The sequence below is a fragment of the Gorilla gorilla genome, chromosome 12 (genome assembly GCF_029281585.2).
Source record: "Gorilla gorilla gorilla isolate KB3781 chromosome 12, NHGRI_mGorGor1-v2.1_pri, whole genome shotgun sequence".
NCBI lineage: Eukaryota > Metazoa > Chordata > Mammalia > Primates > Hominidae > Gorilla > Gorilla gorilla.
In genome coordinates, this window is record NC_073236.2 from 119421372 (window position 1) to 119492678 (window position 71307).

General features: G+C 47.2%; 1 protein-coding gene and 2 long non-coding RNA genes across 4 annotated transcripts; 1 reads left to right on the plus strand and 2 right to left on the minus strand.

Moving 5' to 3' along the window:
- Nucleotides 1-7270: 7270 nt before the first annotated feature.
- Nucleotides 7271-23619, plus strand: LOC115933533 (uncharacterized). Of its 2 annotated transcripts, XR_010130050.1 has the most exons (4): nucleotides 7271-7534; nucleotides 10719-10889; nucleotides 19372-19612; nucleotides 20677-23619. It is a non-coding gene; the product is annotated as an uncharacterized lncRNA (long non-coding RNA). The 2 variants fall into 2 exon arrangements; XR_010130049.1 differs by lacking the exon at nucleotides 7271-7534 and having other exon boundaries at nucleotides 10635-10889; nucleotides 20677-21098.
- On the minus strand, nucleotides 22976-47097 carry LOC129531799 (uncharacterized). Its single transcript, XR_008677209.2, has 2 exons — nucleotides 46562-47097; nucleotides 22976-23582 (listed from the first exon to the last, which is right to left on the minus strand). It is a non-coding gene; the product is annotated as an uncharacterized lncRNA (long non-coding RNA).
- Nucleotides 47098-48262: 1165 nt separating this feature from the next.
- On the minus strand, nucleotides 48263-50655 carry RHOB (ras homolog family member B). Its single transcript, XM_004028899.5, has one exon. The coding sequence runs from the start codon at nucleotides 50239-50241 to the stop codon at nucleotides 49651-49653; it is 591 nt and encodes a 196-aa protein (XP_004028948.1). The 5' UTR covers nucleotides 50242-50655; the 3' UTR covers nucleotides 48263-49650.
- Between the last annotated feature and the right edge of the window lie 20652 nt (nucleotides 50656-71307).

Consider the following 71307-nt stretch of genomic DNA (forward strand, 5'->3'; position numbering starts at 1 on the left):
TGGGAGCTGTTGTCAGGCACTCTTCAGTGTGTTCTCTACTTCCAGTGGGAATGTTGGCAAATCCTGCAGGGCCTACAGCCTCATCCAGTTTGCAAGTGCTCTATGGACAAACCCAGATCCCCATGCCCCGCCACTCCTCCCAAGGTAAATACTGGAGATGTGTGAGTGTCCCCAAGATCTGAACTGCACCAGAGGAGGAATCCCTGGACCCAGCTAGTGCTTCCAGGAGGTGGGCTGGGTGATACCTAAGTGACAGAGGGAAGTAATATGTGGCCCTACCCCCTCCCTAAAGTCTAGCATTTGAAATGTGTTAAAAGTGTGATCTCTGACAAATTAATTTCTTTTCACTTCTATTTTGTTATCTGTAATATGAGGATAATAATAGCATTTTATTCATAAGGTAGTTATAAAGATTAAATGTCATTTCACTCCTACTAGGATGGCTGTAATTTTAAAAAAAGAAAAATAACAAATGTTGGTGAGAATGTAGAGAAATTAGAACCTTGGTGCATTGCTGGCTGAAAAGTAAAATGGTGCACGGCTACCGAGAACAGTTTGGCAGTTATTTTAAAAGTTAACCGTAAAGTTACCATGTGAGGCAGCAATTTTACTCCTAAGGATACACACCACAGAACTGAAAACATATGTTCACACAAAAACAGAATATTCATAGTGGTATTATTGATAATTGCCCCAAAGTAGAAACAGCCCAAAATTTCCATCAATTGATGAATGGATAAACAAAATGTGTATATCCATACAATGGACTATTACCCAGCCACAAAGAGGAATGAAGAAGTGATAGATGCTATAACGTGGAAGAACCTTGAAAACATTACACGAACTAAATTTTAATTATGTGGAAAACAAAAGACCATATACTGTATGATACTATTTGTATGAAATATCCAGAATAGGCAAATCCATAGAGACCGAAAGTAGATTAGCGATTTCCAGGAATGGGGGAGGAGTGAGCGAGGTGTGACTGCTCATGGGTACAGGGTTTCTTTTTAGGAGTGATGGGAAAGTTCTGGAATTACTGCTGGTGATAGCACAACCATGTGAATATATTTTAAAAACAGAATTGTACACTTTAAAAGGGTGAGTTTTATGGTATTGAATTACATCTCAATTTGTAAAAAGAACAAGTTGATAACACACACACACACACACACACACACACATACAAAATTAGAGTGCCAATACCATTCCCGGCCCACAGTAAGTGCTCCGTTAATGGGAGTTGGGAGGGTAACATTGGTGAGCCACTGCACTCAGGCACCATCTTTGGGTTTCCTGCTAAAGGGCTGCCCATCAGAATCAGCTGTTAAAGATATTTAACTTGTGTTTTGCTACCTTAGCAAGAAAGTACGTTAAAAATGGCCTGGATTTATCCTTGGGAACAGTGGGTCACCTGTCAGGGAAGAATGAGTGGGGTTTCTCTTCTCCGGCATCCACTCATGTACCCTATGGCAGTGGTCTAGGCCTACATGTAGAGATAGTAGGACCCTGGGGAAAATGGGACAAGGGGACAGAGAAGGGCTCTGGCCCTTGAGGTTCCAGCACCTAAACCAGTGGCAGTCTCAAGAGCTGCTGTGGCTGGTGGCCTGCAACAGGACTTCTGGGGGGCACCTGGGGAGCTCCAGGAGCAGTAGCTGTTGGGGAGGACCCATCTTGGCATCATGGCCCGGCAATGACTCACTCAGGTGATGCTCCATCTTCCCCAATCTTCAGGGCATCCAGTAGGAGGTATCGTCACCATTTCTACACCCAACAGTCATTTCCACTAGGCCTCTTGTCACTGTAATAGAGCATAACCCAGACGTGGGGGTCCACCAAGCTCCTAACAGGGAAGGGGAAAGCCTGGAGCATTTTGTTGAGCTCAGGCTGAGGGGAGCAGCACACCCTAGATTCTCAGATTCACTGGGGCTCCTGCTGCGTCCCCCTCTCCATTCCCTCCACTCTCTCCACTCTGTTCCTTGTTCAGCCCATAACGGCCTCCCCGGGCCACTGATCAGCCCCCAGTGTGCACGCCCATCCAGCTTTCCTCCACCCTGCAGGTGGACTCACCTCCTGCTCCTGTCCCAACCTAGCTCAAAGCCCTTCCCGACTTCCTCAGCATTCGCTTTTGCCACAGCTGCCCTACACACATCCCCTATTTCAGCAGCATTGCCCATAGGAAGGAGTTCAGCTTAAGTCACAAATGCATCAAAATAATAAACGTGTCCTCTTTTCAGTCCCCCGAAAGCACCAGGCACCACGCCGCCTCTGCACTTCTGTCCCCGTTGTTCTTCACCTTGGAAGCCAGCTTCCCCCTCTCCACTTACTCACACCTCGCTGTGGGTGAGGACTGAGTGCCTGGCCTCTGCCAACCCCAGCCAGCAATATAGCTGAGGGAGCAGGAGGTTGTCTGCTCAGCCCAAGGAAGGAGAGGCCACGCTCAGCCCCATGCGGGGGCTCTGCAGCTACTGCCCTTCGCAGCTGTGCCTGTGGCTCAAGAATGTCCCAGAACCCTCACCCTCCCCTCCTGCTCCACCCGGCAAATGGAGTGCTGAGAAGGCACCGCTCCCCCATGCTCTCCACCACCTCTGCAGACATTGTCCTGCCCTCCCATGTCCCATCCGCCACCCAGCTGGGCTTCAGGACATGGATGATTCTTGGTCTGCAGTCTATACATTTCCAGAAGATCAAGAAAAATATTCTTGTAGTAGAAAACAGTGTTCTATGTGCAGAAGTTGACAGGTGCTATTGTCACCTTTCAGAGCAATTTGATGCCTTCTGAAACGTGAGTGCCTGTCACTGGAGGAGGGAAGTGCTTTTGCCAAGCGTTTGATGCATTTCCAGCAAAGTCACGAAATGCACAAAGCTGCCTAGCAGCAGCCTGCTCCTCAGCCAGCCACCGCTCCAGGCTTCCTTGAGCTTTATGGTGTCCTGAGGGCAACACTGTGTGCCCTGACCCTGCTTTGTCTTCTAGTGGGAGACCTGAGCTAGAGTGCCATGAGTCAGCAGGCTCGGTCCGCACTCTTTGCCAGGACATGAGCAGAACTAGGGGGACAACTTCTGCTACATTTGCTTGGAATTGCTTTTGTCTTTTCATCCTAATGAGGTAGAAAGTGGGAGAGGCGCTCCGTGTAGTCTGTCCCCTGAACGTCCCTGCCCCCACACCACTGCCCCACCCCAAACCCAGAGTGGACTCACTCATCCTGGAGCTCAGCCACCCCCACACCTGGAGGGTGGTGGCATGCCACCATGGACATTAGCTGGACAGTAAAGTCTAGTCTGTCCCTCCCAGCACAGTGAGTCACCAGGCAACAACTAGCTCCTCAACAACAGAAGACTAGGAATCAGGGATGACCAGTTGTTCTTGCTCCAGTGAATGCCAAAATGCCCCTTGGGAATTCCTGGGCTCTTCTCTAGAAACAGGGAATGTATAATGAGGGCATTGGAATCTCAGAGCCTGTCTGTTAATATAGTAAACGTTTATGAGTATAAACTCTAGAGTCAGTATGTGTGGATTCAAATTCTACCTCTGCCATTTATGTAAACGCTGTGTGACCTCAGACAGTGATTTGGCTTTTCTGTGCTTAGACTCCCTATCTTTAAAATGAGACTTTTAAAGGTAATAAGGAAGCTCCTCTACTTCTTAAATTTGTCTCAGAACAATTAATATTTAGTATATTAATATATTTTAAAGTAATGTCAAAAACCACAATTATTTTTGCACTAATCTAATACTTTTAACAATGTCCAGCGCGTGGTAAGTACCACAAGTGTTAACTTGCTTTGGGGGAGTTAGACAGAAATCAAGTGCACAGGCTCTTAGAACTTGGGGATAAGTAGCCAGAAAACAAACAAAACAAAAAATTGGGCCAGGTGCAGTGGCTCGTGCCTGTAATACCAGCACTTCAGGAGGCCGAGGCGGGGGGATTGCTTGCGCTCAGGAGTTTGAGACCAGCCTGGGCAACATGGTGAAACCTCATATCTACAAAAAATACAAAAATTAGCTGGGTATGGTGGCATGTACCTGAAGTCTCAGCTACTCGGGAGGCTGAGGTGGGAGGATTGTTCAAACCCAGGAGGTCGAGGCTGCAGTGAGCTGTGATCATGTCACTGACATTGTGCCACTATACTCCAGCCTGGGCAGCAGAGCAAAAAAAAAAAAAAAAAAAAAAAAAAAAAAAAAATGCACAGGCTCTGAAGATTAATGGATTTTGGATCTTGGTTCTGTCCCTTTCTAGCTGTGTGACTTTGGGCCAGTTAGTTAAATGCTTTGTGCATCAGTTTTCTCATCTAAAGGGGGCAATGTTACTAGTACTAGAATAGTTAAACGATTAGATGGATGGATATTTAGAAAGTTTTTAGAGCAATGCCTGGTACTACATTAGCTATTATTACTGATCTGCATTATTATTATTATTATTATTATTATTTTATAGTTTACCTATGAGTATTGTATTATTATTTCTCTGTTATAGGAGAGACACAATTTCAGGGCCCTCATTCCCCAGGCTGTGAGGGGCCTCAACTGAGGAACAAGGGTCAGACTAGAGCCCCAGAAGGTGGTAATCTTTTTGGCCCTGGAGTGGGGCAGGCCAATGCTCAGTCTGGTCAGAGGTTTCTCATTTGCAATCCTAACAGAAGCAGGGCACTGCTGGATCCTCCAAGGAGGGCAGTACTATTATGAAGTATGACCCAGGCCTTCACCATCCACAAGAAAAGAGCCCGAACTTTGGGGATCAACAGATATGGTTTCAAACTTTGACTCTGTCTCTCAGCAGCCCTGTGACCTTGGACAAGCTGCTTGATTTTCTGAACCTCCATTTCCTCATCTCCAAATGGTGGTAGGGTCACCTTCCCTGCAGAGGCAGCTACACTCCTGGCCCTGCACTGGTTCAGGAAAAGCAATTCTTTCTTTCCTCATCCCTTACTTGACCTCTTTCAACTCTGTGATTTGGGGCCAGCCGAGGCTGAATTTAGGGAGGAAGGGCTCGTTTCATTTCACTTTGTCCCTCAGGACTAAAAGCTGCAGGTCAGAGTCAATTTGACAAACCCAAGAATCCATTTAACATCTTTGATTAAGATCTCAAACCCCCAAGGAAAAGCATCTGTGCTGTGATGTGGAGTGTCTATTTCTGAGGCTGTGGTTTTTGTGTTTTTCTTTTTACTTAATCCATGGAATGCATAAATATATGTTAGTGGTATTTAGAAAAAAAGACTTCAAACAATACAGAAGAATTTTGAGTAAAAAGTGAAAGTACCATTCTGCAATGACCATTTTGCAACAAACCTGCTTCCTCTTCCTTACAGAAGAGATCACCATAAATAATTTAGTGTTCAGTCATTCTGGACCTTTTTCTTTTTCCTTTTTTTTTTATTGAGATGGAGTTTCGCTCTTTTTGTCCAGGCTGGAGTGCAATGGCACAATCTCGGCTCACTGCAACCTCTGCCTCCCAGGTTCAAGCGATTCTCCTGCCTCCGCCTCCTGAGTAGCTGGAATTACAGGCACCCACCACCATGCCCAGCTAATTTTGTATTTTTAGTGGAGATGGGGTTTCACCATGTTGGCCGGGCTGGTCTCGAACTCTTGACCTCAGGTGATCCACCCGCCTTGGCCTCCCAAAGTGCTGGGATTACAGGCATGAGCCACCGCACCGGGCCTCTAGACCTTTTTCTATGTGTGTACAGAGAAATGTAAGTATTACTTTACTTATTTGGATCCTGCGCCATATGCTACTCTAAGACATGTTGCTTTTGTTTAACATGTCTTCGAGAGCCTTCCTTGTTGGCACAAGTTGAGCTGTCTCATTGTTTTTAATGGCTGCATATTATCCGTTTGTGTGGATGGACAATTCATTTGCCAGCTCCTCTCCTGTTAAGCATCTAGGGTGTTTGCAACTTCTTGCTCTTATGAATGTGTGTGTGCCTTTGTGCAAATGTGGAAACATTTCTATAAGAGTTTCCTAGAAATGGAATTCCCAGCCCCAAGGATTGAAGGAGGTACAACTTACCCTACATTATACCTCCTTACTATATTTTATTTTTATTCATAGCATTTATTATAAATAACACTTTCTATTTATTTATTGTCCACTTTTCCCACTAAAATATAATTTTCACAAGAGCAGGTACCTTGTCTGTCTGAATTCAATGCTATATCCCCAACGCCTCGAATAGCTCCTGGCACATAGTAGGGATTCAATACTTATTGAATGAAAAAATGGATAGAAAAGCCAGCATGGTGGCTCACACCTGTAATCCCAGCATTTTGAGAGGCCAAGACAGGAGGGTCATTTGAGGCCAAAGACCAGGAATTCGAGACCAGCCTGGACAACATTGCAAGATTCCTCTACAAAGATTAGCTGGGGCTTGTGTGGTGGCTCATGCTTGTAATTGCAGCACTTTGGGAGGCTGAGGTGGGTGGATCACTTCAGGTCAGGAGTTTGAGACCAGTTTGGCCAACATTGTGAAACCCCATCTCTACTGGAAATACAAAAAGTAGCCAAGTGTGGTGGCAGGCATCTGTAATCCTAGCCATTCGGGAGGCTGAGGCAGGAGGATCGCTTGAACCCAGGAGACAGAGGTTGTAGTGAGCCAATACCACTGCACTCCAGCCTCGACAACAGAGCAAGACTCTGTCTCAAAAAAAAAAAAAAAATTAGCTGAGTATGGTTGTGCGTGCTTATAGTCCTACCTACTCAAGAGGCTGAGGTGGGAGGATCACTCGAGCCCAGGAATTCAAGGCTGCAGTGAGCTAAAATCAACCACTGAACTTCCAGCCTGGGCAACAGAGAGAGACCGTGTTTCTTAAAAAAATAATAATAATAATAATTTAAAAAGAATAAAAAGCCATGCATTTTTAATGTTGATAGGTGTTGTCAGTTTATTTTCCAAAAGACTGACCAATTTACACTCTACCAAGAGAGTAAGGGACTGTTTACCCTGAACCCTTACCAACACTGGATATTATCAACTTTTAAATTAATTTTTCTCACTTAATAGGAAAAAAAATGCCATCTCCCCATTAATACCGCTGCTTGACAAGTTCTTCCCAAGGCACGCCTTGCTCCTTACTATGAGGGGTGAGACTGACTTGGGAAGTTCTGTCTGCAGCGAGTGTGCCCAGAGCCACAGGCCTGGAAGCCAGCCCAAGAGATGGATAAGCAGAGCAGAGGATTCAGGCGGAGCCTGAGCCAGAGCTGCAGCCCAAGGGGGCCCTGGGAGGGGGGGGGGGTCTGGATAATGTCACAGCTGCTCCCAGCAGCTGCCCGCATGACAGCCCATTACCCAAGTGGAGGCAGAAGAGAAGTTGCTACCAGAGAGGGGGCCCTCAGAGAGTGGAAGGGCGGATCCAGCCGCCCATCAAAGGGAACAGTGTGTGGGCAGAAGGTTGCCTGGCCACGGCCAGGCCCAGCCCCCACAGAGGGATCAGAGCACCCAAGGCCTTGACCGCCTCTGAGTCATTGACCTTCATCTTCAAAGATCCTTCCCTAGAGACTCCTGTGATTCTTCCCTCCCCGAGTGACCTGGTGTCACTGTAAGTGTCTCAAAGTCTTTATTCTCGTTCTGTACCATCTTCCCCTACCCTTCTGCACATCACACGGCTTCCCAGGAGGAACAGTTTCTCCAGGATGGCCCTGTGTCTCTTCAGGGTGATGCCTGCCTGAGACTCCCTCAGCCTGGGGAAGGAGGAGGCTGGGCCTCTCTCTCAGACCCCTGCCTGGGAATCCACCCCTCCGTGGACTTGGAGACCTGCACACTGGCCTGGCTTCCTCAACCCATCTATACCACAGGGAAAAGGGAGTGGGAAGGACTTTCTAGTATAAATGGGACCTTCAACACCTGTGAAAAGAAGGGGGAGGGGAAGGGACCTAATGAGCTAATGCAACATGTGGATCTGGTTTAGATTCTGGTTTGAGTAAACCAATCAAAAAAGACATTTTTGCAACAATTGCAGAAACACTAATACAGACTATTAGATGATATTAAGGAATTAGTGTTAATTTTGATGGATATGATCACGATATTATGTTTATATAGAAAACTGTTTTTGCATTTTAGAGACGCATACTGAAGTATTTAGGGTAAAACGTGTGTCAGTAATATTCTTTAAAATACTCAAGCAAAAAAAAAGTCAATGAAGCAGATACAGCAAAATGTTAACAATTATTAAATCCAGGTGATGGGTATTGTGGGTTTATTATGTTATCCTCTCAATTTTCTGTATGTTTAATCCTTTTCATAATAAAAACTGTAAGATGGAAGAAGAAAAGGAAGAGAGGGGAAAGGGAAGAGAAGGAGGAGGAGGAGGGAGGGGGGAGGGCCGGGGGAGAAGTGGGAGGAGGAAGAAAGTCACAGACCTCCAGCAGGGTCAGTGTTCTCCACAGGATAGGGCAAGACACCCCAAAGTTGGTCTTAACAGTCTTGATTCTAACAATCAGAGGTCCTTGGCTGCTCCTGGCACGGCCCTTCCTGGCAATAGCTTGCCCAGGCTCTCTGAGGGCCCAAGCCCAGCAGGAATGGATCACAGTCCCCAATGTTGGCTACCTCATTGCCGTGAGCTCTGAGATCTGGCCAGGCACATGATACAGGAGGCAGTGCCTTGAGATGTGATGAATTGATTTCAGGCGGAAAACCTGAGGACTTGGCCCAGCAGACCCCCCAGGAAGCTGGAGCCCACGTCATCTGCAGTGCAGCCAAGCATGAGCTAACCTGTCTGTGTTTGCAGCAATCAAGACAGCACGATACTTCCCAGAAGTCAGAGTTGGCTCGTACAAGCACAAAAGAAGTCATCTGCAGATCCGACAGCAAGAGTGGGCTTGCCAAGCTGGGTCTTTACGGGAATAGCCAGGGCACCACCCACACACACATACCTCGGGCCCCCAGGCTTAGCCCTCCTGGAGAGAGGATGCAGCCCATCCCCATTCACCATCCGGTCTCCAACATGCCTGGAAGCTAGCATCAGCCCTGATGCCTGCAGGGTGGGCAGTGTGAGCTCCCCAGGGGTCTCTGTACTAGGAGTCTGAAGTTCAGTGAAAGATTTCAGAAGTGGGCAAGGTGTTCCTCCTGTTCTGGGTATCCACACACTCAACAAACATTCGCTGAGCACATACTTGTTGCTGTGGCCAACCACTGTCAGACTGAGGGCCACAGGGATGAGTACATTGCAAGCCCTGTCCATTGAGGCTCGCAGTCTATGGAGGGAACAGCACCAGACTCCGACCAACCCAGACCAACCCGGGAGGGATCAAAGCATGGGGTTCTGCTCTGTGTGGCCTGGCAGGGTGGAAGCACCTCTGCAGCCATGACCAGCACAGGCTAGCAGGCTCCTGGAGAGATGTAACAGAAGACAGAAAGTAGCTGTTCTCAAAGTGTGGCCTCCACACCTCCAGCAGCAGCATCCTCTGGGAACTTAACTAAAAATGCAAATTTCCAGGTCCTGCCCCAAACCTACTACCTTAGCTTGTGATGCTATAAAAAAGTACCATAGACTGGGTGGGTGGCTTATAAAACAACAGAAATTTCATTTTTACAGTTCTGGAGGCTGGTAACCTGAGATCAGAGTGCCAGCATGGTTGGTGTCTGATGAGGGCCCTCTTTTGGTTGCAGAAAATGGCCTTTTCATTGTAACTTCACATGGCAGAAAAGGGGTGAGAGAGCTCTCTGGGGTCCCTTTCATAAGGGCACTAATCCCATTGGTGAAGTCTCCACCCTCATGACCTGACCACCTCCCAGAAGTCTCATATCCTAATACCATCACATTAGGGGTTAAAATGTCAAAACATGAATTTTGGGCAGGATTGGTGGGGGCAGATATAATCAGTCCATAACACCTGCTATATCAGAAACTGGAACTGGAGCCTAGAACACTGTGTTTAACAAGCCCTCCAGGTGATTCAGATGCACGTTCAAGTTTGAGAACAGAAGGCTTCACCTACTTGAGGTGTGGCCCGGGTGTGGTGGCTCACACTTGTAATCCTAGCACTTTGGGAGGCTGAGGCAGGTAGATTGTCTGAGCTTAGGAGTTCGAGACCAGCCTGGGCAACACAGTGAAACCCCATCTCTACTAAAATACAAAAAATTAGCCGGGCATAGCAGCATGTGCCAGCAGCTACTCGGGAGGCTGAGGCAGGAGAATCGCTTGAACCTGGGAAGCAGAGGCTGCAGTGAGCTGAGATCGTACCACTGCACTCCAGCCTGGGCAGCAGAGCGAGACTCCATCTCCAAAAAAAAAAAAAAAGAAAGAAAGAAAGAAAAAGAAAAGAAAAAAGAAAAGGGAGTTGTGAGGAAGCAGATTTCAGTTAAAGGGAAAAAACAAACTTTCCAACTGACAGCTGCTAAGCAATGAACCCAACAGCCTCATTCACCCATAGTGAATTCCCATGCCTGGACGTCTGGAATGTAGGCTGGGAATATTCTCCAGGACAGGCTAGGTTATAATGTCCTACTATACAAACAGCCCCCAAATCTCAACAAGCTTAACCCTTGCTCACGCAAAGTCTGCTGCAACTCAGGCAGCCCTCCAGGGCACTGTCTTCTTGCAGTGCTTCGGTGGGCCTGGTCGCTTTGATCTGGGGCTTTGCTGTCTCAACGCAGGCACTTGTCTGTGATCAGTCCTGAAAGGGAAGAGGGACTTCCCTCTTCCCTGGGGAATGGCTCAGGGACTTTCACTGCCTCAGCTCAGAATTGTGACAAACATTACTTTTGCTCCTATCTCACAGGTCAGAAATGCCACTCGGCCCCTCGTAACTGCAAAGGGACTGAAAGGTGTGGTCTCCCAGAGGTCCAGGAAGGAAAGAAGCCCTGGGAAGTTTCCCACAAGGCCCAGCTTCTTCTCAAGGAGACTGTGGATAAGGAAAGAAGGCAGGCAAGGCTGCTGTGCTGGAAAGAAGGTAGATTACCTTAAAGATCGTTTCTAAACTTAAGATTCTACGTTTCTATAATTCTCTGGTTCTGAAATGGTTTAAATTGCCAAGTGGTTCTACACTCCTTGGAAGTTCTAAGGTTCTGGGAGGGTTTAGTCATAACTCAGCTCACAACGTGGCCACTGCAGCCCCTTCAGGTCCCTTGGACTCCAGGCCTCTGGCAAGCAGGGCCCAGGGCAGACGAGGGTGCAGTGGGTACTGCCTTGGGCTGGAAGGGAATGGAGACCTGAGCGGTCCTGGCCCTGATGAAGGGCAGGGGCTGCGAGCATTCAGACAAGTCTGGGGAAGAAATCAGCCTTCTCCCAAGTTGGGCTGAGGAGGAGCAATTACAGCCTTTTCCTAAGGAAGGAAAGAAAAACAGATTTGATTCTGTATTCCTGGCCCATGAGTCAGTTGTAGAGTAGGTCAGCACCTGCAGAGGCCTTAAACTGGGGCTGATAGCAGGAGTGTCGCCCCCACTCCGACCCCTGTCTCCTCACACCCATGGGCCACCCCCCCACAACTTTAGGGAGGACACAGCAGTCTAGGAAAGTGCTCTGCCCCTGTTCTTGGGGGCATCCTCCTTGCTGCATCTGGAATGCGACTGACTTAGCAGGGAGCAAGAAGCAGTTGAGCAAATATTCAGGGGCTCCGGAGGCTGGCGGCCCCTGCAGTCCCCATGAAAAGGAGGGGTCACTACCTGACCCAGCTCTGCTGGGCCCCTGGCCATGCTGGGTGCCTTCCCTTCTCCATTTCAGTTAAGATGTCACCATTATGGGAACTCCAGCGGAGAAGTCTCTAATGGGGTCAGAGCCCTGGGCACTAACACTAAATGCTTTAGCCTTCTCCTGGGGACAGATGGCCATTGTTCTTAGTCTGGGTATGTTAAGTTGCTGTGCCGTTTGCTGAAAGATAAATTGCATCTCTGCCCTGAGGGAGAATGAATCACATTGATAATTCTCTTGATTAAAGCCCATTTATTTAGGATCCTGCTTGAGGTTGTTTTTTAATAGATGGATTAGGGAGTAATTCAAAAAAGACAAAAAGGTACAGTAATTGGGTTTTCCCTTGGCCTGCAAATGTTATCATCAGAGAAAGTAGTAAGAGGGGCTAGGACTCACAAGGTTTGGTCAAACAGTTGCCTGGGAAGCCTACAGTGATGAAGGGGGAGGAGAGCAGCCCTGAAGCACAGGGCTAGCTCCATTCAACTTCTCCACCAAGCAAATGGAAAATCCCAAGGCGCGGAGGACTGAAAGGATGAACCACAGGCTGTAAGACCATGACAGAACAGGCGAGGAGCCCTTTTCCCTGCACTGCCAGTGGCTCCATCCCCCAACAGTGCTGCCTCTTTTGCATTTCAGCAACAGAATTTTGCCTGAACCCCCAGGTTATGGGGTGACCTATAAGCCACACTCAAAAGCAGATGAAGAGAGAGGCAGAGCCCATGTTAACTTTGCGCCTGGACCTAGACAGGTTGAGGCCCTGAGCCAACAGTCTGGTTTTGAGATGCTGTTGTGAATGTGCTTGGCCAGAAGCCAAGTGAGACCAACCAGACACCCAAGAGGTGGTCTGCAGCCATGGAGGAGGGTCCATCCTGGCCTCAGCAGCCACAACCCTACATCCTACCTAGGGATCTCCAGACCAAGGTGCTCTCACTCTGATGTGTGACCTGGGAAGAGCTCTTCATGTCTCCAGGCCTCAGTCTCCTTAGCTGTACAAAACACTGGTGGGGATAGTTTGGATAGGCCTGTTGGGACACCCTTACCTGCCTTATCAAAAGCTGCAACAAGCATTTTTAAATGCTGCCAAATCTGTCAACACTTCTTGTGTGGCTTGAAGGAGAAGCTCTCAGATCTGATTAAGCTCATCCTCGCAGTGGACTCACTTCTCCTGGGCTTGAGACATCCCTCTGGGTATGCCCCCGGAACAGAGCCAAGCTTCCCCTTCCAGGGGAAAGAAGTGGGGCTTATGGAGAAGGCTAGGTTGGCTGTAGGGCTGAGCAGAGGAGCAGGAGGGAGGCTGCCTTCAGGGGCCACAGTTCCTTGCCCAGATGCCTGAATTCTTAAGTCTTTCATTTCATAAAAGATACAAGAAAATCGGGCATCTAGGCAGGACACAGTGGCTCAAGCCTATAATCCCAGCACTTTGGGAGGCCAAGGTGTGTGGCTCACCTGAGGTCAGGAGTTCGAGACCAGCCTGGCCAACATGGTGAAACCCTGTCTCTACCAAAAATACAAAAACTTAGCCAGGCATGGTGGAGTGCACCTGTAATCCCAGCTACTCGGGAGGTTGAGGCAGGAGAATCGCTTGAACCCAGGAGGTGGACATTGCAGTGAGCCGAGATTGCGCCAGTGCACTATAGCCTAGGCAACAGAGTGAGACTCCTTCAAGAAAGGAAAGAAAGAAAAAAAGAAAAGAAAAGAAAAGAAAGAGGGAGGGATGGAGGGAGGGGAGGGGAGGGGAAGGGAGGGGAGGGGAAAAACATAAAATAGGGCATCTAAACCACCACCCTGAAAACACAGAACTGGGGCTGCCCAGGAGTCCACAGGCCCTAAATTTGGGCCAGATCTTTCTCAAATATCACCATACTAGCTCCATATAATCCCCCTTTCCTATTCCCCCTCCCTTATTCTTCTCCTCCTCCTCCTCACTTCCCATTTGGCTGTCCAAAAGCAAATTTAAACAGCCTAATCAGACTTCTAGAGGCTGCAGAAAGCATCTTGAGGCTGCAGATATGAGAATTTGGAAATCAGTTCTGCTGAGCCCCTTAAAAGAGGAAGCTTGCAGGATGCAAGGCTTTCCAGCTGGAAGGATCCTAGTTTCACTCTGGTCAGAAATCTCACGGTGGCCTCCCCAAGAGGCTGTATGACCCCCCAACCCCAGGATCCTTATTGCATGACCCTATCAGGAAGTGCTTCCCTCCGTGTCTCCACATTGGAGACCAAGTCAATACTCCAATGCCATGTGGGGCCAAACCCATCGTGATCAGTAGGCCCTGGTCTCGGGTCCTTCAGCTACAAGGACTCACAGCAGAAATTCAGCTCATTAGAAAGGGGAGTGCTGGGCCATGGGCTGAAGAGAAGGCTCTCAGGTAAAGGGCCTGAGGGAAGGTCTGACCCCTCTATGCACCCAGGAGACTCTGGCAATTCAGCTTCCCTGGGAATAAAGCTGTGAGAGCGCACATCTTCTCAGGAGGGGAGGGAAGGAGCTCTGAGGTCAGCTGAGCCTATGCCTGGCCAGACACAGGCTAGCTGTGACCACAGACAGAGAGCCCAGTGCCAGGCCCACCACGGGCCCAGCTGCCATGGCTCTGCACACTCTAATTACATACTGGGGCACTAAACTGCATGTCTAGCCCAGAAATCACTGCTTCCTCCAAAGCAGGCTCTCTGAAGGCATTACCTGTCTCGCCCAGCCCAGGTAGAAGGAAGATGGCAAGTTGGTGCAGCCAGGCAAGGGTCTGGGTGCATTCTGACTCCCACTCCAGCCCTGTCTGTTTCACACCCCCTCCTCCCCATGCTCCATCTCCCCACTGCTGAGCACACATTCCCCCACCACTGTCTCAGTTCCCCTAGAGCTCAGATTAAAGAAACAGCTTGGGCTTCCATAACAAAATAGCATAGACTGAGTGGCTTAGCAACACAAATTTATTTCTCACCTCTCCAGAGGCTGGAAGTTTCAGATCCAGGTGCCAGAATGTCCGGGCTCTGGTGAGGGCTGTCATCCTGACTGGGAGAGAGCTGCCTTCTCACTGTGTCCTCACGTGGTAGAGAGAGCTTGTTCTGGTCTCTTCCTTTTCTTATAAGGACACTAATCCCATCACGGTGGCCTCGCCCTCATGACTCCATCTAAGTGAAATCAGCTCCCCAAGCCCTTACCTCCTAATACCATCACATTTTGGGTTAGGGTTTCAACACATGAATTTTGGGAAGACACAAGCATTCAGTCCATAATAGACCATACCAGCTTGCAGCTTTCTTCCTAAACACACACAGCTCTATCCTGGCCCCGTCTCCTAAGTGCCAGGCCCTCTACTTGTCCTTCCCAATGGATGCGGGAATCAGATGGGGCAAGGATGGATACAAAGTGTCTGTAGAGCCTGGCCACACCTCTTCTGACCCTTGCCACACTGATGACTTTGCCACAGGCCTTACCTGGTTCACTTCCCACCAGTTCCAACTCTCATCAGATCCGAACAGCTTGTTATTATCTTTCTATTTTGCTGCCATGATGGGTAGCATGGTCCTCATAGCATGCCCCTCAGACATGGCCACAAGTGAGCAGTGCCATCCCTGGCCTCCCTCGGGAGCCTGGCTCCCTCTGCTATAGAAGAGATTGCATGCTCTCACTGGGCTCGGCTTTCATGGCAGTTGAATAAGATGGTGCATGTGCAGACACCTAACACAGCAACTGAGCCCTCGGAGGGTGCTCAGCTACTATCTGTGGAACCCAAGGGGCAGTCTGGGGAAATCCCAGAATAACTGTGCACCCCATCTCTGACTGACTGCCCCTACATGGATCATCTTCCCGGGCCCTGAGACCGGTAGAGGCAGAAATGGTGGGTTCCTCAGCCCTCTGGAACCCTGCGTGCATGAAGTCCGAGTTTCCATGGCCAGCTGGGGTTGGGGGTGCCAACAGAGCAAGGCCCAGGCAAGTCACTTTCTGCCCCTGAGCCCCTGACTCTTCATCAGTAAACTGCTGATTTAAAATCCCCTCACCCCAAGACTGGTGGGTGTTCTCTTTAGAAAATGCCAAGAGACTCTGCACAGCAATGGGAACTTTGGTTTCCTCTTGGCTGTCTTGGAAAAGCAAGGAACTAACAGGAGAGAAAAACAGCAGCCCCAGAAAAGAATGAACCTCATTCAGGGTCTCAGCTTGGTACCCAGACAGACAAGCAGGAGGCCTTTCCAGAAGTTGCCAGAGCCAGGCTTCTAGGCCCTGCTGGGTGGGGAAGGCTTGTGGTTTCTGCTTTTGCTAAGGCAGCAAAGGCCAAGGAGCAATTTAGTTCAGAGACTTGCCTGTGGCTGAGGCTGGCTGAGGGTGTCTGAGAACCCCTTGCCAGGGCACACCCTTGGCAGTTTGGGAGCCAGAGAACAGAGTGTACTCTTGTGAGTTGCTGCATCTCTGTTTTGAAAATTTTGAGTTGGGGTGCAGCCGACCTCCTGTGTCCCTTCATAAATCCTGTTCCACTGTGGATCAGCTTCCTCCCCCATACAGGGAAGGACTGGCCTGGGTGTTCCCTTCTAGTTCTAGCTGCACCATTCCAGGTCAGTTTTAGACTTATTAAGAGTAAGAGTACGTGAGCAGACATCTGGACACACACACACATAGGGACATATTCCACACACAGGCCAGCACCTTCACACACAAACATAAACATACAAACACATGCAGGGATCCCAATTCAGTTTTCAGAAAAATGGAACTCGGCTGGGTGCAGCGTCTCACACCTGTAATGCCAGCACTTTGGGAGGCTGAGGCAGGTGCATCACTTGAGGTCAGGATTTCCAGACCAGCATGGCCAGCATGGCAAAATCGCCTCTACTAAAAATTAAAAAATTAGCCAGGCGTGGTGGCACATGTCTGTAATCCCAGCTACTCGGGAGGCTGAAGCAGGAGAATCGCTTGAAACCAGGAGGCACAGGTTGCAGTGAGCCGAGATCGTGCCTTCAGCCTGGGCAACACAGAGTGAGACTATATCTTAAAAAAAAAAAAAAAAAGAAAAGAAAGGAACTGAACTCAAATTTTCAGGGCCATTAACATTTTGAAAAATACTTTCCTTCTGCTTTTTGGGATTGAGGCCAGGTTACACTGTTCCCAGAGAGTAAGACAGGGTTACAGAGAGGCAGTTTTTTTTTGTTTTTGTTTTTTTCTTGTCTCTCCCTCTCTTTTGATTTATTGCTTTCCTTAAAAAGAAAAGGAAGTAGGATTAATTTATTCTCAACAGTGAAAAATGCTACCTCTTTCCCAAAGTAGTTGAATTGATTTTGTTCAATATTTGGAGGAGGCCAATTTACCAGGTCTTGATAAAGAGATGAAGGGAGCAGCTCTTGGTTTTTAGCTGTGTCCCTCCCTGTAAGTCAGCACGGAGGGCAAGCAATGCTGGTCCCCAAACAACCCTCTAGGATGCCCCTCTGGAGATCAAACTTGACCCTGCCACATTCATTACAGGTCCTGCTAGGGAGAATTTAGACTCCTAGAAGACCGGGTGGCAGAACACATTAAAATGACAGGTCAAGACCAGAAGGAAGGGCCACCAGGGCCACAGGGGTTCATTTTCCCATGAAAGGTAAAGGAGAGGTCCCTTCAGGTTGAAGTGTTCGGGGAAGAGTTTGTAGAGGAGACGAAATTTTAGCTGGCCTGAAAGCTGTGCCTAGTGACTGGTCAAAAGAAGAGAAGAAGGAATTCCAGGAAAGGGGACCAGCAGGAGTGAAGGCAAGGAGACCTGGACTTCTTTGAAAGGTCTCCTGAGTTCAGGGTCTGAGGAGTGGCCCAATGGGACCACAAAAAAAGAGCTTTCTGGGGAGTGATGCAAGAAAAGAGGTTGAACTTCATACAAAGGGCAATGGGATGAGAGGGGAAGCATTGCAGATATTTAAGTAGAAAAGAGCTACAGGCAACTAATATTTTAAGAGCAGTAACTCTTAAGACTTTGGCAGGGTGACCGGAAGGGGACAAACCCTTTGACCACTTTCACACAAAATCATGCTCAAGAAGCCTTTTCTAAAGGGCCTGGGTAGCATCAACACCACAAGGTTACAGCTGAGGCTGCCTGATGCCAGCCATAAAGGTTAACACAGTCTCACATCCTGCTGCTCTTTGTAAGAGCTTGGGATGACACGTTTCTTATTTGCCTACTCATAATTTTCATTCAACTAAGTATGGAAATATAATATTCACTATTTTTTTCTTTTATTTATTTATTTATTTACTTTTATTTTTTGAGACGGAGTTTCCCTCCTGTTGCCCAGGCTGGAGTGCAATGGCACAATCTCCACTCACTGCAACCTCTGCCTCCCCAGTTCAAGCAATTCTCCTGCCTCAGCCTCCCGAGTAGTTAGGATTATAGGAACTTGCCACCATGCCTGGCTAATTTTTTGTATTTTTAGTAGAGACAGGGTTTCACCATGTTGGCCAGGCTGGTCTTGAACTCCTAACTTCAGGTGATCTGCCCGCCTCGGCCTCCCAAAGTGCTGGGCGTGATTACAGGTGTGAACCACCACGCCCAGCCACTTTTTAATTTTTTAAGAGACAGGTTCTTGCTCTGTCATCTAGGCTGGCTCATAGCTCACTGCAGCCTCAAACTCTTGGCATCAAGCAATCCTCCCACCTTGGCCTCCCAAGTAGCTGGGATTCTGGCATGAGTCACAACACTTGGCAACTATTTCTTTTTTTATTCAGCATTTTCAACCCGAGTCTGGACGCTCGAAACTATTATCATTAAGACTTTTATTATGACCGGTTTATGTCAACCTCTCCTACAAGAGAGTGAACTTCTCAACAGGCAGAAATGCTCTCATTCATCTCTGCCTCCCTAACCGCTAGCACAGAGACTGGCCTGTAGCAGAACTAAACAGATGATAAATTGGTCAAATCAGGTAATAGCATCTTAATTACCATGCTATTTGCTCTAGTGGAAGTCTTGCCAATGATTTATTTTGCTTTAGAGGTTAAACTAGAGAAGTTGATATCCTTTATTTACCTTAATAATAAACTTGAACTATCAGGCCCTCTAATCCCAAAATTTTTTATTTTTAAATGTTTTGTAAGACTAGTCAAGTGCAGTAGTGAGAAGGGGGAAAAGGGTAGAACAAGGGGTTCAGTCTGTAACTGACTGTGAACAATCAATGCGATAACTCACTACCTTCAGACCAGCTGTTTTTTGTTTTTTTGGGGTTTTTTTTGTTTGTTTTTTTTTTCAGTCTTGCTCTGTCACCAGGCTGGAGTGCAGTGGCGCAATCTCAGCTCACTCCAGCCTCCACTTCCCAGGTTCAAGTGATTATCCTGCCTCAGCTTCCCAAGTAGCTGGGACTATAGGCATGCACTACCACGCCCAGCTAATTTTTGTATTATTAGCAGAGAGGGGGTTTCACCATGTTGGCCAGGATGATCTCGATCTCTTGACCTCATGATCCGCCCCGCTCAGCCTCCCAAAGTGCTGGGATTACAGGCGTGAGCCACTGCGCCTGGCCTGAAAATTTTTTTTTTTTTTTTTAAGAAAAGGCTAATTCTGGACTTAAAAAGTATTCAACTGGACGTCTTCAGCAGAGAAATTCTTTTAAACAGGTCAGAGCCCAAAGCCCATTGAATAGTTCGTCTGCTTCCAGCCCATGATGACTGAAGCTGAGGACACAGGAATGCCCGTCCTGCCTGCTGGGGATACCACCTTCCTCTAGGCGTTGTAAGCCAGGCATTGCAGTAGGTAAAACTGCAAGCCCCCAGCTAATTCTGAAAAACACTCTTGTTGCAGGTGGAGTTCCCCAGAAGCAGACTGCAGAGAACGGAGTGCAGGAAGATTCCCAAGGAGAGCCTCGGGATGAACGCCTACGGAGAAGGTGGCAGTGGGATCAGGCAGATGGAGAGGCTGGCTGCGATGCAGTCACAACCAGGCCTCCACTGAGCCCACGGGGAACTCTGAAACTGGGATGGCCCTTCAGAGTTATCCCCAGCTGAAGCATGGACCAGGCCTTTACATCTTCCCCTTCGATCAGGTAGGCTGCCCCTAAGGTGGGACATAACCTTGGGTAAGGCAGCTGTCCCCAAGTTGGCCAGCAGCAGCAGCAGCAGCAGTCTCCATAACTGGGGATTAAGACCTTCCATCCCGAGTGTGGGTCTCAGCTCAGCCCAGCATCCACTGCAACCTTGAATGACCTGTGCAGCTTCCCAGGTGCATGGAGGACACCTGGATGCTCAGGGCCTGGAGAGAAGGACTAAGTAGAGTGACTTGGAGAAAGCTCTGCCTTCAAATCTTGGCTCTGCCACTTACCTGCTGTGTCTGTTTAGGTTAATACCAAACTTTCTGAGTCTCAGTTTCTTCATTTGTAAAATGGCAATAATATCCACCTCATAGGGTTTTTAAAAAATCAAAGAAGTATAAAACACATTCTGGCACAGTCCAATCTTTTGTAAATAGTGCTGGTAATGGGTGACCATAGTAATTGTTGTTATCTCAGCAGCCACAGAGGCAAGATGATCCCCTGGTATCTGTGCCAGAACTCCCAGAAGGGAGCTATGCCAAAGTCTAGGTCAAAAGCTAGTAGGTATATGGACTGCTGGGCCCCAGGGGGTCTGAGAGAGTAGCTACTCATCTTCTTAAATCCCAGGCCAGTGTCCTGCTGGGATCAAGGATACGCTGTAGAGAAGTCATCAGGAAAAAGGACAATACTGGGAAAAGGGGTTTCAGCTGCTCTTGCTGACAGAACACATGGCATCCTCCATGTGCCAGGCACAGAGAGGGTGGGGCCATGGGCGGGTGGGACAGTCCCTGTGCAGGCTGCGGACATCTTCATGCTGCTGGCCTGTCCACGGGCTGTGACCACATGACAGATGAGGGGGGCTTAGATTTCTCTGTCTCCTCTTTCAGTTGACAAGTGGAAAGCTACCTAGCGGGGACCCCTTCCAAGCACACGGGAAGTGCAAAACGTTAACACCATAACCAAGGCCGAGACTGGTTGCTGGAATTCTGACCTTCCCTTTGGGGGCTGGATTGGGAACTTCCCTTGGGGGCTGGAGCATTTGGTGGTGCTGAGATTGCTCATTCTTGCCACTCTCCTAGACAGGAGGTCCCATGTGGATTCTGGAATCAGAAAAGCCTGCTTCCTGAGTTTGAATCCAGTCTTCATCCTTCAACTGTGGGACCCTGGACAAGAACCAACATCTTCCAGCAGAGACCACCAAGAACACATTTGTGGTTGAATAAGCTAGGTTTATTAATTACTGCAGTGAGAGAGAATACACACCAGGGTGTCTTAGTAAGAGGGAGTTAGACAAAACCTATGATAGAATTGGGGTTGGTTTGAGTGATTTAGGAGGAGGGTAAGTGTATTAGTCCATTTTCACGCTGCTGATAAAGACATACCTGAGACTGGGAAGAAAAAGAGGTTCAATTGGACTTGCAGTTCCACATGGCTGGGGAGGCCTCAGAATCATGGTGGGAGGTGAAAGGCACTTCTTACATGGTGGCGGCAAGAGAAAATGAGCAAGAAGCAAAAATGGAAACCCCTGATAAAACCATCAGATTTTATGAGACTTATTCACTACCACAAGAATAGCACAGGAAAGATCAGCCCCCCATAATTCAATTACCTCCCCCTGGGTCCCTCCCACAACCCATGGGAATTCTGGGAGGTACAATTCAAGTTGAGATTTGAGTGGGGACACGGCCAAACCATATCAGTAAGGAAGTGGCAGTTTACTTTCAATTGGCAGCTGTAAGAAACTGGGGGCAATTGTGACGCAGTGTCTCAATAAATCACATCTATAAGGAAGGGAGATGGCAACAAGGATACAGCTGTAGCAGGAAAAGAAGTAACAGTCACTCGTTTTGGCCAAGAGTGGGTGTTTGGTATTTCACTGTGGTACACTGACATTGTTTTTGTCGGTGCTTAGAAAAAATTAAGACACGGTCTTGCTTTGTCTCATTTTGTCATAGTCTCAGCGTAGCCTTGTCTGAGGTCAGCACCCTGTGAGGGTGTTTATGTCCTGGAGGACAAGAACACAGGCTAGCCGTGAATGGAAGGCCAGCTTCCAAATCTCAGGGGCTTTTTTCCTTCCTCACAGGTTACTAAATCCCTCCATGTATAAATCTCTCCACCATAAAATGGGGGTAAGAAGGCCGGGCGCGGTGGCTCATGCCTGTAATCCCAGCACTTTGGAAGGCCGAGGCGGGTGGATCACCTGAGGTGAGGAGTTTGAGACCAGCCTGACTAACATGGTGAAACCCTGTCTCTACTAAATACAAAAAATTAGCCAGGCATGGTGGCGGGTGCCTGTAATCCCAGCTACTTGGGAGGCTGAGGCAGGAGAATTGCTTGAACCCAGGAGGTGGAGGTTACAGTGAGCTGAGGTTGCGCCATTGTACTCCAGCCTGGGCAACAGGAGCAAAACTCCATCTCATAAATAAATAAATAAATAAATAAAATGGGGGTAAGAGCTCTACCTTGTGGGGCAGTTTTGAAGAATGCACAAGACGATGTGACACAGAGGGCAACAGCTCATTTCATGTTATTCTCCCCCCCACGAACCCCATGAGAACACCACGCAGCAGCTGCTCGAACACCAATTTTATAGGTTGGGAAACTAGATGGAAAAGGTCAGTGCATTTTGATGGAAATCAGAAGTGAAATAGTCATCCATACTAAGACTGCAACTAAGCTTCCCATTTTGAGGGCCAGCAGCAAATAACCACCAGCAATTGACACGGGGTGGCCAGCTCGGCACAGGGTCACAGTGGGGTTGGAGCACCGTCCAGGACCTGGTTTTGGGGAAACCGGGGGCACCATCGGGACCTGGGGGGTGGGGAGTGGTCATCACTGGAACCGTGATGCCTGTGTTTCACTTGGCAGCTTTCGCACTGAGCTCACAGAGAGCTGGCCTTAGGCGCAGAATCCAGAGAGCACCCCTGGTAATAGAGTGCACCCTGACTCTGGGTCAGGGACTGAGCAGGGACCAGAACCAACTTTTTTTCTTTCCCACACATCATCTTGTCTGCTAATAATAGAGTTCATCACCAGTGAGATTTCCAGAATAAAGCCCACCCAGCTTTTTCCCCTAATTATACCCTCTCCCTGGTAATTGCAGAGTTGTTCAGGGCCTGCATCTGGCTTGTAAGAGCATTTCCAGGAAAACCAGATTGAGTACCACCTCTCACTTGATAGAACAAAAGGAAAGCGGCACACTTTGAAGGCTCAGCTTCTCCAGTAGAAAGTAACCTGTGGGGCTATAGAAAGGCACCAGGTATGGAATCCCAAGTCAGTTCCTTCTCAGCTATATGGATTTAGGAATACATTCAGCCTCAACATGCTCAGCTGTAAAATGGGAATAAAAAAACTGCACTACCCTTCATATTCCCGAAGACTGTTGCAAAAATGATCTTTATGGATTCACATGTAAAAAGAACTGCACAATAATAAAAAAAGTATTTCCTATACAGTGATTTTGTTTACCAGCAAATAAAACAGATTTGACACAAAATGAAAAGGTCATATATTATAACTAAAGTCTCCTTGGTGATATAACTAATGCTCTTCTTTAATGTTACCTAATGATGGTTGAATCTAGGAATCTGCTCTTTTAGAAATCACCAAAAAACCATCTGGGATGTCCGGGCTCTGCTTAGTAAGGCAGAGAAGTTGACTCTTACATATCATTTGATCCATCCATTGGCTATAGTTTGTATATTGTTCCCCACCAAATCTCATGTTGAACTGTAGTCCCTAATGCTGGAGGTGGGGCCTGGTGGAAAGTGTCTGGCTTATGGGGGCAGACCTCTCATGACTTTGTGCTGTCTTCAGATGGTTAGTTCTTATGAGATCTGGTCATTTAAAAGTGTGTGGCGCCTTCTCCCCGACCTTGCTCCCATTCTCACCATGCGATGTGCCTGCTTGGCCTTCGCCTTCCGCCATGATTGGAAGCTTCCTGAGGCCTCCCCAGAAGCAGATGCCACTATGCTTCCTGTACAGCCTGCAGAAACATAAGCCAATTAAACCTCTTTTCTTTATAAATTTCCCAGTCTCAGGTATTTCTTTATAGCAGTGCAAGAACAGTCTAATAAACCATTCAACAAAGATTTGTGGAGTATCTACTCAGCGCCAGCTTCAGTTCTAGGAGATGGGATAGAAATTGGGAAATAAATTCATCAAGAAGCCCTGGAAACCAACTCTTCAGGCTTCAGAGTGACTGAAATTGCTCTTTCTCTGGCCCTGACCATCCACGGCCCATCTGAGGCTGCAGATATCCAGATCTCCAGCAGGCCCCAAAGGGTTTCATCCATACATGTCCTTATGGATGAAGGTCCTTATGAAGTTGCCACGAAGATTACAGCCTGGACTACAGCCTTGGGCTGAAAGTGGCTGAGAGCAAGACAGGATAGATGCTACTAAGGAGGGTCCCAGGTTGAGGTAGCATCCTCACCCCATCTGAGGGAGAGGCTGAGTTCTGGTCAGCTTTTCTTCTTCACGCAGCCCCAGGGCTGAACAGAGCTCGTCCTCATTGTATGACATTCCCTTAGAGCAGCTCCACATTCTCATCTCTTCAGTGTGAAACTCCAAGCCACCTCCCTGAGCAAATGGTCTAACCCTAGTGTGCTCCACCCTTTCCATTTTCTTCCCCAGTCAGGCAATCTGGAAGACACCAGAATCCAGAACAGTCTATTTCCCAAAGTCTGAATCATTTTGTTTGCTCTAGTCCAATGCCATTGTTGGCCTTGGGGGGAAGGCAGGGGTGATCAGCAGAATAAGTCAAGTTGGACTTCGGCTTAGGGACACTAGTCAAGTTGGGCTTGGGCTTAGGGACAGGACATTTCATTCTTTTTCTAGGTCTCCTACCAGTATACAGTCCTCCTGAGGTCACCTCTGGGACTTCAGGGTCACACTCTGCCCTGAGTGCTCCCCCAGCTGCACTGTGACCGGCCTTGCCCCAGCCTCAGCCTCTTGCCCAGATACAACCCTGAGAACTGGTGGTTAATGGTCAAATCCGACAAGACAGTGGAGCTGGGACTCCTGCCCCAGGTTGCAGATCTCTACTTCCTGCAACTGCCTACCTGAGCATGGGCTTCTGAGACCCGCAGTCCTTGTTCTCTCAGGTCATCAAACAGATAATGATCCGCGCAAACACACACACATATAAAGGGACACAAATCCACACATGGAGGCCCACAATTTATACACACATAAGCACACACACGCATCCCTCAAAGCACGAACTTTAATTCCCAGAGTCATGACGTATAGTGAAGGAAGAGGAAACAGTGCTTTTTGAAGCGTGATCAGCCTGCCCTGCTCCCCAGCCCACTGCAGAGCACGTTCATTCCCCTTTGTTCTTCTTCCTGTTTTAAGACTGTGTCCCTATTGGTGCATCAGAAATAGGACCATTACAGAGTCATCCACCCGCCCCCATACCCATCACTTAATCCCCAAAGACCTGGCAGAAGCTGCCATTATTCCCTTTGGGCTCTTTGGGTCAGGTCACATTCTTGAGATCTTTTATACTCTTGTCCAAATAACCCCTGGGGGCTTTGCTCGTCCGGTTAGGCAGGCAATGAAAGAATCATTTTCGCCAGGATCACTCTGCAGAATATAAATGTGGGTGAGTGTGTGGAAGGGAAAGACCATGTGCTTGGGTGAGCTCATTAAGGAACAGTCCAGGCAAACACTGCCCAGTCCTCCCGAGGTCACCTCTGGGACTTCAGGGTCACACTCTGCCCTGAATGCTCCCCCAGCTGTGCTGTGACCGGCCTTGCTCTGGCCTCAGTCTATTGCCCAGACACAGGCCTGAGGATTAGCAGTTAATGGTCAAACCCTACAAGACAGTGGAGCTGGGGCTCCTGCTACAGCTTCCAGATCTCCGCTTTCTGCTACTGCTTACCTGAACACGGGCTTCTGAGATCCACAGCCCTGAGAGGGTGGGCTGAGCCTGCAGGGCCCGTGACCCTGGATCCCCAAGCTCGAGCCCGCCAAATCCAGGGCAGCAAGCAGCCTGGTGGTTTGTGTCCTGTAGCTATTTTCAAAACACCTAGAGGGCCCAGCATGGTGGCTCACACCTGTAATCCCAGCACTTCGGGAGGCCGAGGTGGGTGGGTCACTTGAAGTCAGGAGTTTGAGACCACCCTGGCCAAGATGGTGAAATCCTGTCTCTACTAAAAATACAAAAAAATTAGCCAGGCATGGTGGTGCATGCCTGTAATCCCAGTTACTCGGGAGGCTGAGGCAGGAGAATCACTTAAACCCAGGAGGCAGAGGTTGCAATGAGCCAAGATCGTGCCACTGCACTCCAGCCTGGGCAGCAGAGCGAGACTTCATCTCAAAACAAACAAACACCTAGAAAATGTTTGCTCCCAGCTAGAATTCATGTTGAGAAGGGAGGACTCGAAGAGGAATAGAGCTGGGGTGGCTCCTCAAGCCTGGGGTAAGAAGACATGCCTATGGTGGAGTTTCCAAGGCAGAAGATAGGAAATCCCAAAAGGCCAGGGAGATGGCAGCCCTACTTGGCTTGGCATTTGTCAGTCTACAGTTGGAGTTTGGGGGTCCTGGTGTTCCAGCTCTGGAGCTTGCTCCTTCAGGAGCCCCCTTGGACAGAGGAGGGTGAGGGCTTCACAGTCACTTCTGGCAGGGACAGCCAAGTGCTGACCCAAGGGTGGCTGGCCTGGAGCCCAGCAGATATTAGACTTAAACGTCCACAGTCAGAGGAGAGCAGGGTGAGGCTCCAGATGGCAGAGCTGGGGCCCCTCGATAGACGGAACAGGGGGTGGCCTCTCCCTACAGGAAGGCAGCCTTATCCAAGGCTGGAGATGGTGCTCTCCTGAGGGCACACAGGCCCTGTTCCTGGAGGGGTGGAACTGGGGCCAGGGCAGCACCTTGGCAGAACTGCTCTGGGAAGTACCCTTCCGTGGGAAGCTGGGCTCAGTCAACTTTGAGGTCTCTCCCACTCAAGAAGGCCTTGGTTCTGAGTCTGTGGATGGGCTGAATTACTTATTGAGTGGAGGGTCCCGGCCTTCCCAGCAGCATCAAAGCCTCATGTCCCTCTAGGGCATTCCTGAGTAGCTTTTATCCTTTTATCTTGGGCTTTGAAGGGAGAACAATAATCCATGCATAAATTAAAAAATCTTGTAGTAGCCACAGGCTTTGAACATACACTTCACCCTCCCTACCACCCTGCAGGCTCCCAAAGGCTCCTCGGGCTGGAAATGGGGACAGCAGAGGTCTAACACCTGGCTCAGCCTCCGCTGGGTGCCAAAGCCCTTTGGCAAAGGGTGGAACTGGCATTTGGGACAGTTGGATTTGGCTTCCAGTCACTTGGAACCCTCCATAATAGCCATGACTTCAGGAGATTCTACGAAGACATGATGAGACCACAGCCACCTTGATGCCTTTCCAAGATGTCTTATCTTAGGTGCAGTGGCATTTCGGGTGAAGTCATTTCTAAGGGGAACCCCTTCCCATTTTTCAGTTCCTGAATAAACCAGAAGTTTGGATGGTTTAAAGAATCCACTTGTCATCTGGATCAGTTTGTTAAGCAACTGGTTAAACTGCTCTGGGTCTCAATTTTCTCATCTGACAAATAAAGATCACATAATCCAGCACTGGCATTCTGTGCTCCTGGGACTGGTTCTGTGTGGTGTCTGTGTGCTCAGCTCCAGGTAATCAGCCCTCAGCCCTGCTTGAAATAAAGCAGAGAAAGACATCCCTCCCCAATGGGACACTGGGACCTCTGACTCCTCTGGGCTTTCCAAGTCAGTGGACCAGAGCTCTCAATGCAGATTGCCAGCTGGAAGAGTTGAAGCCAAGGCTAAGCCACCTCTAGTAAAGGACACTATAGAGAGGCCTTCTTGTTTGGGACACACACACACACACACACATACACATACACACACACACACACTCCTTTCAGAACACAAACCACCTCTGATTCAACTTGGAATTCCTAGTTTTAAGCACAGAGTGTGGCATAAGGTGGTTGCTCCGTAAAGAGGTGGTGATGGATGAACAAAAAATGAAAGAACAAAAACCCATAAAACCTACTGAGGTTATCCTGCCAGTGTCCTGAAAACGTGCCATGCCCCATTCCAGTTAGTCCTGACATCTTTAATCTGAATGAATGTTTACTTAATTACTAAAATCTCTTAAGAACTTTATGGGAGAGAGATAGCAGGGGTCCAGGAGGATGACCTGGATTCTCATTCCTGCTCCTGATGAGCTGTGTGACCTTGAACAACCACCTAGCTTCAATGGGCCTCATTTTCCATCTTTAAAATGAGAGGTTTGGACCAAATAACCTTGGATGTCCTGCTTCCTTCTGGCAGTTTATGAAAATTAAAATCAATAATATCTTAAAGAAAAAAAATCAATTCTAATAGTGACATTGACTTTGAAATTGTAAAACATCTACCTTTCCAATCTGTGTTTTCTATTTGTTCAACTGAACACACGTTTTTAGTTTTTAAAAAAGCAGTGGCAAAGGTTAAGAATGACTCTGGGCCACCTTAAAAAATCTGATGAGTGCTTGTCCTATTAGTGAGAGCTAACCTCTGCCAGAAGGGTCCAGGGGCACATGCGTGACTGCTTAATCGGACACCCTGAATTACACCCAGAAACTCACAGATGCAGACTTTCAAAAAGATTTTGGACCCCACTGACTCCATCCTGAGCTCCACTCTGGGCTCCACCCAAGAGCAGCAATAAACGATGAGAGCTGAGCAGCCTGGGCATGGCATTCGAGGCCCCTTCTGATATAGTTTGTGTGTGTGTTCCCTCCAAATTTCATGTTGAAATGTGATTGCCAGCGTTGGAGGTGGAGCCTGGTGGGAGGTGATTGGATTATGGGGGCAGATCCCTCGTGAATGGTTTGACACCATCCCCTTAGTAATAAGTGAGTTCTCACTCAGTTCACTTAGGATATGGTTGTTTAAGAGTCAGGACCTCCACCTTCTCGCTCTCTTGTTCAGGCTCTCAGTATGTGACACCACCATGATTGGAAGTTTCCTTGGGCCCTCACAAGAAGCAGACACTGGCACCATGCTTCCTGTACAGCCTGCAGAATCATGAGCCAGTTAAGTATCTTTTCTTTATAAATTACCCAGCCTCAGGTATTACTTTATAGTGACATAGAAATGGACTAACACACCTTCCCAAAGCCTGGCCACTCTGTTGTGTTTCAGAGGCAGAGGGAAGTGGCTTTACTCAGAATTGAGGGTGACTCTACCAATGACCAGCCCATCCTGCCAGACACAGGGTGAGTACAGACCCCTGAAATGCAAAGATGTCCCCCTGTGAGTCTCTGGCACCAGGATCCTGCAGGCATGAAAACTCAGTGGCCTCCTTAAGAGAAATGAACAGGGCCTTAGATACTGAAGGAGGGCCCCAGCCCACCAAGAACAAAGTTCTTGAACCAAAGAGAGAGAAAAATACCCTTGGTCCTGAGAAGATGCTTGATATGGTTAGGCTTTGTGTCCCTACCCAAGTGTCATCTTGAATTGTAATAATAATCCCCATAATCCCCACGTGTCAAGGGAGAGACCAGGTGGAGGCAATTGAATCATGGGGCAGTTTCCCCCATGCTGTTCTCGTGATAGTGAGTGAGTTCTCGGGAGATCTGATGTCTGATGGTTTTATAAGGGGCTCTTTCTCGCTGCCCTTGGCACTTCTCTTTCCTGCTGCCTTGTGAAGAAAGTGCCTTGCTTTCCCTTTCCCATGATTGTAAGTTTCCCGAGGCCTCCCCAGCCATGCTAAACATTGAGTCAATCAAGCCTCTTTCCTTTATAAATTACCCAGTCTTGGGCAGTTCTTTACAGCAGTATGAAAACAGGCTAATACAATGCTCTAGTTGTAACTCATTCTGAGGTAGAAGAATTCTTGAGTTTAGCACTAAAGAGTTGGAAAATAACTGGCATCAGCAAAGGGTACTATGGGGGGTAGGAGAAGTGGACACTTGGTGCCCACCAACCAAGCCAGGGAGATAGATGCCCCAAGTTCCTGGAAAAGGCAGGTGGAGGGTTCCCATGAGAACCATTCTTTTGAGGCCACTATTTACAAAGGATGCCATAAACATAGCTTCCCATGCTAAAGACAGCAGCACACAGAGACACGAAGTGGCAGGTAGCTGGCAGTGGCCACTGGCCACTCCCTGAGTTCACTTCAGATCCAGAGCCCAGCAACTGAAGCAGATGCAGATAAGGGCCAGGTAAGAAAGGGGCGACAGCACCGCAAATCCTGAGCAGCTTCCCAGGAGCCCCAGGAGCCCCAGAAGCCCCAGTGAGCCATCCATAGCCCCGCACAGCAACTCAATTTGCCAGGTGAGTGACCAGAGCCAAGAGCCTTTATTGTTGCCCACAGTGTGGGTGGGCAGAACCAGCTGCATAACGTGCCGACCCCGTACAAAATGAAAACGTGGTGTTCCTTGTTCAAGAATTATTAAGCATTTCAGGATGGCAACAGCATTGAGTTACATTGAATGTGGGGCCCTCCTGAGCTCATGCCTATGATGCCAGCCCTGTCTGTGGGGTTTCCTGAGTCTGTGTAAGTCCTTCCCACTGGAGTTTGCCTTAATGGTTTGAGGACAAGTTAATAATGCACACCATTTTGAAACTGCTTTGAAAAAAAAAGAAAGAAACAAAACCACAGCAACTAAAGTATTTCCATTCCACATATATTTATCGAGTGCCCATCTCATGCCAGGCACTATTCAAACTGCTTGGGATACCACAGTGAACAAAGGTCGGGGCCACCTGGCGCTTACCTGCCGGCAGGGGAAGAAGCATCTGGCTTCAGCGTCCCCCCAAAACCTTTCTGAGACAGCTTGCAGGCCAGCAGACCTGAGTTAGCTCCTTCATGAATCAATCTGTATCCCCAGAGAGTTGGACACTTTAATAGTAAATTGTTCTTGGAGTTTTGTTCACATATGTTAGCTTCACCTCCATAGCAGGGCCCTAAGCTATTTGTCTTATAGGAAAGTTCCCTATTTGATCTGTTCAACAAATGTTTATTTAGCACTTGTGCCAGGCCCAGGTCTAGATGCTGGGGTTGCAAATAATTATAAGACACAGTCCCCATACTCCAGGGGCTCCTGTTTCAGATGAGAGATGTGTAATTAATTAATGACTGCATTAAAGAGGACTAGAATGGGAACAAAGGAAGGAACAGTGTGTTTTAAGCAGAAGAGGGAGATAGAGGAGGTCAGGAAAGGTAGGTGACACTTGAGTTCCGCTTTGAAGTCTTGGTGGGGACAAAGCACAGGCCTGTCTCTTCGCAGGGGCCTCTGCAAGGAGTGCCCAGTAGCTAGCTCCAGGCCCCCTTCCTCCCCCTGTAGAAGGACCTGTTCTCCCCAGCACCTGGAAGGCCCTTCAGCAGGTCTTGCCTTGAGCACCCTGCCCATCTGATACTTGAATTCCCTCCAGAACATCTGAGTCCAGGTCATCCAGCTGTGGTATGAACATGATCAACGACAGGTAGCTAAAGGCCTCTGACTCGTGAGCTTTCGGCATATCCCGATAGCGATAATGCTCTTCCTTCTTTAGAGCCAAAATCTGCCTCTTGAACCTCCCTCTCAGTTCTGCCTTTGAAGCCCACACAGACTTGACTGATCAAGTCATTCTTTCACCAAATGTTCACGGCCCGTTCTTCCAAGGCAGAGCCAGCATGCTGGGTACAGGCCTTGCCTTCAGGAGCTCAGAGTCCAGTGCGTGGCTTTCGGAATATGATGGACATGTAGATCAAGGTGCTGGAGAGCACATAGGATGCTGGATTATCCACCCCAGTCCTGAGATGTCAAGGGAAGGCTTCCTCAGGAAGTGACAGCTTCCCCAAGACCTAAAGTAGTAACACCTGCCGGGGCCCCAAAGGCCCAGAAAAGCAGCCATTACCCATGAGAAATGGGGAGACTGTTGCCCTTTAAACACCATGTTTATTCCTGAGAAGAAAATACTGGAGGATTCTAATTGTGGCAGCCCTGCCCCCATCCTGTTTACCAACAACCCCAGACATTGAAGGAGGCATTGCCACAGAAAGCTCCCAGGGATGAGGAATTTCGCTGGGGGCCCTGCCATGCCCCAGTACCTACTCACACAGGCGAGCCTGGTACACAGGAGGTGGACAGCCCACGGTGCATGGAATTGACCAGACAGCCTAGAGTGATTTTCCAAGCGTAAGTCCCCAGCTAGCTTTGCTATAAAGGGCTGGTGAAGCCGAGAAAGGAGAGAGACACAAGGGAAAGACAGGGTGGGCCTGACACCTTCATTTTGGGAAGCAGGTAAGGGAGGGTGTATCTCCTCACCTTCCTCCTCCCACCAGCTCTGAGCCCACAGCTGCAGAGGCCCAAGAGGATGAGTTAGACCAGGATGGGCTTTATTTCTTAAAGTCACAAAGACTGTGTGTACGGAGAAGCAGGAAGTCTCTCCAAGAGGGAGCCTTGACCCCTCCTCAGGGAAGAGCACACACCTTCCCTCAGTGCTGAGCTCTGAGCCCATCCTGCTGCTCCCATCACAAACCTGCCTACCCAGTGTACACATGAAACCCTAGCACCCTGCACCCACTACACACAGCCAGGCAGGTGGTAGGACTGATGACAGGTAGCAGGAAGCAGACTAATTGCCAGGGCACAGGGATCTAGATGGGGGCTGGATCAAATCCCATGTGTAGATCTGCAGCCTGTCTGTCCTTGACAAGGAGCCAAAAATGTCCTTTCATTGGGGCCTGAACCCCTTTTCAGTGGCCCCAAGCTCTCCAATTTCTGCACTACCAGGATCTGCTGGGCTAGTCCTCCGCCCTCCAGGAAGCAAAGGCAGACGCAGCTCAAGCCTACCTCCTTGGACTCACATGGCATTTTAACCCTTGGCCTAAAGATGAAGGAGGGGCCTGACAAATCTTAGTGTAATTTGAAGAGGATGAGTCAGAAGCCAGTTCAGGGATCCATTCTAGATGCTTGTTTTCAGCCCGAGCTCTGAAATCAGACTTGATGCTTCCAAACAAGGTGAGCATGTGAGTGACTTGACCCCACCTTCTACCATGGACTGCCAGAGTGCAGCCTCCCCAGGCCTGGAGATCACCAGGCCACAGACCCAACCTCTGGCCCAGACACCTCAGAACTTGGCATTTGGCACTGTCAAGCCAATTCAGGCATCTATTTCTCAGTCTCTTGGGAAAAAGACCTGCAGAGTGAGACACGAACAGCCAAGTCTCCATTCAGCAGCTGGTCCTCCCCCAAGGCACTGCCCAGATCCCGTTAAGGTCAAGCATGACCAGGAACTCAAGCTGGCTTCCCAAAAACACTGAAATGCGAGGAGGGTGAACCTAGAGGGATTTGCCTTGAATGAAAATTTCCACACTGCACCCCTGCCCTAGGCTTCTGCCCCTGACAATATAATTTTCTGCTCTCATTTAACAAGAAGTAAAAAAACAAAATTGGAGCCAACCCTGAACAAAAGCCTCTCCTCCAATCTAATCCTGCAATCTAATTAAGCCTGGCTTCTAGCTCTGTGCCAGGAGACCCAGTTTGCCCAGACTTAAAGCAATTACCAGCTCCCTTGCAGCAGGTTTGGTAAACTGCATAAATAGAGCTCTGGGCTTGTACTCTCTCAGGTGCTGTGGTCCTATGAGTGAGTCTCCTCACTCCTTTCTTTTCCCATTTCATGGTGGAGTCCCATGGTTTTGCTGAGCCGCGTAAGAGGCAGGGGACTTGCTTTCTCGGGTCACAAATGCAGCAGCCGAGTCCTGGGCCTAGTAAGAGTGGGTCTTGCACACACAGGACTAATGGCTGGATCTTTTTAGCATGCATTTCTTGATCATTTATAGGTAATCAGCATTTTTCCTGCCATTCGCTTCACCTGGATAAGTTACTGACTCTCCTTCCGTCTGTGGCTATGTCAGCAAAATGAGGCTGGGCAGGCTGTCTGTGGCTTTGTGGCCTGGCCAGCCTGCTCCTCATATGAGACATTGAATCAACAGACTGGTATGGTACCAGTTCAGCCTCTGCTGAGGACTTGTGGGCACCATACCCCTAGGAAGAAAGTCTGCTGGTCCCCAAACCCCTGTAGCTTTCCTTCCGCACTTAAGGGTGTCAGGCTCCGCCACTTCTTTTGGAACCTGAATGGTGGTCCCTGTTTCCCTGGATGCACTCACCTGCCAAATTCATCCTATGCAATTCTCAGAATCTCCAGTTTATCAGTGGCCCTTTATTTTCTTTTTTTAAATTTTTATATTTTGAGATCAGTTCTCACTCTGTTATCCAGGCTGAAATGCAGTAACACAATCACAGCTCACTGCAGCCTCGACCTCCCAGGCTCAAATAATCCTCCCACCTCAGCCTCTAGAGTAGCTGGAACTACAGGCACATGCCACCACTCCTGCACTCGCAGCTAATTTTTTTTCTTTTTTTTTTTTAATTTTATCAGAAAATTTAATTTCAGCCACATATCCACTGTTAGGACTTCATTTCAGTGCCTAAGGTAGCACATTATATACTGTCGGTTCGTCATGAATATTTATTGCTTGATGAATGTTTCCATATTGGTTATCTTCCATACTCAAATGCAGGGGCTCAAAAATGTTATTCATTTTGTTTATGAAGAAATAGCCCAGAGATTCTTGAACTGGTCAATATTAGTAATGTTGGAAGACATTGTCTAGAAGATTGGTTTCCAAATTCTACTGTGCATCAGATTTATTTGAGCAGATTAAATAAACACACAAATTCCAAGAGCCTCCAAAAACATGAGTTAGAATCTATGGAAGGTGCGGCTTGAGAATTTGTATTTTGGATATGCAGAAATAGCTGAGGGGATGTGATTTGGCTATCGATGTCTGGACCAATGTTTGTGAATCGTTGATTCTTCCGATTCAGGGATCTTTCTTTCTTTTTTTTTTTTTTCTTGTTTGACTATGTTTCTTCTTAGCCAATCCAGAACATGATGACTTGTTTTTAAAGGTTTCCTTATTTTTATTATTATTATTATTATACTTTAAGTTCTGGGATACATGTGCAGGACCTGCAGGTTTGTTACATAGGTATATATGTGCCATGGTGGTTTGCTGCACCCATCAACCTGTCATCTACATTAGGTATTTCTCCTAATGCTAACCCTCCCCTAGCCTCCCACCCCCCGACAGGCCCCAGTGTGTGATGTTCCCCACCCTGTGTCCATGTGTTCCCATTGTTCAACTCCCACTTATGAGTGAGAACGTGCAGTATTTGGTTTTCTGTTCCTCTGTTAGTTTGTTGAGAATGATGGTTTCCAGCTTTATCCATGTCCCTGCAAAGGACATGAACTCATCCTTTTTTATGGCTGCTTAGTATTCCATGATGTATAAGTGCCACATTTTCTTTATCCAGTCTATCATTGATGGGCATTTGGGTTGGTTCCAAGTCTTTGCTATTGTGAATAGTGCCACAATAAACATACATGTGCATGTGTCTTTATAGTAGAATGATTTATAATACTTTAGGTATATACCCACTAATGGGATTGCTGGATCAAATGGTATTTCTGGTTCTAGATCTTTGAGGAATCGCCACACTGTCTTCCAGAAAGGTTGAACTAATTTACACTCCCACCAACAGTGTAAAAGTGTTCCTATTCCTCCACATCCTCTCCAGCATCTGTTGCTTCCTGACTTTTTAATGATCGCCATTCTAACTGGCATGAGATGGTATCTCATTGTGGCTTTGACTGGCATTTCTCTGATGACTAGTGATGATGAGCTTTTTTTTCATATGTTTGTTGGCCACATAAATGTCTTCTTTTGAGAAGTGTCTCTTCATATCCTTCACCCACTTTTTGATGGGGTTGTTTGTTTTTTTCTTATAAGTGTTTAAGTTCCTTACAGATTCTGGATATTAGCCCTTTGTCAGATGAATAGATTGCAGAAATTTTCTCCCATTCTGTAGGTTGCCTGTTCACTCTGATGATAGTTTATTTTGCTGTGCAGAAGCTCTTTAGTTTAATTAGATCCCATTTGTCAATTTTGGCTTTTGTTGCCATTGCTTTTGGTGTTTTACTCATGAGATCTTTTCCCATGCCTATGTCCTGAATGGTATTGCCTAGGTTTTCTTCTAGGGTTTTTACGGTTTTAGGTCTTACATTTAAGTCCATCTTGAGTTAATTTTTGTCTAAGGTGTAAGGAAGGGGTCCAGTTTCAGTTTTCTGCATATGGCTAGCCAGTTTTCTCAACACCATTTATTAAATCAGGAATCCTTCCCCCATTGCTTGTTTTTGTCAGGTTTGTCAAAGATCAGATGGTTGTAGATGTTTGGCATTATTTCTGAGGCCTCTGTTCTGTTCCATTGGTCTATATATCTGTCTTGATACCAGTACCACGCTCTTTTCGTTACTGTAGCCTTGTAGTATAGTTTGAAGTCACGTAACGTGATGCCTCCAGCTTTGTTCTTTTTGCTTAGGATTGTCTTAGCTATACGGGCTCTTTTTTGGTTCCATATGAAACTTAAAGTAATTTTTTTCTAATTCTGTGAAGAAAGTCAATGGTATCTTGATGGGGATAGCATTGAATCTATAAATTACTTTGAGCAGTATGGCCATTTTCACAATATTGATTCTTCCTATCCGTGAGCATAGAATGTTTTTCCATTTGTTTGTGTCCTCTCTCACTTCCTTGAGCAGTGGTTCGTAGTTCTCCTTGAAGAGGTCCCTCACATCCCTTGTAAGTTGTATTCCTAGGTATTTTATTCTCTTTGTAGCAATTGTGAATGAGAGTTCACTCATGATTTGGCTCTCTGTTTGTCTATTATTGGTGTATAGGAATGCTTGTGATTTTCACACATTGATTTTATATTCTGAGACTTGGCTGAAGTTGCTTATCAGCTTAAGGAGATTTTGGGCTGAGACGATGGGGTTTTCCAAATATACAATCATATCATCTGCAAACAGAGACAATTTGACTTTCTCTCTTCCTATTTGAATATCCTTTATTTTTTCTCTTGCCTGATTGTCCTGACCAGAACTTCCAATACTATGTTGAATAGGAGTGGTGAGAGAGGGCATCCTTGTCTTGTGCTGGTTTTCAAAGGGAATGCTTCCAGCTTTTTCCCATTCAGTATGATATTGGCTGTGGGTTTATAATAAATAGCTCTTATTGTTTTGAGATACGTTCCATCAATACCTAGTTTATTGGGTGTTTATAGCATGAAGGGGTGTTGAATTTTATTGAAGGCCTTTTCTGCATCTATTGAGATAATCATGTGGTTTTTGTCATTGGTTCTGTTTATGTGATGGATTACTATTATTGATTTGCATATGTTGAACCAGCCTTGCATCCCAGGGATGAAGCCAACTTGATCGTGGTGGATAAGCTTTTTGATGCGCTGCTGGATTCAGTTTGCCGGTATTTTATTGAGGATTTTCACATCTATGCTCATCAGGGATATTGGCCTGAAAGTTTCTTTTTGGGTTCTGTCTCTGCCAGGTTTTGACATCAGGATGATGCTGGGCTCATAAAATGAGTTAGGGATGATTCCCTCTTTTTCTGTTGTTTGGAATAGTTTCAGAAGGAATGGTACCGGCTCCTCTTTGTACCTTTGGTAGAATTTGGCTGTGAATCTGTCTGGTCCTGGGCTTTTTTTGGTGGGTAGGCTATTAATTACCGCCTCAATTTCAGAACTTGTTATTGGTCTATTCAGGGATTCAACTTCTTCCTGGTTTAGTCTTGGGAGGGTGTATGTGTCCAGGAATTTATCCATTTCTTCTAGATTTTCTAGTTTATTTGCATTTAGGTGTTTATAGTATTCTCTGATGGTAGTTTGTATTTCTGTGGGATCAGTGGTGATATCCCCTTTATCATTTTTTTGTGTGTTTATTTGATTCTTCTCTCTTTTTGTCTTTATTAGTCTGGCCAGCAGTCTATCTATTTTCTAATCTTTTCAAAAAACCAGCTCCTGGATTCATTGATTTTTTGAAGGGTTTTTTGTGTCTCTATCTCCTTCAGTTCTGCTCTGATCTGAGTTATTTCTTGTCTTCTGATAGCTTTTGAATTTGTTTGCTCTTGCTTCTCTAGTTCTTTTAATTGTGATGTTAGGGTGTCGATTTTAGATCTTTCCCGCTTTCTCCTGTGGGCATTTAGTGCTATAAGTTTCCCTCTAAACACTGCTTTAGCTGTGTCCCAGAGATTCTGGTACATTGTGTCTTTGTTCTCATTGGTTTCAAATAACTTACTTATTTCTGCCTTCATTTCATTATGTGCCCAGTAATCATCCAGCAGCAGGTTGTTCATTTTCCATGTAGTTCTGTGGTTTTGAGTGAGTTTCTTAATCCTGAGTTCTAATTTGATTGCACCATGGTCTGAGAGACTGTTTGTTATGATTTCTTTTCTTTTGCATTTGCTAAGGAGTGTTTTACTTCCAACTATGTGGTCAATTTTAGAATAAGTGTGATGTGGTGCTAAGAAGAATGTATATTCTGTTGATTTGGGGTGGAGAATTCTGTAGATGTCTATTAGGTCCACTTGGTCCAGAGTTAAGTTCAAGTCCTGAATATCCTTGTTAATTTTCTGTCTTGTCAATCTGTCTAATATTGACAGTGGGGTGTTAAAGTCTCCCACTATTATTGTGTGGCAGTTTGAGTCTCTTTGTAGGTCTCTAAGAACTTGCTTTATGAATCTGGGAGCTTCTGTGTTGGGTTCATATATATTTAGGATAGTTAGCTCTCCTGTATGATGTGTCTGTCAACCCTTGCTGGGAGGTATCTCCCAGTCAGGAGGCACGGGGATCAGGGACCCACCTGAGGAGGCAGTCTGTCTCTTAGCAGAGCTCGAGCGTTGTGCTGGGAGATCTGATCCTCTCTTCAGAGCCAGCAGGCAACAATGTTTAAGTCTGCTGAAGCTGTGCCCACAGCCGCCCCTTCCCCCAGGTGCTCTGTCCCAGGGAGATAGGAGTTTTATCTATAAGCCCCTGACTGGGGCTGCTGCCTTTCTTTCAGAGATGCCCTGCCCAGAGAGGAGGAATCTAGAGAGGCAGTCTGGCTACAGTGGCTTTGCCAAGCTGTTGTGGGTTTCACCCAGTTCAAACTTCCTGGTGGCTTTGTTTACACTGTGAGGGGAAAACTGACTACTCAAGCCTCAGTAGTGGCAGACGCTCCTCCCGCCACCAAACTCGAGCATCCCAGGTCAACTTCAGACTTCTGTGCTGGCAGTGAGAATTTCAAGCCAGTGGATCTTAGCTTTCTGGGATCTGTGGGGGTGGGATCCACTGAGCTAGACCACTTGGCTCCTTGGTGTCAGCCCCCTTTCCAGGGCAGTGAATGGTTCTGTCTCACTGGCATTCCAGATGTCACTGAGGTATGAAAAAAAACTCCTGCAGCTAGCTCAGTGTCTGCCCAAATGGCTGCCCAGTTTTGTGCTTGAAACCCAGGGCCCTGCTGGTATAGGCATCCAAGAGAATATCCTGGTCTGTGGGTTGTAAAGACAGTAGGAAAAGCATAGTATCTGGGCCCGAATGCACCATTCCTCATGGCACAGTCCCTCATAGCTTCCCTTGGCTAGGGGAGGGAGTTCCCTGACCCCTTGTGCTTCCAGGGTGAGGTGATGCCCCATCTTGCTTCTGCTCACCCTCCATGGGCTGCACCCATTGTCTAACCAGTCCCAATGAGAGGAGCTGGGTATCTCAGTTGGAAATGCTGAAATCACCCTCCTTCTGCGTTGATCTCATTGGGAGCTGCAGACCAGAGCTGTTTGTATTCTGCCATCTTGCCAGCCCCTCTAATTTTTTTTTTCTATTTTTTGTAGACACTGGGTTTCACCATGTTGCCCAGGTGGGTCTTGAACTCCTGGGCTCAAGTGATTCACCTGCCTTGGCCTCTCAAAGTCCTAGGATTACAGGTGTGAACTGCCACACCCAGCCTATTATCAAGGCCCCTTTAAAGTCAAATTCGATAACTTAGTAGTTACTAAGAACCTACCATGTGACAGGCCCTGATCTAGATGCTGAGGCTGCAAAAATGTGTATGATATGATGCCCTGGGGAGCTTACAACTGAAAAAATCCTAAATAAACAAGAGTTGTTATTGTTCCATACTCATGTAGTCAACAAAATTTATTCCATTCCTGCTTTGTGCTTAAGGTACTCTGCTGAATCCACTCAAGGGAAGGAATCGAGATTTACTGAGGACTTAGAATAAGCTGGGCACTCTGCCGAGTATTTGGTTTGATCTTGTTTAATCTTCAAAATCATTTTACAAATAAAGAACCTGAGGCAGTAGAGGGCAGGAGGAATTGGCCCAAGAATGTGCAGATAGTGACAGACAGAGACTGGGCTTCTGTCTGTGGTCCTTGATTTTCCAGCTAAACCACACTGCCTGTCCTGCAGCAGCAGGAGATGAAATGATATGATGGGTTCCAGCCTGGGTAATATATCGAGACCCCCATCTCCACAGAAAATGTAAAAATTAGCCAGGCGTGGTGGCACCCACCTATAGTCCTAGCTACTCAGGAGGCTGAGGCAGGAGGATCCCTTGAGCCCAGGAGTTCAAGGCTGTAGTAAGCTATGACCATGCCACTACACTCCAGCCTGGGCAACAGAGCAAGTCTCTAAAAAAAAGAAATAAACTAAAATTACAATGGGATATGTGTTATGACAGAAAGGAAGACATTCCCCTCTTACTCCACTCCTAACCCTCTTTTTTGAGGTCCCCAGCAAATTTCATGAACTTTGATCTCTTCTATTACCTAGCTGGGGATGAGAAGGTTGCAGAGGCCCAGGGTGAATCTGGGGTTCAGCTGCTTCTGCCTCCAGTTACCCTCTTCATGGTCGTGCTTGACATTCTGACTTCTTAGTTTACTGGTGAAATTACTCACCAGTTGGTCAGTATGTCATGGAAAGAGATTAGGTCATATCAGCCTGCTAGGAAACTCTTGGCTTTCTAAACCTGGTTAGCACTTTTTCCCTTTGAGTTGTTTATACATTCATTGCATTTCATCTTTATTTGTTCTTGCAGATTTGGCAGGTAACAAACTATATAATCCGTAACTTCTACCGTTACCCATAAAGTTAAAACTTTGAACAATTCTCCCTTGGCATGGCTAAACCCACCTCAGAGAACCCAAGCTGGCTAACTTATGTTGGTGCTATCTTATGCATTTAGTCTGGATCTCCACTTGGCCAATGATTCTAGACATCTTCGGAGGAAATTTGTAGCCAGAAGATTGCTCAACCTAAGTAAATGGGGATAGATGGATCTTCCCATTTGCAAAATCAGCCTGGTTATGTGACCAAACATCAGAGTTTCCCATATTTGGCCATTACTGAAGAGCGTATATTTTACAAGTGATTTTTTAAGCACTTATATAAATACTATTTTTTATACTGTCAGAATCCCATTTAAAATTTTTCTACCATTAAATGGTAAATGCATTCTTGCATTCCTTTTAGGTACCTCCAGAAGGTTTCAATTGTTTATCCAAGGGTCAAACAAGCTCTGGAATTAAATGGAATCAATCCTTAACAAAGTGATGAGTAACTTGCTTCTTGTAACATTTGTTTCTTTCCTTTTCAGGATTGAAAGGAGAAGAAAAATATCCCCAAATGACAGCCAGAGGATAGAGGTCACCCAGAGTCATAAAAGCCCATGGTCTGTTTTTGTAGCCCTTGGAATTTCACATTCAGATCATGACTCCTAGAGTTAAAAACACAGGCCAGTTTCTCAATCCAGGATCCAAAACTTCCCAGTTTCCTCTAACACTTGAAGGTCAGCCCCTGGTGACCAGCACTGAGCACACCAGCCACCCAGGTGGTCCTGTGGAGGGTAGCCTGCAGCCCTGGAAATGCACTCTTGCTATCTGATTCTCAGGATTACCAGGAGTACTTCCCCCGGGACCCTGTTGGGCCGAAGCACACTGTGGAAATGGGGGTATAGAGAAGCCCTTTTCTCCATGGGTGCTGCCAATGCCCAAAGCCTGGCCTTCAAGGAGAATGAACTTTCTTTCTCTTTTCTTTTTTTTTTCCTTCCTTCATTCCTTCCTACCTTCCTTCCTTCCTTTCTTCCCTCCTTCCCTCCCTCCCTCCCTCTCTCTCTCTTTCTTTGTTTTTTTCTGGTTTTGCTCTGTTGCCCAGGCTGGAATGCAGTGGCAGAATGTTGGCTCACTGCAACCTCTGCCTCCTGTCTCCCAGGTTCAAGCGATTCTCGTGCCTCAGCCTCCTGAATAGCTGGGATTAGAGGCATGAGCCACCACGCCCAGCTAATTTTTGTATTTTTAATACAGAGGGGTTTAACCATGTTGGCCAGGCTGGTCTCCAGCTCTTGACCTCAAGTGATCTGCCCACCTCAGCCTCCCAAAGTGCTGGGATTACAGGTATGAGCCACCACACCCAGCCAAGGAGAAATTTCTTAACTTCCCTGTACTCACAGCACAGCCATTCTTCAGCTCATCTTCCTCTCATTGCTTATGGCAGCTGTTCCAAACTTTTGTCACTTCCTCAGGTCTCTTAGAAGTTGATGCTTCCTAAATTTCTGCAATTTATTTAATTAACTCATTCATTCAACTACTATTTGAGGTCCTGGGAGATGTCAAGCACTGTATAGGGCATTAGGGACACAGCAGTGAATGAGCGGACATGGCCCCATGCTTGTTGTGGAGCTTCTAAGCTAGCTCACAGTCCCTTCCAACTCTACTGACTTCCCAGGTCATCCCATCCCTTCTCCAAGCCTTCAGTTACCACCTGTACCCTGAAAACTCCCTCTTTTCTCAGCTGACCCAGAAATCCATCCAACTGGGCCAGACAGTGTCATATAGGCATCCTGGCTTCTGGCTGGCAATGAGGAAAAGAATCTCCTTATAAAGAGGATGGTTGAACAACTCGGCCAAGACTCATCCCAGAGTGATGAGTCTCATCTCATCCTGGGGATACCTGCTCTGATCCCAGCTGAAATCTCCATGCTGGAAACCCTCAGGAAACCATTTCCCCTTCCCACCTGCCTAGGCAGGGATAATACGCAGCAGCACTAAAGCCAGGCTACAGCTTTTAGCAGAACTTTCTTGAAGGTTCCTAGAGAAGAAAATTAATTATCCACCAGGTGGAACTTACAACTGGATATTGGATATGTTTTCTCCTAGAGTATACACTGGCCTGGACAGCCCTCATAGGCTCTCTCTGCCTATCCTGGTCACCTATGTAGAAAAGAATTCACCTCCCCTCCCCATCTTATCCCCACCCAGAAATACTTTCAACACACCTAGAGCATGTTCTCAGAGAGGGAGGCCGGGAGCAGTGGCTCATGCCTGTAAACCCAGCACTTTGGGAGACTGAGGTGGGAGGATCACTTAAGCCCGGGAGTTTTGAGACCAGCCTGGCCAACATACTGAGACCTCGTCTCTATAGAACATTTGAAAAAAAAACTAGCTGGGTATGGTGTTATGTACCTGTAGTCCCAGCTACTCGGGAGGCTAAGGTGGGAGGATAGCTTAAGCCCAGGTTGAGGTTGAGGGTGCAGTGAGCCAAAATCGTACCACTGTACTCCAGCCTGAGTGACAGAGTGAGACTCTCTCTCAATAAAACAGACAGAGAGTGGAAGGAGGCCCCCTTTCTCTGCTGTTTCTGGGGTTTTTTTTTTATTCTTTTTTTGAGACAGGGTCTCACTCTGTTGCCCAGGCTGGAATACAGTGGTGCTCTCGTATCTCACCACAGACTCCCAACTCCTAGGCTCAAGCAATCCTCCTGCCTCAGCCTCCCTAGTAGCTGAGACTACAGGCACATGCTGCCATGCCCAGATACTTTTTTTATTTTTTATTTTGGTAGAGATGAGAACTCACAATGTTGCCCAGGCTAGTCTTCGACTCCTGGCCTCAAGCAATCCCCCCACTTCAGCTTCCTGAAGTGCTGGGATTACAGGTGTGAACCACTGTGTAAGGTCTGCTTTCTAAGACCACAGTTCCCATCCTAGGATTTTCTTCTTCCTAGGAAGATTGTTCTGACAAAGTCCTCTCCCTGCAGGGGGACTTCTTTCATCCATAGATTGTGGCCTTTCTGCCTGCTGAACAGTACACAGTAGTCTAACTCTGTAGAGAAAGTACACATATTGTGATGTGGGGGTGGGGGGGAGGGAAGGAGGTTGAGAAGGACAGTGACTATTTGCAGAGATACCTTGCACTCAGTATCTATAAAACCAAACTCAATATGTCCCTCCCCACAAATATACTCATCTTTTGTGGGTACCCTCCCCACAAATCTACTCATCTTTTGTGGGTACCCAAATTTGTGGGTACCCTCCCCACAAATCTACTCATCTTTTGCTTATTCTTATCTTAAATAATGGCATCATTATTTAAATAAATATGTCCCTCCCCACAAATCTACTCATCTTTTGTGGGTACCCTCCCCACAAATCTACTCATCTTTTGTGGGTACCCTCCCCACAAATCTACTCATCTTTTGTGGGTACCCTCCCCACAAATCTACTCATCTTTTGTGGGTACCCAAATTCATGGGTACCCTCCCCACAAATCTACTCATCTTTTGCTTATTCTTATCTTAAATAATGGCATCAGCATCCTCAAAGTATCCCAAATCAGAGTACTGGGCATCACCCTGGTGCCTCCCACTCAAGTTCCCACACCTTCTTTCTCCTAAATATCTTTCCAACCTGCCATCTCCTTCCCGTATTTGCACCTGGGTTCAGGCCTTCTCATCTCTACTGGAACCAGGGCAAAGTCTTCCCCACTGATCTTCCTGCCTCCAGTTTCCCTGCTCTAATCCATCCTCCACACTGCAGTTTGCTTTCTCAAACTGGAATCCCACCATACATGTAGGATTATTTTCCTGGAGCCAGACTACCTGTGTTCAAACCTGTGTAAGTTTTGTGACCGTGGGCAAGTTGCTCGACCCCTGTGTAGCTCAGTTTCCTCATCAGTAAAGTGAGGATAATGGTGCCCGCCCCAGAGAGACTGTGGTCAGCTGCTTCTAAAATGGCTTCCAATGAGCCCACCTTCTAGTAGTCATGCCCTGTATAATACCCTCTCATCATCATCATGATTATGACTTGTTTAGGCACACCACTAGGCTAAAAACTCCAAAAGGGTAAGGACGGTGGCTGGCTGTTTAGCTGCTGTATCTCAAGCTCTTAGCATTGTGCTAGGTTCACAATTTTATAGTCAACGATAAAAGAATAAACAGGAAGAAACTGAACTGGGGTCCTCCAGACTCTTACCTCTTGGGCCAGAAAAGGAGCTGCTGAGAGTCAGGGGGCACTCTGAGAGCCCAGGTGCTCCTTCCAGCCAGAAGATGGACCAAGTAAGTAAGGACCCAGCAAGCTGGCACCCAAGGTCCCTTTTGGTTTCACAGCCTCCTTGAGGCCAGGGTGGAGGTTTCTCCGGAGCATAGGGAACACAAAGCTAGTCCTGTGTCTGAACCACATCCCTGGAAGGCACAGAGGAAACAATGAAATCTTCATCACCAACCCCCTCTCCTGGCCTGCCAGATAGATGCTCCTTGTTTTGCGAACAGGGAGGGAAGAGGAGAGGCTGTGTTTTGCTTGGCTACGTAATACCACTTTTCTTGACTGAAGAAATATACGCTAGAGGGACTAAAAGTAGAAAGTAGTTCTCACCCAAGACAGCTTTATTCCCAGAGGCGAGGCCCTACAGTAACATAAAGAAGCTGTATGTATCCTCCATGTGCCAATGGCCCAATTATCTCCCTCCCCACCCCACCCCCAAGATTTTTTCCATCTACACATCACCCACTCCTGCTTAAGATTTAGCTCAAATGATTCCTCCTCCATGACAGCTTCCCCATCTTCCCGGGCAAAAATAGGTACCTGTGCCCTAGGCTCCTGTCGTGCCCTTGCCTAATGCCTCCATTACATCATGCTATAATTGTGGTATTGGTGGATGCCTTCTTGCAACTGCCAGGGGGCCGCCAGGCTGTGAATGAGCTCCTGGAGGGGGAGGACTGTGTTTTATTGCTTTTGTATTCCCACCTCATCAGAGTTCACAAAGTAGGTGCCAACGCTGATTAAATTAGAGTGTTGTTGCATTCTGAATTCAGGAATGGCAGAAATAGGCTGGGGCTTGGTGGCTCATACCTGTAATCCCAACACTTTCGGAGGAGATAACAGGACTGCTTGAGCCCTGGAGTTCGAGACCATCCTGGGCAACATAACATAGCAAGACTTTGTCTCTACAGAAAAAAAATTTAAAAATTAGCTGGGCACACCTGTAGTCCCAGCTACTCGGGAGACTGAGGTGGGAGGATTGCTTGAGCCCAGGAGGTTGAGGCTTCAGTGAGCTATGATGGCACCACTGCACTCCAGCCTGTGCGACAGAGCAAGACCCTGTCTCTTAAAAAAGAAAGAAAGAAATGAATCTCTAGAAGGGCATTAAACCCATTTTTGCACAAGAATGTAGGAAAGAGAAGATAGGAGTTATGTGTGGCTTATCTTAGAAGGAAAGCTCTCTGGAAGCTCTGTACTCCGTTGTGTAAGGAAGTCAAGACTGCAGGGCATAGCACCATAAGTCTGTGGAATTTAATCTATTTTCATAGGAAACCACCTCCCTCCTCTGTACACTGACAAGGACTCTCCCTTATTCGAAGCCAGTAGTTCTCAAAGTGTGATCCCGACCAGCAGCTTGTCATCACTTAGGACCTTGCTAGAAATTCAAATTCTTAAGCCCTAGCCCAGACCTACTGGATCAGAAACTCTGGGGTTAGGCCCAGCCATCCGTGTTTTAACCAGCCCTCCGTGTAATTCTAATACACACTTGACTTTGAAAACTGAAGTTCCAAGTCTACTGAAACTCATGTGAAAAAGACCTTAGAAATACAATCCAGATTGATTAAAGATTAAGATTAAAGTAGAACTCAAGACAATGCCCCTTACTGCAAAATGCCCAGGATCAATGCAACTTCCCAGTATTTTCCACGAAACAGTTCAACAGGCAATTAAATCAACTCAGCACATTTATTTTAAATGTGCAAAATGAATTTTCATATTCTAAGAGTAAGACCAGATGTTTTACCTCTTTCTCCTAATTGATTTTCCAGCCTACAGCAATTCATCTTTATGTTTTCCAGTTGGATCCTAATGCAGCAAGAAGAGTGTGTTCCGGCAGGATTATGAAATGCCACGCATTTTCAAACAAGCGTAACTCGGGCTGCCATGCGTCATCTGAGTGTTTGTCTGCCCATAATATAAAACACAGACAGTTATGGGTACCAGGCAGATCACAGCAACCCAGAAAAGGCCCTTTCAGGGAGTTGGGCCTCCAGGCTCTTGGCTGGTTGCAAAGCTGAGTCCTGGGCATTCAGCCCAAGCCTGAACTCTTCCCCCACTGGGTCCTGCGCTCCCTGGTACCAAAGGATTTGCTAGCTGCAAAACCTGCAAATAAACATGCTGTTTGTCGATGGGAAGTTTTGTCTTTAAAATGAAAAAGGAGACTGCAGTCTGGAGGTGAGTGGGGCCGAGGGACTAAGGAAGGAGTTAGGCAGTTGCTCAAAGCAGGCAGCCTGGATAGACCCCTCTCCCCTCTGCTCCTGGAGGAGCCCAGACAATCCCCTTCTGTTGGTCAATGCACCCACCCAGCTGAGAAGGAGGTCCAGTTACTGCCAGCATTTAAGTGGGTGAAAGGTCACCACCAACCAGGTTTTATTCACTCAACAAAAGCTCTTGGAGTCTGGGGTAAGACCAGGAAACAGAAGCCTCAAGCTTTGAAGCAAACAACTTCAAAGGAGACCTCCACCTTTGTCCTGGGAATGGGGAGGAGGGGGAAGGAGAAGGTGGCAACTAAGTGCTAGAAACCCAGAAAATGCTGATTCAAAGAAAATGAAAACCACACTTCTCAGGCAGTTGACACTCTCAGCTACCTTCCCTGGAAGCTGAGAGCTGGCAGGTTTGAACCATCATGCCTGCAGCAGAATTTTAATGTGGTCTCCACCTATAAATCAGCCCGTCTGGTTCTGAGAACCATTACAGCAAAGCTAAGTGTCTACAATTAGAGTTTATCATGACTCTCAAAAAGTGGCAGCTCCAACTTTAAGAACCACCAATACATCCAATGTTCTCTCCACAACATGGCCCTTCTCTGAACTTAGAATAAATCATTCTAGGTTACTTAATAAAGGACATATTGGGATCAAAGTTTGATAATTTTAAAAAATCACCTCTTTATCTGAACTCCCCCACTTCTGGAAGCTCCAGGCCCAAAGATAACAACCTACAACCTCCTGGGGTATTGTGTAAACCCCTTGATGGCCTGAAGGGAACTCAGTAAACAGGCTTCCTGATAGCCTGACCCCACACCAACGATTAGTAAAAAAGTTTTCTAAATTCAAAATGCACAAATGATAACTTTCCAAGACTCAAAGAATAAGCAAACCCCCATAATAGACTTAGACACAAGTGTTTTTAAGACACACAGATGAATGAAATCAAGATCTTCGGTCTCACCTAATTGAACTGAGTACATAATAGGTCAAAAATTTTTGCACTGGGTGTCGGGGTATCCACTCATCTTCCTCTAGGAATGTTGACAGGAACAACCTGGTCTCCCTCGATCACCCAACCCCCAACCCCCACATGCTCCCAAAGGGACTTCATCCTCATTTACTACATTTGCTATAAGGGAAATGGAGTTGGCAAGAAAGGATCTCGCCTAGGAGAATATCTCCCTTGTTCCAAATTCACAAGGGTATTTTTACACACTATTAAACCACAAGAGCCATTTTATAAATGTCATCATAGTCTTTTAATATTTTACATAAAAAACTGTATACACAGCTTATAGAACTTTTATGTAAACATCATAAACTCGCCATTTTGTCATTTGTCAGTTTATTTAAAAAATAAAAAACAAGACAACAATTTAGTAGAAGTACCACTGGGAGGGAGGGGAGGGGAAGAAAGGATATACAGGGGCAGGTGTATTCTCTGTACAGAGGTGCAGAGAAAATTTCACATAGCTTTAGAGAATGCCTTGTGGAAAAAAAAAAAATAGGCCCCAATACGTTACTGCCCTTTATCAAAAAACTGTGTGCATGACCTGCACAAATAAAATCACAAAACAGTGTTGCCACATTCTTCAAGAAAACAAAGCAAAATTTAGTGGGTTTCTTTTCCCTCTCCTTGTTAAAAGTCATTTTTTAAAAACATCAGAAGTAGATGAGGTTACAGCGTACAAGTGTGGTCAGAATGCTACTGTCGTATGCAAATGACGAGTGCATTAAGTGTCAAACAATGAAACAATTGTGCAAAGAATTAAAAAAAACAAATTTTAGCCTTTAAATAAATCAAATAACATCAGTTTCTTGGACTGAACAATTTTCACTTCTAGGACAGGCACAAAGTTCGCTTATGGCAAAAACAACCCCATAGCGCACCCTCCCTCCTCCCTCCGGCAGCTGGTGGAGGGTTCGCAGGGGGCTGGCCCGCAGGAGAGGCTGTGCTGAAGCTGTGTCCTCCCCAAGTCAGTTGCAAATGTCTTCCCCAGGGGTTGGAAAGATGGTCAAGTCCTGTTCATGCTTGGACGGGAGTCTGGCCCAGCCTGGGCCAGAGCGCTCACCCATCACCACCATTAAATAACACCATCTCAGCTCCGAAAATAAAATTATATCTGTATTTATATAACATCCCCCCACCCTCCCCAGCAGCCCTCCCCTCCCGCAGTACCCGGGGTCTATGATACAGACAAGGGATATCAGGCTCCCGCTGGTGAAGGGCGAACATCTGATGGGGCGCGGCCACACTCCCGCGCCAATCTCGCCCCCGGGGATCAGAGGCGGGGGTGGGGTGAAAATGGGGCGAGGGGAGTCGAACAGACACACAGCCACACACTCTGAGGCCCGGCTCTTCAGAAAAGCATGCTCAGGGAACCCTTGGCACTCAGTGGGGAGCCCAGGCCTGTGCAACACAGCTGGACGCACACAGACACTGGGAAGGAGGCGCCCGGTGCCCACGCCAAGTCCTGGCGCGAGCCAGAGGCGTCAGTAGACAGATGCCAGGCAGGCCGGTGCGGTCCTTGTGGGACACGGGTCTCCCCTTCTCCGGGCTCGCGGGGGACTGGTCCAGGAGCGGGAGCCGCGCCGGCAGGGGCAAACGCGACGGGCGCGGCCCTCATAGCACCTTGCAGCAGTTGATGCAGCCGTTCTGGGAGCCGTAGCGCTTCTGCAGCGCGGCGCGCGTGGCCGTCTCGAAGACCTCGCGCACGCCTTCCTTGGTCTTGGCCGAGCACTCGAGGTAGTCGTAGGCTTGGATGCGCACGGCCATGGCGCGGCCGTCATCCGTGCGCACGGGTTCCTGCTTCATGCGGGCCAGCTCTGTGCGGACATGCTCGTCGCTGCGCAGATCTTTTTTGTTGGCCACCAGGATGATGGGCACGTTGGGACAGAAGTGCTTCACCTCAGGGACCCACTTCTCGGGGATGTTCTCCAGCGAGTCCGGGCTGTCCACCGAGAAGCACATGAGAATGACGTCGGTGTCCGGGTAGGAGAGCGGCCGCAGGCGGTCGTAGTCCTCCTGGCCCGCCGTGTCCCACAGCGCCAGCTCCACCTGCTTGCCGTCCACCTCGATGTCGGCCACATAGTTCTCGAAGACGGTGGGCACGTACACCTCGGGGAACTCGTCCTTACTGAACACGATCAGCAGGCACGTCTTGCCACACGCGCCGTCGCCCACCACCACCAGCTTCTTGCGGATGGCCGCCATGAGCGGGCCGGGCCCGGGCAGCAGGAGGGGGCCCGCGAACGCCTCGCTGCCCTCCCGCTCGCCGCTCACTGCTCACCTCAGGCTGCGCGCAGGGGGCGAGAGGGTCGCTAGCTGCACCCGGGCCCCGCGGTGGCGCGTTCTCTCGCTGCGCTTCGGCTGCCGCGGCGGGGACGGTGGGGGCGCGGGGGCATAGGGCGCACCGTGCGTCTCGCCGCGCTGTTCCCGGGTGGTGGTCGCTCTGCTCACCCCAGGCCGGAGATCGGCGGCTTTGTGCGTAACGCGGGCTCGGGCAGCGGACTCGGGCGGTGGACTCGGCCTAGCTCCCTCCCGGGTCTCTCCGGGCCTCGCTGAGCATACAAGCGAACAGCTCCAACCAGACTGCGGTGGCAGATGAGGGCTGCGGCCCTAGCGCCCGCTATTTAAAGAGTCCGGCCACTTTCTTAATATAGCCGTCCAATGGGAAACCAGCCGGCTGAGCTCATCGCTGCGGAGCTTGGCTCTGATTGGCCGCCCGCTGCAGCCCGAGGGCGGGGCAGGGCCAGCTTGATTGACGGCCCAGGCCGCCGGGCTGGGAGAGGCAGCGACCGGGGAGTCTGCGCTGCTGCTGGCGCTGCGGGGCTCTGGCGGTACCCGGGTCCCCTCCTTCGCCGCAGCGTCTGCGCGCGGGGTCCCGGAGCTGGCTGTCTGGAGCCTACAGGGTCTGGGCGAGCGGTTCCAGACAGGCTCCACTCAGTGGGGCGTTGGCGACTCCCATTCAGAATTGCCCCTCTTCCTGGCAAACTCCCGGCGGGTGGTCGGGCCTGTGGGGGAGGGGCAGCTCTTTTAACGCGGTTTTGTTTTTAAATAAACAGACACACACACCACACACACACACTTTTGTTCCCAAACAAGAGTGTTTTCTCTTTTCTTTTGGAGGCGGCCCCTCCTGTGGTTTAGGGCCCCACCCGGGTACTCGCCCTGGGCCAGCCTCAGGTTTGGACCCGAGAGGCGACCGGCTGGCTGCAAACTGGCTCTTCCAAGTCCCGCCGCCCCTACCCTTCCCAACCCCCAGCTTAGGTCTCTAGGTGAAGATTAAGGGAAGAGGTGCGGAGTGGCCCAAGCTTGACAACGGAAAGGGAAGGTCGAGGCTCGAACACTTGGAGGAAGTTACCGGACAGGAAGAACCCTCTTCGGCCCCTCTTTTCACTATGAAGTCTGATCCCGGTTCTTAAAACAGAACTGTCTGAGATAAATTGTACAATAGAATATACACTATTGTACAATAGAATGTACAATATTCCGGGTTCAATAGAATCCAACCACCCCAAGACCACTGAGCAGACGAAAAGGCTTGAGGCTGGAGAAGAGGGGAGGGGTAAGGGGCTAGCAAATGGGGCACAGCGGGTTAGGGGGTGTCCCCTCTATTGGGGCGTAGCCTCCTGATGCACACCAGGACTGAGCTCATTTATCCTGTAGATCCTGCATGAAATGACAGTACCGGTGATCCGGAAAGACCCAAGTCAACCGATTTCTACGGATGAAAGAGGAAGAAGGGGATGGGGGAAAGAGGAAGAAGGGGATGGGGGAAAGGGGAGTCGGGGAGGGCTCCCGGGAAGGAGAAACAGCCTGAACACAAGCAGGAAGGTGGGAAAGAGCAGGGCAAACTCTAGGAGCTGCATATGCTGGGGCTTGTGAGTGCTAAAGTATTAACTGCATGGGCTGGGCTCTGTCTATCCATTGCACGGGAAATGTATGCAAACTGGTTTTTCAGCAAAGGAGGGACCCACCACATGACGGGGAGGTGGTTGCCTCCTGTCTCCGTCTCTGTCTCGGTGTCTGTCAGTTGTTGGAGGGCCAGGATTCTGTCTTATCTCCGCATCTTGAAGACCCAGCACAATGCCTGGCATTTACAAGAATCAGTAAATGACTGTGGAGAATTAACCCGAATGCTCAGAAACGCAGGTGGAATTTTCTGGAGGTTTCTTACCTCAGTTCCACACTTCGCTTTAACAATTATCTAACCAGGCCGGGCACAGTACCTCATGCCTGTGATCCCTGGGCGTGGGAGGCCCAGGCTGGAGAATTGTTTGAGCTCAGGAGTTCAAGACCAGCCTGGGCAACATGACAAAACCCCGTCCCTGTCCCTGAGAAAAATAAAATGGGATGGGGTGGGGAGGAGAGTGGCCTGCACCTATAATCTCAACTACTCAGGAGGCTGAGGTGGGAGGATTGCTTGAGCCCAGGAGGTCAAGGCTGCAGTGAGCTATGATCACAACACCCCACTCCAGCGTGGGTAACAGAATGAGACCCTGGCTCAAAAGAAAAAAAAAAAAAGTAAACATTAAAAAGAAAATCATTAAGCAAACCCATGCAGCCAACTGTGACTGAACCCCGGTGTTTTCACATGTAATTCATATGTTAAGAGCTAGGTCCCCATATGGCTCCACAGATGAAATCAGATCAAATAAGGCAGTAGTGCTGCTAAGCCTAGAGCCCTTCCTAGAGGGAACGTCTTATTTAGACGACTGAAAGTGCTGTGCTTCCCTCAGACTGGATTCACATCACTACAACAACCGGCCAACCAGCTTTTTGTTGTTGTTGTTGGCGGGGGGGGGGGGGGTGGTGGTTGTTTTTCAGATCTAAGGAACTGATCTGTCAGCAAGTAAATAGTTTTTCTGTTCATTGATCTAAGGATGCAATCTGGAAGCTTTTTTTTTTTCCTATTAGAAAAGTCTTATTTACACAAATTTTTCTTCTTTTAGTCAAAACCTTTTATAGCTGTATTGTTAACTCCGCTTTCCTTGGTCTTAATATAGCTTGGGAAACTTGGCTATGTCCTTAAACTTCAAATACCAAGAAATATGAAACAAAGCTTTGTACCATGTGTTTTTTTCTTTAAAAAACAAAGAATCCGGAAAACGGATTGAACTCATTCGTGTTCTGATTTCCAGGAATATTATATGAGGTGTTCCAAGCTCAAATCTCAATATTGCAATAATTTCTAAAACTATGCAGTTGGTAAAAATGCCAAAGTAAACAAGTAGATCTGTGTTCTGCAGTAACTTCTTTTCATGGTTTTTTTTTTTTTTTTTTTTTTTTAGTCCAGGATACTTTGACAAGCTCTGCAGGGACTGGCTGCTTCCAAGACTGCCCCACACACAGGATAAACTTTTCCCAACTAGGTGAGATGCCGGACAAGCCCCTCCCTGCCCCTTGCCCTTCATAATACACTTCCCTCAGACAGGGATAAAATTTGATTCTTCTATGAGAACAAGTCATTTTATTTTATTTTATTTTTTGAGACAGAGTCCTACTCTGTCACCCAGGCTGGAGTGCAGTGGTATGATCTTGGCTCACTGTAACCTCGGCCTCCTGGGTTCAAGCAGTTCTCCTGCCTCAGACCCCCGAGTAGCTGGGATTACAGGCGTGTGACACCATGCCTGGCTAATTTTTGTATTTTCAGTACACAGGGTTTTCCCTTGTTGGCCAGGCTGGTCTCAAATTCCTGACTTCAAGTGATCCACCCACTTAGACCTCCCCAAGTGCTGGGATTACAGGCGTGAGCCACCGCCACCAGCCAAGAACAAGTCATGTTAACAATTAACTTTATTAACATATTCATCTTATGACATAATATATCCACACCTGTGAGACAGGGAAGTTGTATTTCAGACAAAAGGAGGATATTAATCTATCTCTAATCTTTAACCTAATTTATTTGGTTTTGTTTGCCAGGTGTCTCCTGTAAATCATTCTACACTCCTCAAAGACCAGAGCAGAGTTGGAATTTTCATTAGATTTTAGTGCCACCTTGCGGCAATCTTTATGGGGTCTTTTTCTTAAAAAAAAAAAAAAAGAAAAGAAAAGAAAACCTTTGGTCAAAAAGTATGCATTTTATGGATATTTTTATTTTAAAATATTTCAGAGCATATAAAACTCTGAATAATGTTTTACAAGTAGATTCTTAGAAATTCTTCATATGTATTTATACACACATAACTTTTTCATATACACTTTACAAAAATATTAACGAAAATGCCATTCAGTGGAAAAAAAAAATTCCTTCCTAAATAGTAACTTCTAAAAGAAATTAGAAGAGAAAGATAAAGTCTATGGATCTTCACTAACTTACAGACTAATGGACTTCACTTTTCGTTTATTATAATGTACAGAAATTTGAAACAACTTTAGCCACAAAAATCATTCCGTTTTTGCCCCAGTTAAGAAAGCCATTGCTGGATACTCTGGTATAGTTAGAAGTAATAATAATTCATGTACTAGGAACCAGCAATGCAATAGACATTCCTGACAGGCATTTAATTTAAAAATATTTCCTAATTTAGGAGTAGTTTAATGTCTCTAGGAAAATTGTCAATCTTCCATCTCTATGCAATGAGCTTTAAAAATGGAAAAGTTGGCCGGGAGTGGTGGCTCGTGCCTGTAATCCCAGCACTTTGGGAGGCCGAGGCGGGCGGATCTTGAGGTCAGGAGATCGAGACCATCCTGGCTAACACGGTGAAACCCCGTCTCTACTGAAAATACAAAAAATTAGCCGGGCGTGGTGGCGGACGTCTGCAGTCCCAGCTACTCGGGAGGCTGAGGCAGGAGAATGGCATGAACCCTGGAGGCGGAGCTTGCAAGTGAGCCGAGATCGTACCACTGCACTCCAGCCTGGGCGAGAGAGCAAGACTCCGTCTCAATAAAAAAAAAAAAAAGGAAAAGTTGCACTAGCTATATTATTTCACGTGGAAGAACTGAGGCAGTCCCGTCTGGCCCATTTGGAGTCCATTCACTCAGGAGTTACGTGGCTGCGGGGCACTCAAGCTGTTTTCTGGGTGGGGTCTCCAGCTAGGAGCAACAGCAGATAAAATATCCTTCTCTTCCCCTCAGTGTGTCCCAGAGCTAAGATGGAGAAGGCTGTGCTCAAAAGAGAACCACCATAGCTAGACTATTAAACTTAAGCACATGGGCATTGAACTCTGATCAAACCCCCCACTTGTCCAGCCCAGAGCAAGGCCGAGGGGAACAGCCAATGGGCAGTAGGACCGCTCCTGATCGCTCTAAAACTACAGTCAATACAGTAGCCAGTAACCACATATGGCTATTAAGTAGTTGAAATGTCACTAATGCCACTGAAGAACTAGGCTTTTAATATTATTTCATTTTAATTACATTTAAAAACTGTTATTTGATTCAATTTGATGCAAACTTTTAGGTATGTTTGAAACAACTTGGGTATGTAAATCTGCTTTTTCAACTGAAAATTTTATGAAATCTAAATGCAGATTCTTTTTGATAAGAATTTAGTGTCCACATTGAGATGTGCTCTAACTATAAGCTAAACACTAGAATTTAAAGACTTAGATTGAAAAACATGTACAATAGTTTATTTTTATGTTTATATTAATAACATGTTGAGGTGGTAATACTTTGGATATAGTGGATTTTTTTAAATGTATGAGATTTAATATGTTGAACATATTATTCAAATTAATTTCATCTTTTTAGATTTTATTTTTTTTTCTTGAGACAGAGTCTCATTCTGCCACCCAGGCTGGAGAGCAATGGTGTAATCTCAACTCACTGCAGCTTCCGCCTCTCAGGTTCAAGTGATTCTCATGCCTCAGCCTCCCGAGTAGCTGGGATTACAGGCATGTGTCACCACGCCTGGCTAATTTTTGTATTTTTAATAGAGACAAGGTTTTGCCATGGTGGCCAGGCTGATCTCGAACTCCTGACCCTAGGTGATCTGCCCACCTCTGCCTCCCACAGCACTGGGATTACAGGTATGAGCCACCACACCCAGCCATCTTTTTAGCTTTTTAATGTGTCAACTAGAAAGCTTAAAATTACGCATTTGAGTCACATTGTATTTCTATTGGACAGCACTGGGCTAAAATGTCTACAAGTTCAGATGGCTCCCTGGCTCCTCCTTCAGCCACCATCCTCCCACGGGAGAGTCAGTGCTGACATGAGTCCCCTAAAATTCGTTCATCTTTCTGCTGGTAAGACTTCTTTTCATTTGTCCTAAGCTCATCACTGGGTTTCAGAGAGGTTCAGATACAGATGAACGCTGAGGTTTGGAGCAATTTGGAGACTGCCCTCTTGCATTGACTGATTGCTTTCTATACCTGCCACCTCTGTCCTTTTCAGCTCCTCCCCTATAGCAGCTCCCTCCCCAAAGCTCTCCAACTCATCCCCAACACCAGACAGCATTTTCTTGAACAGGAGAAGCTGCTTGGGCCTTTTTGCATGGTGACCTATTTTCCTTTCCAAAAAAGAGAATCAAAATCTAGTCCTTGTTCAATTTTGGTAGAAAAGTGGTGGGTGTGGATTGTTTTCAGGAAGTCTTCTATGAGCCTCAATCCTCTCAATTCAAGTCAGTAAACAAAGATGGAGGGGACAGAGTAGACAAGGGGAGCTGAAGGAGGGAAAGGTGAGGCAAGTAGGCCCACACACCGCACACCCCACGCTATGCTACATGATGTTAAAAATATGTAAATGAATAGTGGAGTTGGCTTCCCACTGGACGCAACATTTGAACAGTGCCTTGAATAACAAGTAGGATTTTTCCAGAAAGAAAAGCTTTGCTGGGTGCAGTGGCTCATGCCTGTAATTCCAGCGCTTTGGGATGCAAAGGTGGGAGGACTGCTTGAGCCCAGGAGTTTGAGACCAGCCTGGGCAACATAGGCAGACTTCATCTGTATAAATACATACATACATAAATAAATAAATTAGCTGGGCATGGTGGCATGCACCTGTGGTCCCAGCTACTTGAGAGGCTAAGGTGGGAGGATCACTTGAGCCCAGGAGGTTGAGGCTGCAGTGAGTCATGATCACGCCACCACACTCCAGCCTGAGCTACAGAGTGAGGTCTTGTCTCAAAAAAAAAAAAAAAAAAAAAAATTCAAAATGAAAGACAAGCCCATTTGTACCATCTGAAACATTTACTGTGTGGATTTTATATGGAGAAAGATTCTGCTTGTGTGATTTGATAGAAAGGAGAAGCTGTGATGGGCAGAAGTAGAAAAATGATGCTCCTTGCCCATGCTTGAGGTTTGCCTGATGACAGCAAAGTGTGAGGTTCCTCCAACCCTGAGAAATGGGAGGACAGAAAGGAAAGAGGAAGGTTGCAACAACTTCCCATTGGGTAAGTGCTGTCGCCACAAAATCCACCCCTGCAAATGCTTGCCAGTTTAGTGGCGTATGCTGAAATTGCACTTTTATTAATTTAACGAAAGCTACAAGAAAGTGGTGTGGAGATGCCGTGAGCAGAAGGGAGGGAGTCTTGTGCCAGGGAGCTGGAGACTTGCTTTTTAGCCCTGGCATGTCCTAGCTTCACGACCTTGAGCAAACCATCCTTTCTAGGTCTCAGTTTCCCCGTTTGTAAAATGAGAGGTAAAACTCAGGGGTCCTGCAGGTAACAACTGTGTGTGAGACATCAAGTAGTGGCAGCATTTGTGAAGAACTGGAGAACATATCGTAATGCAGCTATAGAAGCTCAGAATTTAAAAATCAACTACTGTGTTGTTCAAACAATACACAGGCGGCCAGGCACTGTGGCTCATTACTATAATCCCAGCACTTTGAGAGACTGAGGTGAGAGGATCGCTTGAGCCCAAGAGTTTGGGATCGATTCTGGGCAACATAGCCAGACCCTGTCTCTATTTCTTTAAACAAGATATAAGAAGAAAGAGAGAGAGAAAGAAAAAGAGAGAAAATGCATGGGCAGCGCAGGCTAGATTTGGCCAACAGAACCAGTTCATAGCTCCTGAGCTAGATGAATTTCATTTTCATTTTGAACAGATCAAGGGGGAACTCACCTGCTGAAAATAATACTGTCAGTCCTTTCATAAAGTGAAAAAAATCCCTTTAATAAAGCAAACACATTGTTTTGTGTAGTTTTATTATTCAAGACCATCTTTTATTTTAGTTGCTTAAACTGAGGTCCAAAGAATGAAATATTTCAAAGAATGGAACCTAGAGGAATGTGGTCTTAAGTAAGAAGTTGTTATTCCAGCTGAGGGGGGTTACCACACAGAGGGGTGGAAAATCTTACCCCCAATGCCTATCCAGAGGGGAACAGAACACCCAGTTTTTTCTCCTCCCTTTTTTTAGCCTTGAAAGCAAATGATCTAATCAAAGTATATTTACACAGGGATGATTCACTTGTGTTCTCTTATGATGTCAGAATATTGCAATAGGGAGGAGTTTAATTTACAATTGATTTCCACACTCCAGTGCATTACCACTGAAGATGTGTCTGTAGCTGTTTATAGCATGAGACAGAAGCTATATTAGGAGCCACTGCCCAGAACCAGGAAATAGGGGAGCAGAGGACACATTGGTGGGAGGACCCTGTGCTTCTGCTCCAGCCAGGCTGCTCAGCAGAACGTGGCACAGCAAGGGCAACTCTCCTTCCTCAGGGTCCTCAACTGGAAAGGAGAGGACTGAAAATCTCTTTCGTTGACAGCTCTTTGATAGACCTGCTTTATTTGTGGACTGTGGGGTCATGTGATTTCTGCTCAGCTTCATCACAATGTATGTTTAAGAAAGCAGTTGATGCATTTTTAAAATTTGTATAACTTTAAGGGGTACGGATGCAGTTTTGTTACATGGATATATTGTGTGTGTAGTGGGGAGGTCTGGGCTTTTAGTGTAACCATCACCTGAATAATGTACATTGTGCCCATCAAGCAATTTTTTATCCCTCACCCGCTCCCACCCTTCCAAGTCTCCAATGTCTATTATTCCACAGTCTATGTCTATATGTACACATTATTTAGCTCCCATTTATAAGTGGCAACATGCAGTACTTGGCTTTTGGAGTTGTTTCACTTAAAATAATGGCCTCTAGTTCTATGTATGTTGCTTCAAAATACATGTTTTATTTTTTTTTCATTTTAATGGGTGAGTTGTATTCCACTGTGTATGTACACCACCTTTTCTTTATCCCACCATCCACTGATGACACTTAGGTTGATTCCACATCTTTGCCATTGTGAACAATGCTGTGATAAACTTAAGAGTGCAGGGAACTTTCCTTTGGGTAGATACCCAGTGGCGAGATTGCTGGATCAAATGGTCTTATAGCTTGGAAATCTCAACGATATGCCTAGAAAGTTCGCTCATTCATTTATTCATTCCACTAATGCCTGGTAGGTGCCTTCTGTATAGCAGGGACAGGCTATGCTTCTGTAAAGCATGGGACAGGCTGCCATGCTTTAAGGAGCTTAGGGACTGTGTATAGTTGGCATCTCACAGCTATTGAATGTCCTAAGCCTAAATAAGGTAGAGACAGGGCTTGAACCTGGCAAATACGAGGTGGGTGATGATAGTTGCTGCTCTGATTCAAGCACTCATTCTGCAAACACAGTCTGGGTCAGGAATGGGATACTGGAAGAAATTAGGTACAGACCCTGCTCTCAGAAGAGCTCCAGTCCATAAATATGGAGCTCCAGTCCATAAATAGAAGCACAATACTCAACAATTAAACTATTTCAACTGAGTGTGGCAAGTATTGTAATGAGTACGCACTGGGAAGGGGCTTAAGGAGGTCAGTGAAGGCTTGTACTATGTGGTACATTGCACATTCGTGGCCCTCTATGAGCTGCACCCCCCAGTGTTCATCTCCTGGCATAGTTCTTTCCCGTTGATGATCTTCAGCTTGGCCATGTAACTAGCTTAGCCAATGGAACATCAGCATTCGTTGCATGGATATGCAAGCTGAAGCTTGATAAGTACTTGCACATTGGGGCTTGCTCTTTTGAAATGCTTCTTCCTGGAGAATACCCACCATGGTTTCAGGAAACTCAATTAGCCATGTGAAGAAACCCATATTGAGAAGAATTGGGCCCCTGACTCATAGCCTCAGCTAAGCTATCAGCAGGTGGGCAGCACCAACTACCACCAACTCTGGGGCCATTTGAACCCTCCACCCTAAAACCCCAGCCAACCCCATGGGAAGAAGAGCTGCCTGAATCAACCTACAGAATCATAAGAAATAATGAATTGTTGCTGTCTTAACCACTATGTTTTGGGATCGCTTGTTCCACAGCAATGGATAACCAAAGCAAGCTGAGTTCCTGATGGCTGCATGGAAGTTAGCCATCCAAGAGAAGAGAGGGCATTCTAGATATGGAGGTATGCGTATCCAGGTACTAGGCAGCTCAGTACGGTGGGAGTGTGGGGTATAAGGTGGCAGTTACTGGAAATGGGGAGGCTCACCTGAAGGTAAATCTGGAGTCTGCAAGACCACCCCTCATTTTGCAGATTTGCTAAAAGGATGCATAGAACTCAGCATGTAGGTGTACTCACAGCTATGATTTATTACAACAAAAGGATCAAAGCAAAATCAGCAAAGGGAAAGGCACACGGGTGAAGTCTGGGGAAAGTCAAGTGCAAGGGAAATTGTTCTTCTTGAGAATCCTGAGTTCTTTCCCAGTGGCATCACACAGGACATGCTAATTACCCCGGCAATGAGTTGTGACAACCCATGTAGAACATTGCCAACCAAGAGGAATCGGTGCCTAGGATTTTTCTTGGGTGGCTGTGCTGATTAATTTTTTTTTTTTTTTTTTTTTTTTTTTTTTGAGACAGTGTCTTGCTCTGTTGCCTAGGCTGAAGTGCAATGGCGCGATCTCGGGACACTGCAACCTCTGCCTCCCAGGTTCAAGCAATTCTCCTGCCTCCGCCTCCCAAGTAGCTGGGATTACAGGCACCTGCCATCACAGCCAGCTAATTTTTTGTATTTTCAGTAGAGACGGGGTTTCACCATGTTGGCCAGGCTGGTCTCGAACTCCTGACCTCAGGTGATCCACCCACCTCAGCCTCCCAAAGTGATGGGACTACAGGTGTGAGCCACTGTGCCCGGCACTGCTGGTTAATTTTTATGTCAACTTTGTTAGGCTATGGTACCCAGTTATTTAATCAAACACCAGACTAGATACTGCTATGAAAGTGTTTTTTAGATTTGATTAACATTTAAATTACTCAAATACTTTGAGTAAAGAAGATTATGTTCTATAATGAGGGTGGGCTTCTTCTAATTAGTTGAAGGTCTTGAGAGTAAAGACTCAGGTTTCCCTAATAAGAAGGGGGTATTATTCCCAAAACTGCTACGTAGACACCCTGCCTGAGCTTCCAGCTGCAGAATTTGGGCTCAAGGCTGCAACAACAGCTTGGAATTTCCAGCTTGCCAATCTGCCCTACGGGTTCTGAACTTGCTAGCTCCCACAATCATGAACCAATTCCTTAAAATAAACCTCTCTCGGCCGGTCACGGTGGCTCACGCCTGTAATCCCAGCACCTTGGGAGGTCGAGGCGTGTGGATCACAAGGTGAGGAGATCGAGACCATCCTGGCCAACATGGTGAAACGCTGTCTCTACTAAAAATACAAAAATTAGCTGGACATGGTGGTGCGTGCCTGTAATCCCAGCTACTAGGGGGGCTGAGGCAGGAGAATCTCTTGAACCAGGGAGTCGGAGGTTGCAGTGAGCCAAGACCGTGCCACTGTACTCCAGCCTGGTGACAGAGCAAAACTCTGTCTCAAAAAAAAATTTTTTTTTTAAAAACCTCTCTCTCTCTCTCTTTCTCTCTCTCTCTCTCTCTCTGGTGTGGAGAACCCTGACTAATTCAGGGGTGGTCAAATAGGTACCTTCTGCCTGGCATGTACCCAAATTCCAGACTTTCAGAAGGAAGGCAGGTGTTCAGCATAAACCATATTGTTTAGACAAACAATTTAGGCACAGCGAGCCACTCTTGTCAGTTCCTGGTGAGAACTGTTCCAAACTCCAGGCAAGAACCAATGTGCTTCTTACGAAGCAGGCCTTCCTAAGAACAGGCAGTGAGGCCTACCATGTTTACTCTTTTCTGTAGAGAAGGTAAACAATTTAAATTGAGGGAACAGGGAGTCAGTGAGTTTTTTTATGTAAATATGTTCCTCCACTGAAGGTTTTAAGAAGGAGGTGACGTGTTTTGTTCCATGAGGTGGCAGCTGTGTTGGGGATGGCTCACAGAGGGACGAAGGAGGGAAGCAGGCTTCAGATTAGGAGGCCTAGGCCAGGCGTGGTGCCTCACATCTGTAATCCCAGCACTTTGGGAGACCAAGGTGGGAGGTTTACTTGAACCCAGGAGTTCGACACCAGCCTGGGCAACATAGGGAGACCCTGCTTCTACCAAAAAATAAAAAATTTTAATTAGCCAGGCATGTGCTTGTAGTCTCAGCTACTCGGGCGGCTGAAGTGGGAGGATCACTTGAGCCTGGGAGGTCGAGGCTGCAGTGAGCCATGAACGAGCCACTGCATTCTAGCCTGGGTGACAAAGTGAGACCCTGTCTCAAAAACAAACAAACAAAAAAAGAGTGGCCTCTCTGGCTATCAGGCAGAGCAAAGGTGGAGAGGTGAAGATAGATTTGAGAAAACAACAGGACTCTTGGTAGGAATGTCCCCACCTCCCGAGCGGTCACCTCCTCTCCCATTCAGTGGGAGCCTGGGAGCCTCAGAGAAAGTTGTATGTGTGTTATGTGTGTTGTCTGTGCTGTGTGTGTGTTGTGTGTATCTTTTGTGTGTGTGGTGCATGTATTTGTGTGTGCGTGAGTGTTGGGCTATCTCGAATTTCACTCTCCTCTCCTGGGTTATCAGGTGAGAGATGAGGCGGGCACCTGCCATGGCTGACAGACAGGAGGCACGGGGAGGGCTGCATCTGTATCCACGGTGGAGGTCAGTCAACCACCTGGAGACCTGAAGCCCCCACAGGGCCAGGCCCTTGTCCCCCTCCTCCCTCCCATCACAGTCCACATAGGGTTTGTCCTCTCTGGGACCTCAGGGGTACACCTAGAGCTTCATAGCTGAAGGGATTTGGTGGAACATTAGGCTTTCATTACTCAAAGTGATGGTCCTGGACCAGCAACACTGGCATTTCTTGGAAGCTTTGTAGAAAAGCAGAATCCAGGCCCCAGCCCAGTCCAGGCCCTACAAGATCAGAATCTGGGTTTTAACAAGATCTCCAGGTGATTCATCTGAACATTAAAGTTTAAGAAACACCACCCTCTGCGTGTCCTGCTGCGCTGGTGATGATGTGGCTGTGGTGGTTAAATCAAGCGCTGGGTACCATGAAGGCAGACTGCAGCCTCCTGTTTAACTTTTGGCTGATGTTCTTGGAATTATAATAAATTATACTATAAAATAAATAAATAATATTTAAATACTACTGGTAGTATAATGATGATGATTCTAATAGGAATAATGAGTAACAATTTGGGGACTTCATGTGTTAGCTCCTATTAAGGTCTCAATGCACACAGCATCTCAACTAACTTCATAACATAACTTCATCTGACTTCTGTCACTAGTGACAGAATGTGTTCATAATGAGCGCCTTTTTCAGCAGCCGCCTCCCCCTTGTGCCTCTTCTGGGTGGATTCCAAGTTGGCCTGCCGACCCTCGCCCTTTCTTGTTGCCCTTAGTGGAGAGGAGACTTGAAAGGGGACTAAAGGCTAAATTGATGCACATTTTTTTTAAAGGGCCTGGAGCTTGTCCCAGAAGCAAGCACCTGGTCCAGAAGACCAGGAAGGAGTCAAGAGAGAAGTGGAGGGAGAGGAGGGAGCCAGGCCAGCACAGAGATGCAGAAAAGAGAGGAGGAAGATTTGGGGGAGAGGCTGCCTTGACAACCAAGCTCTGGAATGGGCTGGGTAAGGAGAATGTTCAGGGAATTTTGTGTTCTGCTCTGTAGCTCCCCTTTGCCATCTCCTTGGGAGAGTTTTTTTTTTTTTTTGTATATATTTACATTTCTTTTCCAAATATTTTTTGAGCTGGAATGTTGTGCCTTCTGAATGCAACGTGGAACTGAGCTTGAACCCAAAGCGATCCGACCTTATTTGTGTTACACTCCTAGCCCCACAATTTACAGATAAGGAAGCAAAGGTTAGAGAGTTGAAATAAATTGCCTAGGGTTGTGCAGCCAGTAAATGTTGAAACCAGCTTCCCATAAGCAATCTGTGCCAGTGGACAGCAACCATGTGCCAAGTGGTTGGTTCAGATGAGCATTAAACCTCTTGTTACTATTCCCATGGCTATTTTCAGACTCCTCCAAGCAGCAGGTCTTCTTCCTCCTCCTCGTCCTCTTTTTCTTCTTCTTGTTTGTGAGACAGGATCTCACCGTGTTGCCCAGGCTGCAGTGCAGTGGTGCCATCACAGTTCACTGCAGCCTCGACTTCTGGGCTCAAGCAATCCTCCCACCTCAGCCTCGGAAGTAGCTGGGACTACAGGTGTGCGCCAACACACCTAGATACTTTTTGGATTTTTTGAACAGATGTGATCTTGCTTGTTGCCCAGGCTGGTCTCAAACTCCTGGGCTCAAGTGATCCTCCCTCTTTAGCCTCCCAAAGTGCTGGGATTACAGGTGTGAGCAACTGCACCCAGCCTGGGTTGAGGGTCTTCAAATTGCCAGTTCACACACACAAGTGACTCTAGAGCTCTTGGACAGTGAATGCCATTTTGTGCACTCTCTTCCTTGAAGTATGTTTCCCAAATTGTCCCCTCATCTTCCTTTTCCTTCTCAATGAACCACCCACTCCCTTTCTGAAACAGCCTCTGTATAGGCCTCTCACAGATGCTGTCTGTATGAGTGGACATTTCCTGAGGTCTTCATCAAGGTTTGCCCTTGTACCTTAAAGCCAGCAGCTGGGATGGCTGATCAGAAGATGGTAGGCATTTAGAGGAGAGTTGGTATAGGAGGTCTTGCCAAAACCATGCACTCCCTTAGAGATCATTTACTGAGCCCATACGGGGAAAGTAGCCCTCTCTGGAGGCAACGCTCTCTGCTGCCCTCTGAAACCCTCCCTGACTTAAAAGCTCTCTTGTCAGTAAATAAAACTAAGCTCACCATGGATCTCTTTTGCCATCAAGGGTCAGAAGGGCTTCCGTTAGGCAAAGTTGAAGAGATTGGCCTGTGGAAAAGGTACCTGGCTAGTAAAAAGAGGGAAATGGAAACTTCTATACTTTTTATCCTATAATGACTCAAGTATAAGAAAAATGTAGATAACAATATCAGCCACCCAGCTTTGCCAGTCTTTGAATTTCTCACATTTATTTCAAATCACTTAGGTACATGTGAAACTCCTGTGTACCTCTCCCCAATCCTATTAAACATGTTATTTAATATCCCCGTGCATATATTTATACCTTTACCACATATGACTATATCAGAAAGAATATCTGGTTGGGTTTTGCATGTTTTTAACTTTTATGTGAATAGTACTATATATAACTTCTACAACTTGCTGTTTCTACTCAATGGTATGTTACAATGAAATTAGCAATGCAAATACATGTAGCTCTTGCTTATTTATTTTACCTGGATAGTATTCCATTTTGTAACACTTATCCATCCTCCCGTGGTTGGACATTTGGGCTATTTGCAAGTTTTTTCTGATATGCACAGTGCAGAATGACCAATATTGCAATTGGATAGGTGTGTGTACGCATGTGGAAGAGATTCTAGAATATATACATGTATCATAGGAAGGAACTTTTCATATGACAAGAATTCTGGATTGCATTTCAAATTTAGAAATTGTAGCCAAGGGGGTATGAGATGAGCACAGTGACTGCCTCCAGCTTCCACTTTGGGAGCCCCATGTCCTAAGTGAGTGAATGTGGCCATGTTTCAGCAAGAATGTGGTCCGTGACAGTGCTCTTATATCCAGACCCTGCAGAGTCACACCTGTAGACTCTGCTGTGAATCATCTATCTCGTCTGTGTTCCTTTTGGATCTACAGTTGGAAACAGTGACAATTTGGAGGGTTCTGATGAGTCACACTGAGTGATAGCAAGAGAGCGGGGGAGAGGGCGTGACTGTTTAGAGGAGGGGAAATGGGTTTATCATGGGGAAATCAGGAGGACTAATGGCCATTAGCCTTTTTGGGGTAATCAACCACCCAGGAAAGATTTCTTATTCTCTTAATTCTGTGGGTTCCTCTGTTGGTCTCTCCTGGGCACTCTTGTGTGGTTAGTTTCAGCTGGAGGTTGGCTGAGCAGGAAGGCCCCATAAGGTCTCACTCCCATGTCTAGAAGTTGGTGCTGGCTGTTGGCTAGGTCACTGTGATGCCACTGCCCGTGGCCTCTCACCCTCCAAGAAGTAAACCCAGCTGCCTTACATGGTGGTCTCAGGGCAGTATTCCAATCAAGCGGAAGCAGATGAAGGTGGGGCCTAAAACTCACATATTAAATAGCATCACTTCCACCGAATTCTGTTGGCCCAAGCAAGTCACAAGGCCAGTCCAGATTTAAGGAGAAGACAAGTGGATGTCCCCTCTTGTCAGAAGGAGCAGGAAAGACACATTGCAAAGCAGCATGGGATGAATTGCTTCTGCCATCTTTGAAAACAGTCTCCCACGGTTGAGCAATTTGGGCAGAGATGGAACTTTAACACTCACCCTTGAGATTTTAGCTAGAGTCTTCTATGCAATTTCCTAAATAAATCAGGATGATATAACTCTCATCAGCCTGGCTTTCCTGGCTAGAAGGTGGTTCACAGGACTGCTGGTCCTCCTCTTTATTAGAAGTCCAACAAGGCGTCTACCTTCAACCTTTGTGAATTCTTTGGATACTTATTTTTTAAGCACTTCGTGTATACAGTGCATTGTGCTCGGTGCCTGGCACACAACAGTGAACAAAACAGGTGTGCAGAGGAAATGTAAGTGGGTGCTCTGAACTTGTGCCATGGGAAACTTCCCAAGGAAGATATGTGAGCTAGATTTTGAAAAACAAATAGGCATTATGCAAGCTGGGGGAGTGGGGAGGGTGGTAAACGGGAATACTTCAGGCAAGAGAAACATTATGTAGTAGGGTCCTAGAGAGGCAAGAAGCCTGCATGTCTGAGGAACTGAGAATTAAACAGAAGAAAGGCGAGAATTGACCGGATGAGACTGGAAAACAGGCAAGGCTCCAGGTCGTGCAGGGCTTTATAGACCATGTAAATAAAGGGTTTTGTTCTATCCTGAGAGTAACAGAAATGTGTAGGTATGTGTTATGGACAGAACTGTGTGCCCCCAAATTTATATGTTGAAGCTCTGTCTCCCAGTGTGACTGTATTTGGAGACAGAGCCTTTAAGGAGATAATTAAAGTTAAATGAGGTCATAGGGTGGGGCCCTAACTCAACAGGACTGGTGTTCTCATAACAAGAGGAATAGAAACCAAGACAGCCGTGGCACAGAGGCAAGGCTGTGTGAGGACACAGGGAGAAAATGGCCTTCTGCAAGCCAAAAAGAAAAGCCATAGTATAAACCAACCTGCTGGCACCTTGATCATGGACTTCTAGCCTCCAGGTTGTAAGAAAATAAATCTCTGTTGTTTAAGCCACCCAGTCTCAGATACTTTGTTATGGCAGCCCTAGGAGACTAATACAGCCTGTGAAATACTGAGATTTATGCTCCCAAGAAATCACCCTGGTTGTCTCGTGGGGATGGACCCAAGAAACAAAAATTGTCACAGGAAGATAATCTAGGAGGCCGTAGCAAATATCTATGCAGGAGTAGGGCTGGCCTGCAGTAGGCTGGCTGCAGTGAGGATAGAGAGAATGGAGGCATGACCGAGAGGGGAGGCAGGGACCATTTAGAGGGAGGACAGGGTGGAGGTCTGATTGGAGGAGATCCATTGAGGAGTTCTGGGGAGGAATGTCAGTGCTCTTCAGTTTGGCTACAAAGAGAAGAGAGATGGGCAATAGATAGAGGATGAAGTGGAATAGAGTTTTGTTTTCTTATAAAATGAATGACACATAAGAATTTGTTTTTGAAACAGGGTCTCACTCTGCCACCCAGACTGGAGTGCAGTGGTGTGATTATAGCTCACTGCAGCCTCAAACTCCCGGGCTCAAGTGACCCTCCTGCCAGGAGGCTGTGGTCCCAGCATCCTGAGTAGCTGGAACCACAGCTGCATGTCACCACACCCAGCTAATTTTTAAAATTTTTGTAGAGGCGGGGTCTCGCCATGTTGCCCAGGCTGGTGTTGGACTCCCAGCCTTAAGCAGTCAGCTTGCCCCGACTTCCCAAAGTGCTTGGATTACAGGCATGAGCCACCATGCCCAGCCCCATATAAGCATTTTAAATGCCGCTGGAAGGGTGGCTAGAAAGAAGACTTGAATAAAAGTGTCAGGTTCCACCCGGGGAGATAGGAGGCATCACGTCCAAACTGCATGTGCTTTATGAGGGAGGGAATGAAGGAAAGAAAGTAATGTATAAACAAGAGAATGAATGAATGAATGAAAAGCACCTTCCTGTATGCACTAAACTATATTGTTAGTTAGAGGCTGCAATGCAGCCGCCATCCATTTTGAGGGTACATCACCTACCCAGTGAACCTATTCATAAAGCAGCTTGGGCTCTTTCCTCCTCCTTCAGCTGTATGTCTCCAATGCCCCATATGGCCATGGGCATGAGCTAAGGGAGCTACTGCCCAGGGATCCTGCTTGCTTATGCCCTCCAGTCCTGTTCATGCCCAGTTCCAGGCGTGCCTCTTCTGTCTCACTATGGCCTGCAGCTGGGCCTGCTCCACTCTGATTTGGTGGTTCTGATATGACTCAGTTCACAATGGGCAGTTTCAGCTTCATGGTCACTTGGTGTCCCATGCTCAGGTGATCAGTCTATCGTAGGGCCCAGAAGCATGCCAGTTGTTCAAGAGGCATTTAGTTCTCCACTGCAGAGGCCACGGCTTCACTCCAGTACCCAAGGGCCTGCACTGTGATTCTCCATTGGGACTGGCAGCAAGCCTCACATGGCAGCTTCTGCCATCACTGACACCTCCCCGTCCATAGGTCTAGAGGATCACACGCCCCAAGAGGCAGAGGTGCTGGCAGCTGCAGCCGGGCCCTGCCCCAGAGCCCTTTCGTGTCGTCCAGTGGATGGGCCTGGCACAGTCCGCTCAGCCTTTCCCACCCTTCTGGTGACACATGATTTCCAGATGTCCGTGGCCACAAAAGGGAGTAAATATATAATTTTAACAACTACCCACCCCCCGCCCAATTCGTATTCCATCCTTGCAATTTCCCTGGAAGCCCAGGCTTAAGCTTTTTGTCTTTCAGATGAAGAAACGGAGGCCTAGAGTGGTAGAGACTTGTTTATGAATGCTATACAGTGGGAGACAGAACCAGCAAGAAAACCAGGAGCCTTGGACTGAGCAGTAAAATGTTTTAGAAACAGGGAAAGTCGGGTAGAGTGGAGGAGAGCATGGTAGCGGGTGTCCAAGTAGATTAACAGCCAGCTCCAGCCTGGCTGACTAGAGGAAGATATCAGGCTCTAAAAGTTGCCTGATTAAACCAAGGTCATTGTATTAGTCAGTTATCATGCTACTAGGAAGAAATACCTAAGACTGGGTAATTTATAAAGACAAGAGTTTTCATTGACTCACAGTTCCACACGGCTGGCTGCGGAGGCCTCAGAAAACTTATACAGTCACGGTGGAAGGCACCTCTTCACAGGGCAGCAGGAGGGAGAATGAGTGCCGAGCTAAGGGGGGATGCCCCTTATAAAACCATCAGATCTCGTGAGAACTCACTATCACGAGAACAGCATGGGGAAACCACCCCCATGATTGAATTATCTCCACCTGGTTCCACCCTTGACACATGGGGATTATTACAGCTCAAGGTGAGATTTGGGTGGGGACACAGAGCCAAACCATATCGGTCATCCCTTAGCACATGGAAGTGGATGGTGTGGCTTGGGCAATCCTCAAGACTCTGCCTCAACCCTCATCTCCCTCTACACTCCCCCTCACCCCAAAATCCAGGCTATTTAGAAGACCAAGTGTTTGACACCCACTTATAGTAGATGAAACCAAATTAGGTGCTCAATGAAACCCAAGAATATTCCAATAAAAGATAAGAGAACTAAGTCAAGGACTTTGAGCTCCCTTTTCTCTAATGTTCATTTTAAAAGCAGCAAACTTAACTCTTAGCAGAATCACCTGCAGGGTTTTCCCAAACTCAGATTCTGAGCCTCGCTCCCAGGGTTTCTGATCCAGTAGGTCTGATCAGGGCCCAAGAAAATGCACTTTCCTCACAAGGTCCAAGGTGATGATGTGGTCAGCATCACCAGAGAAGCAGAACCAATAGATGCATGTGTGTGTGTGTGTGTGTGTGTGTGTATGTGTGTGTAAAAAGATTAGTTATAAGAAATTGGGCTCAGTGCAGTGCTTCATGCCTGTAATCCCAGCACTTTGGGAGGCCGAGGCGGGAGGATCACTTGAGCCCAGGAGTTTAAGACCAGCCTGGACAACATGGCAAAACACCATCTCTACAAAAAAATATACAAAAATTAGCTGGGCATAGCTGGGCATAGGCCCAGCCACTCAGGAGGCTGAGGTGAGAGAATCACCTAAGCCCAGAAAGTCAAGGTTGTGGTGAGCCATGATGGCACCACTGCACTCCATCCTGGGCAACAGCGTGAGACCTTGTCTCAAAAATAAGTATATATGTATTTCCTTGGAAAGCCAGGCTTTCCAGAAAAAAATTGGCTCACAGTTATGGAGGCTGACAAATCCTAAATCTGCAGTCAGGAAGATGGAGACCCAGGAGAGTTACTGGTGTAGTTCCAGTCTAGAAGTCTGCAGGCTGAAGACCTAGGAGGAGCTAATGTTTCAGTTTGAGTCTGAGAACTTAAAAAAAAAATGATGTCCCAGCTCAAAAGCAGTCAAGCAGGAGGCATTCTCCCTTACTTGTGGCAGGGTCAGCCCTTTGTTCTATTCAGGCCTTCAACTGATTGGATGGCACCCACCCACACTGGGGAGAACAATTTTTATTCAGCCTGCCAATTCAAATGTTAACATTAGCCAGATGTGGTGGCTCACGCCTATGATCCTAGCACTTTGGAAGGCTGAGGAGGCAGGCTGCCTGAGGCCAGGAGTTCAAGACCAGCCTGGGTAACATGGTGAAACCCTTCTCTACTAAAAATACAAAAAATTAGCTGAGCATGGTAGTGTGTGTCTGTAGTCCCAGCTACTCAGCAGGCTGAAGCGCGAGAATCGCTTGAACCTGGGAAGTGGAGGTTGCAGTGAGCTGTCTTTAAAAAAAAAAAAAAGTTAACATCATG

Coding starts and splice junctions, on each gene's coding strand:
- RHOB (XM_004028899.5), bottom strand. CDS start 50,241: ATGGCGGCCATCCGCAAGAAGCTGGTGGTGGTGGGCGACGGCGCGTGT.